Source organism: Pan paniscus, chromosome Y (assembly GCF_029289425.2).
Source record: "Pan paniscus chromosome Y, NHGRI_mPanPan1-v2.0_pri, whole genome shotgun sequence".
Taxonomy (NCBI): domain Eukaryota; kingdom Metazoa; phylum Chordata; class Mammalia; order Primates; family Hominidae; genus Pan; species Pan paniscus.
In genome coordinates, this window is record NC_073273.2 from 37,150,139 (window position 1) to 37,222,227 (window position 72,089).

General features: G+C 38.5%; 1 long non-coding RNA gene across 1 annotated transcript; it reads left to right on the top strand.

The window, feature by feature from the left end:
- Positions 1–5,228: 5,228 nt before the first annotated feature.
- LOC134729849 (uncharacterized) lies at positions 5,229–59,730 on the top strand. Its single transcript, XR_010111352.1, has 3 exons — positions 5,229–20,965; positions 25,199–26,165; positions 54,814–59,730. It is a non-coding gene; the product is annotated as an uncharacterized LOC134729849 (long non-coding RNA).
- Positions 59,731–72,089: the final 12,359 nt, after the last annotated feature.

Sequence of the window (72,089 nt, forward strand, 5' to 3'; positions counted from 1 at the left end):
ACTTCCTCTTTTCCTAATTGAATACCTTTTATTTCCTTCTCCTGCCTAATTGCCCTGGCCAGAACTTCCAACACTCTGTTGAATAGGAGTGGTGAGAGAGGGCATCCCTGTCTTGTGCCAGTTTTCAAAGGGAATGCTTCTAGTTTTTGCCCATTCAGTATGATATTGGCTGTGGGTTTGTCATACATAGCTCTTATTATTTTGAAATACATCCCATCAATACCAAATTTATTGAGAGTTTTTAGCATGAAGCGTTCTTGAATTTTGTCAAAGGCCTTTTCTGCATCTATTGAGATAATCATGTGGTTTTTGTCTTTGATTCTGTTTATATGCTGGATTACATTTATTGATTTGCATATATTCAACCAGCCTTGCATCCCAGAGATGAAGCCCACTTGATCATGGTGGATAAGCTTTTTGATGTGCTGCTGGATTCGGTTTGCCAGTATTTTATTGAGGATTTTTGCATCAATGTTCATCAATGATATTGGTCTAAAATTCTATTTTTTGGTTGTGTCTCTGCCCGGCTTTGGTATCAAGATGATGCTGGCCTCATAAAATGAGTTAGGGAGGATTCCCTCTTTTTCTATTGATTGGAATAGTTTCAGAAGGAATGGTACCAGTTCCTCCCTGTACCTCTGGTAGAATTCGGCTGTGAATCCATCTGGTCCTGGACTCTTTTTGGTTGGTAAGCTATTGATTATTGCCACAATTTCAGATCCTGTTATTGGTCTATTCAGAGATTCAACTTCTTCCTGGTTTAGTCTTGGGAGAGAGCATGTGTCGAGGAATTTATCCATTTCTTCTAGATTTTCTAGTTTATTTGCGTAGAAGTGTTTGTAGTATTCTCTGATGGTAGTTTGTATTTCTGTGGGATCGGTGGTGATATGCACTTTATCATTTTTTATTGCGTCTATTTGATTCTTCTCTCTTTTTTTTCTTTCTTAGTCTTGCTAGCGGTCTATCAATTTTGTTGATCCTTTCAAAAAACCAGCTCCTGGATTCATTATTTTTTTGAAGGGTTTTTTGTGTCTCTATTTCCTTCAGTTCTGCTCTGATTTTAGATATTTCTTGCCTTCTGCTAGCTTTTGAATGTGTTTGCTCTTGCTTTTCTAGTTCTTTTAATTGTGATGTTAGGCTGTCAATTTTGGATCTTTCCTGCGTTCTCTTGTGGGAATTTAGTGCTATAAATTTCCCTCTACACACTGCTTTGAATGCGTCCCAGAGATTCTGGTATGTTGTGTCTTTGTTCTCGTTGGTTTCAAAGAATATCTTTATTTCTGCCTTCATTTCATTATGTACCCAGTAGTCATTCAGGAGCAGGTTGTTTGGTTTCCATGTAGTTGAGCAGTTTTGAGTGAGATTCGTATTCCTGATTTCTAGTTTGATTGCACTGTGGTCTGAGAGATAGTTTGTTATAATTTCTGTTCTTTTACATTTGCTGAGGAGAGCTTTACTTCCAAGTATGTGGTCAATTTTGGAATAGGTGTGGTGTGGTGCTGAAAAAAATATGTATTCTGTTGATTTGGGGTGGAGAGTTCTGTAGATGTCTATTAGGTCTGCTTGGTGCAGAGCTGAGTTCTATTCCTGGGTATTCTTCTTGACTTTCTGTCTCGTTGATCTGTCTAATGTTGACAGTGGGGTGTTAAAGTCTCCCATTACTAATGTGTGGGCATGTAAGTCTCTTTGTAGGTCACTCAGGACTTGCTTTATGAATCTGGGTGCTCCTGTATTTGGTGCATGTATATTTAGGATAGTTATCTCTTCTTGCTGAATTGATCCCTTTACCATTATGTAATGGCCTTCTTTGTCTCTTTTGATCTTTGTTGGTTTAAAGTCTGTTTTATCAGAGACTAGGATTGCAACCCCTGACTTTTTTGTTTTCCATTTGCTTGGTAGATCTTCCTCCATCCCTTTGTTTTGAGCCTATGTGTGTCTCTGCACGTGAGATGGGTTTCCTGAATACAGCACACTGATGGGTTTTGACTCTTTATCCAATTTGCCAGTCTGTGTCTTTTAATTGGAGCATTTAGTCCATTTACATTTAAACTTAATATTGTTATGTGTGAATTTGATCCTGCCATTATGATGTTAGCTGGTTATTTTGCTCATTAGTTGATGCAGTTTCTTCCTAGTCTCGATGGTCCTTACATTTTAGCATGTTTTTGCAGCAGTTGGTACTGGTTTTTCCTTTCCATGTTTAGTGCTTCCTTCAGGAGCTCTTTTAGGGCAGGCCTGGTGGTGACAAAATCTCTCAGCATTTGCTTGTCTGTATAGTATTTTATTTTTCCTTCACTTATGAAGCTTAGTTTGGCTGGATATGAAATACTGGGTTGAAAATTCTTTTATGTAAGAATGTTGAATATTCGCCCCCACTCTCTTCTGGCTTGCAGAGTTTCTGCAGAGAAATCCGCTGTTAGTCTGATGGGCTTCCCTTTGAGGGTAACCCGACGTTTCTCTCTGGCTGCCCTTAACATTTTTTCCTTCATTTCAACTTTGGTGAATCTGACAATTATGTGTCTTGGAGTTGTTCTTCTCGAGGAGTATCTTTGTGGCGTTCTCTGTATTTCCTGAATCTGAATGTTGGCCTGCCTTGCTAGATTGGGGAAATTCTCCTGTATAATATCCTGCGGAGTGTTTTCCAACTTGGTTCCATTCTCCCCATCACTTTCAGGTACACCAATCAGACGTAGATTTGGTCTTTTCACATAGTCCCATATTTCCTGAAGGCTTTGCTCGTTTCTTTTTATTCTTTTTTCTCTAAACTTCCCTTCTCACTTCATTTCATTCATTTCATCTTCCATCGCTGATACCCTTTCTTCCAGTTGATCGCATCGGCTCCTGAGGCTTCTGCATTCTTCATGTAGTTCTCGAGCCTTGGTTTTCAGCTCCATCAGCTCCTTTAAGCACTTCTCTGTATTGGTTATTCTAGTTATACATTCTTCTAAATTTTTTTCAAACTTTTCAACTTCTTTGCCTTTGGTTTGAATGTCCTCCCGTAGCTCAGAGTAATGTGATCATGTGAAGCCTTCTCTCAGCTCCTCAAAGTCATTCTCCAACCTGCTTTGTTCCATTGCTGGTGAGGAACTGCGTTTCTTTAGATGAGGAGAGGTGCTCTGCTTTTTAGAGTTTCTAGTTTTTCTGCTCTTTTTTTTCCCCATCTTTGTGGTTTTATCTACTTTTGGTCTTTGATGATGGTGATGTACAGATGGGTTTTTGGTATGGATGTCCTTTCTGTTTGTTAGTTTTCCTTCTAACAGACATGACCCTCAGCTGCAGGTGTGTTGGAGTACCCGGCCGTGTGAGGTGTCAGTGTGCCCCTGCTGGGGGGTGCCTCCCAGTTAGGCTGCTCGGGGGTCAGTGGTCAGGGACCCACTTGAGGAGGCAGTGTGCCTGTTCTCAGATCTCCAGCTGCATGCTGAGAGGGCCACTGCTCTCTTCAAAGCTGTCAGATGGGGACATTTAAGTCTGCAGACGTTATTGCTTTCTTTTTGTTTGTCCGTGCCCTGCGCCCAGAGGTGGAGCCTACAGAGACAGGCAGGCCTCCTTGAGCTGTGGTGGGCTTCACCCAGTTTGAGCTTCCTGGCTGCTTTGTTTACCTAAGCAAGCCTGGGCAGTGGCAGGCATCCCTCCCCCAGCCTCGCTGCCACCTTGCAGTTTGATCTCAGACTGCTGTGCTAGCAATCAGCCAGACTCCGTGGGCATAGGACCCTCTGAGCCAGGTACGGGATATAATCTCCTGGTGCTCCGTTTTTTAAGCCCGTCGGAAAAGCTCAGTATTCGGGTGGGAGTGACCCGATTTTCCAGGTGCCATCTGTCACCCCTTTCTTTGACTAGGAAAGGGAACTCCCTGACCACTTGCTCTTCTCGAGTGACGCAATGCCTCGCCCTGCTTTGGCTCGTGCACGGTGCACGCACCCACTGACCTGTGCCCACTGTCTGGCACTCCCTAGTGAGATGAACCCGGTACCTCAGATGGAAATGCAGAAATCACTTGTCTTCTGCGTCGCTCACACTGGGAGCTGTAGACCGGAGCTTTTCCTATTCGGCCATCTTGGCTCCTGCCCCTCCCATTTTTATTAATACTTAGGATTTTCTAATTGGAATTTAAAAATTATATTCAGATGTATGTCATTTGTAAAAGGCAAGTTTTAGCAAACGTGTAGAACATTTGAGAATGAATAAAATGCATGTATGTAAATATGCACATATATATGATGTGTGTATATACACAAAATATATAGTGTATATTATAAATTATTATAATACATATATGTATTTTTAAAAACATGTATACATATTATACATGTTATATATAATATACATATTAACATATTTATATATGTGTTGCTCACATATTTTCATGTAAATACATGAATATGTAATGTATATTATGTTTGTTATATACTTATACAACACATGTACATGTGTAATCTATCTGTAATACATATGTATTTATAATAAACATACTATATGTATTATACACGTATATATTTGTGCACTATAAATACATATATTACACTATAAATACATATATAATAAATACATTATGGATACATACAGATAACACACATAATATATACTTTGTGTTATATAAACATATATAATATATGTATATGTGCTACATAACTGTATAATACATGTATGTATTACATAAATATATGATGCAAATTTTATATTACATAAATATACACATATTTATATAAAATGCATATTTTTATATTACATAAATATATACATATTTATATAGAATACATATTTTGCATTACATAAACATACACATGTTTATGTAGAATACATATTCTTATGTCACATAAATACTAATATATATTTATATATTTACACATAAAATAATCACATTTATTCAATTATGTATTTGAGTATATATTATATATTATATTAAAATTTAATGCATAATTTAAATTACATATAATATATGAAATATATAACATCTAATGTAGTATTTAATATATATTTACATATTATATTTATATATTTTCATATTCAAATTTTTATATATAAATTTTAATATTGTATATTATATATACTATACTATATAATACATTATATAATATAGAAACTATAATATATGATACATTAAATATGTATGTAAACTATAATACATAACATATAATTCATTACATATATAAGCTATATATGTTATACATAATAAATTAATATAATATATAATGTTAGGTTTTAATACATTATCTATAATAAACGTGTTTAATGTCAAATGTTTTATATGTTCATATATTATATACATATGTATTACATAAATATATACGATGTATACATATTGTATAATATAATCACGTGTTATACTATTACATACATATGTTTTATAGTATACATATACACACACACACACACACACACACAAACACATGATCTCCCAGATAAATCTGTCAAAAAAAATGGACTTAGCATTTAAAATAAGATAAATGGAATTTAAAATCAATTTTTTCTGAGAGGAAGAGGAATTTTTTTTTTTTTTTTTTTTTTTTGAGATGGAGTTTCACTCTTCTTGCCCAGGCTGGAGTGCAATGGCACAATCTCAGCTCACTGCAACCTCTGCTTCCCCAGTTCAAGCAATTCTTCTGCCTCAGCCTCTCGAGTAGCTGGGATTACAGGCATGCAGCACAATGCCCAGCTAATTTTTTGTATTTTTAGCAGAGACGAGGTTTCTCCTTGTTGGTCAGTCTTGTGTCAAACTCCCCACCTGAAGCGTTCCTCCCACCTTGGCCTGGCAAAGTGCTGGGATTACAGGCATGAGCCACCACTTAAGGCCGGGAGAGGAATATTTTATGCTGATTCATGGAAAACTTTGAGCATAAACTAAAAGTTATGGTCTAGAAGCCCAAATAATTACAAGTAGAAATGAAACATCCATAGTAATACTTAAATACCATTGCATCTATGAATGTAAGTAACTGATGAGCTTAAAAATAACATAAAAAGAGGGTTTTAAAAGTCTATGTAAACACATATGTTCTCATCTAACCAAACTCTAGTTTATAATGCACCTCAGCATATTTACAGTATACATTTCAGATTCAAGAAATCTTACATTACATAATAACAAATTAAAAACTCCATGTATCTGAACTGCACATTAATGTGAAGTCAGCTCAACATTGACACTGTTAACCACTCCCATGCAATAAAAAAATTCTGTTAAAAATTGAGATTTTAAGGGAGCCAATTCTGCCACAGTAGTAGAAAAATAAGTCAGGATTTTTGGTAGAGCTTATTTAGTTTTCAGACCATATTTTAGCTCTTGGTGGCCTGTGTTTGGACTTAGTAACTTTTATGAAATTTATCTTATCCAAGAAATACGCAACCTCTGTGTTAGCAATGAATGTTCCAATTAATTCTTTACAACAGCTAGAGGTTATGCATTTTCCTTTAGTTATTTTATTTTGCTATACTATAAGTTCTTTTTCAAAAAACGTATCAATATTTATTCAGATATCAGGAGAGCCTTTATAATGGTGCAAGTTTCATATAGCCAGTGTTTAAGTCTATCATGGTTCCTTTAACAATGTATGCATTTGACCAAAAATAGAATAAATTCTCAGAGAAGTATGCACTCTCATCCCTAGATAATCTCAGTGCTAGAAAAGGTTTCATCCTTGAAGTCTTTCCTCTTGCCCTCTATGATCTGCGATTTACAACCTCCTGTAAGCTCCCAGACAAAGAGTTTCTCTGTGTAGGACAATGTCTGGCAACTCCTTTACATAACTGTCCACAAAACTGTGTTTGCAGCAAGGTTCTCTCCTTTTACTTCACATCACTACACACTTGCTAAGTCTCAAGCCCTTTTGTTTTCTTTGCTATTGTAAAACTCAACAGTATTGTACTTAAGAATTTTCTCTTAGCATTGCCTTCTCAGATCACGTGCAAGCACGCTTCGATCTTAGACTGGGTTTTGGAACCTAGGGAACTGGCACCTTATGATTTCAGGTATATGAACCCAACATCCCAGTGGCCTTCTGCTCCTTCTGTAGCAAACCTGAGAATCGGGAGTTTTGTGGAGTCCTCAGTGCTTCCTATTGATGACATAGGCAATTCTTCCTCATAGATCCCTGGGACAAAAACAAAACAAAACAATACAAAGCAGACACTAGCTGGACACAACAGAAATAAAAGAGAAGAAAAGGAAAGGAAAGAAAAAAAAAGTCAGTGTTTTAAAATGAGCTAATCAGCTCAAAATTTGTTCAAAATGCTAATATCTGAAGATTACAAATTAATTGATACATCTTTAAAATAAAGATAATTTTCTGATTTGAATATTCTGCTACCCACCCCCTCACTGCCGGAAATGTCAGACCCACTCATCTGACTTGATTTTCCAGAAGTTTAGCAGAATTTGAGGATTTGGGTGGCATCTACAGTGACTGCACATAATTTGCATGTTTGAGCCAGGACGTCAATGAGCAAATGCACATAGGGAGAGTTGAGCATTGGTATGGCCCCAGCAACTCTCTGCATCAGTTGTCTCCTTACCAAGAAGCCAAGCATTTCTTGCTCTAACTTGCAGTTGTGATCTTTGGCCCTGAACTCTGACCTTTGAACCCAAGATGCACTCCTCCCTCATCTGCTAAACTCTGACCTGTGACTCCAGTTTGGTCTTCTTTCTTCTGAACTCTGACCTGTGAACTTCAGATTGGTCTTCCATCTCAGATCCCTACTCTGTAACTCTTACTTGTTACTCTATCCATGATTACCACTCTGTGACCCTTAAATGTGGACTCTGAGGGTAATTTCTGACCTATAAAATCCAGGCTCCATTCTGTGAACTCAGATGGGACACTGCTCCTCGTATTTGATGTGTGAATCACTCCTTAAGCTTGAAATATGCTCCTCAACTTTGACCTGTGATCTCCATCCGTGACCTGTGTCACCAATGCCTGACTTATGACCTGGAACTGTGACCTTTCTCCACAAAGGGGGAGATGGGACTTCAACTCTCAGTTTCTGCCCATGAATTCTCCTTGTGAATCCCAGATGGCATGTTGCTCTCCAGTTCCCTCTCTGTGACTTCCATTTCTGGTCTCTGCCCTGTTAAGACCAGGTCTCACCTCAGCCCTCAGCCCCCTTTATGTGACTTCCAGAAGCCCCATGATCACTGAGTCTGACATTGTGACCTCTTGAAAACTAACATAGTAAATAGAACTTGGTTTTAGCTATGACAGGTAGAGAGCTTACAAGCTGACACTCTGTTTTGTCAGAATAAAAATGCTGAGCAAAGTAAAATCAGCAAGTCTGCTTAGAACCTTCAGAGAACTAATGGCACAGAAAGATGCCATTCAGAAAACTGGAGAGACAGGTGAATACAGAGATGCACAGCCGAGGTCAGCTCACCTGGAGCAGAAGACACATAATCCTTAATTGGTAGGGAAACATGTCCATGGGAAGTTTGCGCAATTACTAGAGGCTGACTGGAATAGCATGAGAGTAAGGAACTTCTGGAGTCAACTCTCTTTAGGGGAGCCGTAACTCTAATGGACCTTACCTCCAGAAACTCCACCAAGTTTTCATTATGAAGATTCCAAACAGATTCCTTGTGGCTCTTCAAGGGGCTGAGAAATGAAAGCACTGTAAAAAATAATCAAGTTACCTCCTGCTTTAGGGAAAATGGCTTTACTCAGCTTTAATCCAACTAGAAGAAAATCATTCTTCACATCTTAGACAACCTTTAATCTTCCTGCCTCACAAAAAAGGAGAATATAAATGCTTATCACTGGAGAAACATTTTTAAAGTTCTCAGCTCAGAACTATAGTCCTCCCCACAAAAAAACAACTGAAATTTAATATTAAGATTATGGATTTCTTTTTTCCTCTACCTTGATCACCACAGTAAAAGGGCTCCACTTTAATAACAGTGAACTTCAGCAGAAAGAGCCCAAATTGCCAAACTCTCTCCAAGAAGAATTATCTAGGAAAGTCAAGACAGTAGCAAGCACAAGAATACCAGAGGAATCTGACACCTTTGACATAGATAGATAGATAGATAGATAGATAGATAGATAGATAGATAATAGACAAATACATAATAAATGATAGGCAGAGGATAGATGATGTGGATAGACAGATATATCTAATAGGTAGATGATAGATAATAGGTAGATAGAAGATAGGTAGATAGATAGATAGATAGATAGATAGATAGATAGATAGATAGATAGACAGATAAGAGAGAAACAGAAATATAGTGACACAGCATCACTACTGGACAGATTTACCTGAATACTCACACTAAAGGACTATTTACTTCAATTCCTATTACCTGATACAACTTATTCAGCTCTCAGAAAAAAATCGTAAAGAGTGCTAAAAGACTAATAATAATAATAATAATAACAACAACACAGGCTGAAGGATAAAACCAGACTCACATATACCACAGAAGAAATTACCAGAGAGGAAATCTAAAATGTTATGGTTACTGTATCAGTGTTTCTAGTGGCAAAATAGGCAACATGCAAGAACAGATGGGTAATGTAAGAGCAGAGATGTAAATCCTTAGAGAATCAAAAGAAAACACTAAGTATCAAGAACATGTAACCAGAATGAAGAATGGCTTTGATGGACTCATTAGGAGACTACATAGTCAATGAACTGGAAGACAACTCAATAGAAACTTCTCAAGTTGAAATACAAAAAAGGAGAAAATCATAAAAATCAAAAATAGGACACAGAACACCCAAGACACAAGGCAAAATCTCAGAAAGTACAGTGAATGCACAATTGTTTTATCAGAAAGAGAAAAGAGAACAGAATCAGTAAAAATTTTTGAAGCAATAATGACTGAGACTGTTTTAAAATTAATGACAGATACCAAACGACAGATACAAGAAGCTCGGAAAATAACAAACAGGATCAAATATCCAAAATGAAGCAAAACAAGCAAATAAACAAAAACTTAGACAAATTATTATCAAAGTGCAAATTGTGCAGACACAGAACGTTAAAATAGGCCAGAGTTCTCTCTCTCTCTCTCTCCTTCTCTCTCTCCCAAATAGGATAAGAAATAAATTGTAGCAGAATTCTCATTAGAAACTATGCAAACAAAAAGAGAGAAAAGTGAAATATTTAAAATATGGAAAGGAAAAAGTTCACACCTACTTAAAATTCTAGATCAAGTTAAATAATCTTTCGTAAGTGAAGCAAAATAAAATATATTTCAGACAGACAAAGCTGAGGAATTTCAATGCCAGTAGACTTGCCCTGCAAGAGATGTTAAAAGAGGCCCTATAGGGAGAAAAATATGGTGCCGAATATATAATGCAGTAGCTGGGATCTCCATCAATAATTGGAGAGTGTTAGAGATGGAATAAAGATAGTTAAAAAATTAAGTCCTAGTCTTCTTTTATAAGCTTTTATTTTAGGTTTAGGGATACATGTGTAGGTTTGCTATATAGGTAAATTTCTGTCACGGGATTTGTTGTATTGATGATTTCATCATCCAGGTACTAAGTCTAGTAACCTATAGTTATTTATTTTGCTCCTCTTCCTCTTCCCACCCTCCAATTTGAAGTAGGCCTCAGGGCCTGTTGTTCTTTTCTTGTGCCCATGTGTTCTCATCATTTAGCTCCTGCTCATAAGTGAGAAAATGTGTTATTTGGTTTTCTTTTCCTGCGTTAGTTTTCTAAGGACAATAACCTCCAGCTTCACCCACATTCCCACAAAAGACATCTCATTGGTTTTTATGACTGCATAGTATTCCATGGTGTAAATATACCACATTTTCTTTATCCAGTCTGTTATTTGTGGGCATTTAGGTTGATTCCATGTCTTTGCTGTTGTCTACAGTGCTTCAGTGAATATTTGTGTGCATATATCTTTATGGTAGAATGATTTATATTCCTCTGGGTATATACCCTGTAATGGGATTGCTAAATGGAATGGTAGTTCTGTTTTTAGCTCTTTGAGGAATCACCATACTGCTTTCCACCGTCATTGAATTAATTTTACTGTTTCACCAACAGTGTATAAATGTTCCTTTGCAACGTGACCAGCATATGTTATTTTTTGACTTTTTAATAATAGCCATTCTGACTGGTGTGAGATAGTATCTCATTGTCGTTTTGTTTTGCATTTTTCTAACGATCAGTGATATTGAGCTTTTTTTCATATGCTTGCCAGCTACATGTATGTCTTCTTTTGAAAAACATGTGTTCATGTCTCTGCCTACTTTTTAATGGGGTTGTTTGTTTTTTCTTGTAAATTTGTCTAAGTTCTTTATAGCTGCAGGATATTAGACCTTTGTCATATGCATATTTTGCAAAAATTTCTTCCCATTCTGTAAGTTGTCTGTTTGCTTTGTTGATAGATTCTTTTGCTGTACAGAAGCTCTTCAGCTTAATTAGATTCCAGTTGTCGACTTTTGTTTTTGTTGAGATGTATTTTGGCATCTTTGTCATAAAATCTTTGCCAATTATTATGTCTAGGATGGTATTGAGTACGTTGTCTTCCAGAGTTTGTATAGTTTTGGGTCTTATGTGTAAGTCTTTAATCCATCTACAGTTGATTTTTGTGTATGGGGTAAGGAATTAGTACAGTTTCAGTCTTCTGCCTATGACTAAACAGATAGAAATTTAAAGTAATCATAATAGCAATTATGAGTATTAAGAGTATTATAAGTATTAAGAGACTATAGCATATATGCAAATAAAAATAAACACATAGCAGTAATTACATAAGTAATGGGAGGGTGGAATTAAGAATACTCTTGAGAAACAGTTCCATTGTCCAGGAAGCAGTATCATAGTATTCAACAGGTGACTTGTATTAGCTAAAAGGATATATTAGTAATGTTCAGGAAAATACCACATTGTTTTAAAGTTTAATATATATGCCAAGAGAAGGGACAAATAAGATTGTTTAAACTGCTCAAAATATCCCACATATCCCAGAAACATATACATCTATGTACATACAAAAAATTAAAATAATTTTAAAAAATACTCAAGCAGAGAAAGCTGAAAATGGGCAAAAAACAAATAAAAAATATATCAAATTGAATGATTACCAACATGTTAAAAATTCATTCAACTATATTACTTTAAACACTTATGTTTATGTACATCAATTAAAAGACTAAGATTATAATGTGATTATAATTTAAAGGAAAATAAAACCCACTATACGTGTCTAAAGAAACTCATTTTGACTTTAAAAACACAGACATGTTAAAATAAAGAGAGGGACAGGTATGCCATCTAAACACTAATGAAAACAAATCTGGAGTACTTAATGATTTCATACAAATCAGACTTCAGAATGAGGAAAGTTATCAAGGATAAACATGCACATACTGTAATGACAAAGGGAACAATTTTCAAAGAAAACATATCAACTCCAAATATGTTTCACCAAAAACAGGAGTATAAAATTGCATGAGGTAAGAACTGATAGAACTAAACGGAGAAACCGACTAATCCACTGTTTTAGTTATAGATTTAAAATCCCCTCTGTCAGTAACTGATAGAGGAAACAGCAAAAAAAAAAAAAAAAAAAAAATCAGAAAAATTGTAGTTGAACTAAACAGCACTATCAATTAACTTGACTTAACTTGAATTTATAGAATGTGTCATCCACAGAACCAAAATATACATTCTTCTCAGGCTCACATAGAATACTCACCAATACAGAAAACATTCTGGGCAATACAACTTAACACATTCACAGAAATAGAAATCATACTAAGAGAGGAGAAAGTAAAAAACTGGTCACACATGCAGTTACGGTAGGTTCTTGGTAAAATTTCTTCAAACAAAGAACAGCCTGAAAATCAAACTGCAGGCCCCAGATAAGAAAGAGCCCATGCCTTGAATAGAAATGTTTACTTTGTGAACCCAGATGAACAAATTCCATTCCTTTTTGGACAAATTTCTCTCTCCTGGGCAGGCCTTAGTATCTTACTTTTCACCTATTTTACATATGCTTACATTTCTGTAACTGGCTGTAGGCTAAGTCTACATTTACATAGGGTGAATCATCACTTCAGTTGCTGATTGTTCCCAGGACAAGATTCTGGGCCAAGCCTTCACCTCTGTCTCCAATTGGTCCTTTACGCTCTCATACCTCTTTCTAAGTGCTGCTTTCTTGAATAGAGTCTGCAGCCCAGTGAGCACATTCCTCCCCTTCCCAGTCCATCAAAACCCCAGACTCAGCTTCATACTTGGCTATCCTCTTTCAGGCCTACTCTCCACTGTGGAGAGCTTTCTTCTTTTGCTTATTAAACTTTCACTCCAGCCTCACCATTTGTGTCCACATGCCTTAATTTTCTTGGCCGTAAGATAAAGAATTTTGGATGATACCTGAAACAATGAGACTACTACACTGTGGCGCATTGGTGAGACTGTAACAAAACAAAATATATTCTCAAACCACAATAGAACTAAACTAGACATCAATAACAAAGGTAGATGGAGATTCCTAAAATATCCGAAAATGAAATAATACTCTCTTGAAAAACACGTGGGCCAAAGAAAAAGTGTAATGAAGAAAATGTTTTAAATATTTGAATTCAATGAAAATAAAAATATAACTTACCGAAACATACAGAGTGCAAATGAAATTTTAAACCAATGAACGCATATATTAGAGAAAAAAATCTAAAATCAATAATCTAAGTTTCTATCTTAGTAAAGTACAGAAAAAGAGATACATTTAAATTCAAAGCAAGTAGGAGAAAAGAAAGAAATCAGAGCAGAGAAAAATAAATTTGAAAACAGCCCACAGAAAAAATCAGCAACCAAAAAAGAAGTAATTTTTAAAAATCAATATAAATAAAAAACTTCTATGTATACTACCCAAGCAAAAAGAGAAAAGGCACACTTTGGTAATATCACAAATGAAAGAGGGTTTATCATGAATGATCCCATGGATATGAAAATGTAACAAAAAATTATAAATAACTTTATGCCCACAAATTTGATAATTTCAATGAATAGAACAAAATTCCTGAAAGACACCACTGTCAGAACTCATACAAAGACAAATAGATAATTTGAATAGGCTTATAGCTATAAAGAAAATGAATTGCTAATTAATGTCTTTTCCAAAAATGTACCAGAGTCACCTAATTTAACTACAGAATTCTACAGAATTTCTAAAGAATAAACATACAGTAGTCTGCTTGGCTGCCATATGAAATACCACAAGATGTGTGGCTTAAATAACATAATTTTATTTTTTCACAATTCTGAACACCAGAAGTCTAAGATTAAGGTGTCTACAGGTTTGGTTTCCTCTGAGAACTCTCTCCATTCTTATAAATGGCTGTCTTCTCCCTGTGTCCTCACATCATCTTTTCTCTATGTGCAAACCACCTGGTGTCTGTTTATTAGGATACCAGTCATGCAGGATAAGGGCCCCATCCTAATGGCCTCTTTTTAACTTATGGCCTCTTTAAGGGCTTTATCTTCAAGTAAGGTCACGTTCTGAGGTACTTTGTGTCAGAACTTTAATGTATGGAAACTGCAGGGTAGCAATCCAGCTCATAAGAAACAATCCCAATTTTCTAAATATTTTCCATGAAATAAGAGTAAAGGGAACCCTTTTTGTCTCCTGCTATGTGGCAAGTATGAGCCTAATACCAAAACCAGATAAAGACATTGCACAAAAGAAAAACTACAGGCCAATGTCTCTCGTAAACATAAATGCAAAAATTCTTAACGTAAGTAATAGAAAATAGAATTCTACATGATAAACAGATAAAGACATTACACAAAAGAAAAACTACAGGCCAATGTCTCTTATAAACATAGATGCAAAAATTATTACCATAAATATTATCAAATAGATTTCTACCATATGTGAAATTATATATACACAATAACAAAGTGAGGTGTATCCTGTCTATGCAAGCCTGGTTCACATTTACAAATCAATTAATGTAAGCAGCAAGCTAAAGAAGAAAAGTCATCAGATTATACAAACTGAGCCAGAAAAAGCATTTGATAAAATTTAACACCAATTCATGGAAAACAAAAACTATGAGCAAGTTAGAAGTAGAGTCCTCAATGCCTTGATTTTATGAAGAATAGCTCCACACATCTTAATGCTAATATCCTGCTTAATCAGGAGAAATTGAATATTTTCTCCCTCAGACCAAGAAAAAGACACAGATGTCTCCTCTCACTATTCATAGTTCAAAGTGTGATGGAGTTTCTAGGTTATGTAACAAGACAAGAAAAGGAAATAAAAATTATGTAGACTAGTAAAGAAGATATAAAATTGTCTTTTTCTTTGTAGATAATATGATCATCTATATGGAAAATCCCAAAGAATTAACAACGACAGCAAAAACTCTTGGAATAACTGATTATAGGAAAATCACAGAATACAAAGTTAATGTGAATAGTCAATTGCTTTTCTATTTACCAGTAAGGAGTAATTGAATTTTTTTAAAAAATTAAAAGGTTAACTAACACCATAAAAAGACAATTGACTATTGCAAATAACCAGAGAAAAATCTACCCTTATATTAGGGCTTTGTGTATAAAAACAAAATGTTATAGACAACCTCAAATCTGTTAGTAGGGAGATGGCTAAACAAGCCATTGTATAGGTATGATCATTTATAAAGAAAGACACACAGAATTATATTACTGATCTCTATGTACTGTGATGCACACCAAACCTATATTATATACTATATAAGTACCATATAATATTATCAACGAAACGTATCCAATTGTCCACATGTTGTCTGTAGGTATTTATACATATGCCAAATGATGATAGCTAGCTCTCTAGAGGCGGCAGGAAAATGAGACATTGACTTTTTTTTATATATATATACAGAGTCTCACTCTGTCACCTGGGTTGGAGTTCCATGGCACAGTCTCAGCTCACTACATCCTCCACATCCAGGGTTCAGCAATTCTCCTGCCTTAGCATCCCAGTTAGCTGGAAATACAGGTGTGTGTCACCACACCCAGCTAATTTTTTTTATTTTTTGTAGAGAAAGGTTTTCACCATTTTGGCCAGATTGGTCTCCAACCCCTAACCTCAGGTGATCTGCCTGTATTGGCCTCCCAAAGGGCTGGGATTACAGGCATCAGCCACCGTGTCTTGCCACTTTCACATGATTTCTATCAGATGCCTAGCATGATCCCCTTCCTTACAGATGGAGCAACTGAAGCTCAGAGAATTACTGTTAACAGTGTTACCATCTACAGAATCAGAATTAAACTTGGTCTGTGAAGTTCAAAAGTTCATTCTCTTGCACAAGAGCCCCACATTTTATATTCATAGAGCAAACAAAATGTATTCCAATGAGACATATTACCTAGAAGTAAAACATGACACTCAGCATCACTGGAATGGATTGTTAGAAGATCCACTTCCAGATTATAGGGTCATTTCTGACCTCAGTAAATAACCCATAATAGCAGTGATTTGTAGGTATTGTTATAAAACCTCCTAATAAAAATTCCTATATAAGTATCCAACTCATTTCAACAAGAATTCATTAGTTTGTTTTACCAATGTAAGCAAGTTGAAAATTAAAGTTTCATAACAAAGTGTTTTGGACATCACAAGTGGTGAGCTTGTGTGAGGAACTGTTGGGTTCTTGGTCTCACCGACTTCAAGAATGAAGCCACAGACCCTCGCGATTGAGTGTTACAGTTCTTAAAGGTGGTATGTCTAGAGTTTGTTCCTTCTGATGTTTGGATGTGTTCGGAGTTTCTTCCTTCTAGTGTGTTCCTGGTCTCGCTTGCTCAGGAATGAAGCTGTAGACCTTCGTGGTGAGTGTTACAGCTCTTAAGGTGGCACATCTGGAGTTGTTCATTCCTCCCGGTGGGTTTGTAGTCTCGCTGGCTTCAGGAGTGAAGCTGCAGACCTTCGCAGTGAGTGCTACAGCTCATAAAGGCGATGTGGACCCAAAGAGTGAGCAGCAGCAGGATTTAATGCAAAAAGCAAAAGAACAAAACTTCCGCAGTGTGGAAGAACCTCTGAGCAGGTTGCCACTGCTGGCTCCCGCAGCCTGATTTTATTCTTATCTGGCCCCACCCACATCCTGCTGATTGGTCCATTTTACAGAGAGCCAATTGGTCTGTTTTACAGAGAGCTGATTGGTCCATTTTGACAGGGTGCTGATTGGTGCCTTTACAATCCCTGAGATAGACACAAAAGTTCTCCACCTCCCCACTAGATTAGCCAGATACAGAGTGTCAATTGGTGTGTTTACAAACCCTTGAGCTAGACACAGAGTGCTGATTGGTGCATTTACAAACCTTAAGCTAGATACAGAGTGCTGATTGGTGCATTCACAAACCCTGAGCTAGCCACAGGGTGCTGATTGGTGTGTTTACAAACCTTGAGTTAGCTACAGAGGGCTGATTGGTGTATTTATAATCCCTTAGCTAGACATAAAGATTCTCCAAGTCCCCACTAGACTCAGGAGCCCAGCTGGCTTCACCCATTGGATCCTGCACCCATCAGCAGATGGAGCTGCCTGCCAGTCCCTCTGCGGTTCCTAGGCACTCCTCAGCCCTTGGGCAGTCTATGCGACCTGTGGCCCTGGAGCAGGGGGAGGGCTCATCAGGGAGGCTAGGGCCATGCAGGAGCCCACGTTGGGGTGGAAGGAGGCTCAGGCATGGGAGGCTGCAGGTCCCAAGCTCTGCCCAGCCGGGAGGCAGCTAAGGCCCCACGAGAAATCGAGCACAGCAGCTGCTGGCCCAGGTGCTAAGCCCCTCACTGCCTGGGGCTTGCGGGTGGGCCTGCCGCTGCCAGGGCAGGGCCAGCAGAGCCCACGCCCATTTTACAGAGACTCCTGATGGCCCGCAAGCGCCATGCGGCAGCCCGGGTTCCCGCCCACGCCTCTCCCTCCACACCTCCCAGCAAGCTGAGGGAGCTGGCTCCCGCCATGGCCAGCCTAGAAAGGGGCTCCCACAGGGCAGCGGCGGGCTGAAGGACTCAAAAGGGCTGAAGGACTCAAGCGCGGCCAAGGAGGCTCGGAGAGCCATCGAGGGCTGCCAGCACACTGTCACCTCTCAAGCTGAGATGAGAGATACAAATTTAGAAATGAGAAAGGAAGACTTCAAAATATACAGACTGGGCTCTAAAAAAATGATGATGAACACGTGTAGCAAGGTGAGAAATAAAATAAAAGCAAAAATCAAGGATGTGCTATTTTTACTATGGATCTTCTTATTTCTGTATCTTCTTATTTTTCAGGATATCCCCCCAGATATGCTGAAAAAGTGAAGATATACAGCCATCCTCAATAGAAGCCAGTCATGATCACATACCTAAGTGGGGTTGAATGCACACAGAAATCTATTAATTTCAGACTTTTCCTCTATTGGGGGGCATTTCTACTAGCTAGGATGCTGCCATAGCACTTGAATTTTAATTTTCAATATCAAACCCAAGATTACTTCACTCCTGCTGGATATTACTTTGTCTATTTAAACAATTTTTTGTCTTTGTTTCCTTTCTTCCTCTCTCCCACCTTCCTTCTTTCCTTTCTTTTTCCCACCCTCCCTTCTTCTTTCCTTCTTCTCGCTCTCCCTTGGTGATGTGAATTTTGTTCTGGCATACATTGAATGACTCGTCTGCCACAAAGTTGAATTCTAATACACAATGGTGTTTGGTTTCGCATAGTGTAATCACAATTTTGTGCATTTTAAAATTACCTTAGACAACACTCAGATTTGCAAGAGCAAAGGAAATCATTAACAAGTGAACTATCAACGATTGCCAAAATTCTTTCCATATTGGCTGCCTATACTTGGGTCCTCTGCAGCCAGAGTTTGCTCTGTTTCCTCTTTTGGAAGCTAGAAAAATTAAAAATCGTTGTTCTATGTTTAAAAACTATAGAAATGCTGTTCTCCAAAGAGAAAAGACTGGAGCAGAACAGGTGTATATTCTGTGAACTTTGTTTTCCAAAAAGTCTTGTTGAGTATTTAAGGTCCAGCTACCTACCAAGAAATATGCCAAGGTCTGCAAAGTGTAGAATGCCAAACAATGGCATGTGTTTCATCAATTCAATCCATGTGTTTCATCAATTCATGCATTTTTTTTCCCTTAAATAATAAGTCAATTTTATCCTTTTGGTTGAACCAGCACAGCTTAGGGGATGACACATGCATACAGTAGACTGTCAGAGTGGTATACTTTGTAAAATAGAAATAAATGAAGATAAAACAGAAAGGAAAAAAAGCAGATGATTTGCTAGGAACTCTGCCTGACCTGTAGTCTCTCAGCACATAACATTGTCTCTGGGAAAGAAAAGTTTATCTTGGGCTGCAAACAGACAATAAATGGTAAGAAGGCTCAAGTTCTGAGACTTGGATAACCACAGTAAGTATCCCTTATGTTAGGGCAGTGCAGAGCTCAGCTTTCTAAGATGGAGATTTCTAACGAAGAGACACATTTCCCTATGTAATGAGAAAGTTGGGCTTAGAGGATTTTTTATTTTGCTTATTCACTGTGTGCATGAAAATTTTTGCTCTCAAGTTTATTTTTGTCAGATATTGACAAAATTCAGACTGCATAAAGTTTAAAAAGGTATCTACAGCAATTTTTTTAAAAGCATGGTTGAAAATCTCTTATCTTCTCCCTACTCCATTTAATTCATCAACCTAGAAGATGTGGTTAAAGCCCTCTTCTTAACAGTTTAGAAGTGTTGTGTTACCATGGACTTTTGTTTGAGTAATGTAAAATAACTCGTGGATAGTCTGACACTTTGCAAGAAAGCATGTAACTCTGTTGTTCAAATATAACACCAGGAGGCCTTGGGATTATCTACCTATCAGTGCTGAGATGGAGAAAGAGTCAAAAGCAACCCTTCTTGCTCCAAGCATGTGCAGGATGTTTTTTGGTTTCAGCATTTTGTTGCATACTGACTATGTCCTTTACCTTCTCTTAAATTATGTATCAATTCATGCTGGTTTATTCACTTCCTGATGTCTATATGAAGAGGCTGTCTGCCAACATCTTTCATCACTCTGCCTGCAACTATGAAAAGTTTAGTTCTAAAAAATGCAAGCTTGCTAAATTGAGTACTAATAGGATTGGTTCAATTATGTTCTATGTCTGTTCCATATTGACATTGTGTGCATCTTTGCCATGCAGGCTTTTTAGGAATTATCGCATCTCTAACTTCCCACGAGTGTTTATGAACATATTTAGATTTAAAGAACTTTATTGCTTTAGACAGAATAAAGCATGGAGTTCTAACAGAAAGATCCATGAATTCCAGAAATATCACTGAAAATTATTGACATTTAAGATTATTTTCTGTTTGTTACTATGGTTCACAATTCAAGAATAACTCTGGCCAGGTGCAGTAGCTCACACCCTGTAATCCCAGCACTTTGGGAGGCTGAGGTAGGCAGATCACTTGAGCTCAAGAGTTCAAGACCAGCCTGGGAAACATGGCAAACTCCCACCATTACAAAAAAATACAAAAATTAGTTGGTCATGGTGGTGTTCACCTATAGTCCCAGTGACTTGGGAGGCTGGGATGGGAGGATCTCTTGAGCCCAGGAGATGCAGGCTTGCAGTGAGCCATGATCATGCCACTGTACTGCAGACTGGGTGAAACAGCAAGATCTTGTCTCAAAAGAAAAAAAAAACTAAAAGAAAAAGAAAAGAAAATAACTCCCATTGCTAAAGACATATATGCTTATCAGGTTAAGATAAAGTGAATTTTGTCCTTCCCAATGACATTTCAGGATATTTGTTCACAGGAAAGAACATGTTGGGAATTGGTACTGGCTAGAAATTTCTGTTGAGTATTTATTACCCCATGGTAATAACGGTAAACCACAGTTTAGAAAGATTTTTTTTTTTTTGACAGCCACAGCATGTTCCGAAGAGATGATTGGAAGATGGAAGTGGAGGGTTAAATAATGAAATGCAGCTAACATTTCGGAAAGTTTCTAAAAGTTGTACAACATGCCCTACAGCTACCCTTTAAATCTCCAAATCAAATGAGGTGAGTTCATGTGAAGTGCATTTTACAGATGAAGACATCAATGGTCATCAGGGTTAAGTGATATTCTAAAGTCACAGATGAAACTTTGGAGCTAAGTAGAGGACACTGCCACATTTAATTAAAAATTATAAATTGCAATGTTTATTCAAAATTAGTTGAAACTTATACACATGAAAAGTCCCAAGAAACTCTGGTCCAATTACAATTATTTTTTGTAATAGAAGATCTGGAGAGGCCTCAGAGAAGGACCCATCTTCATCTTGCCCTCAGAAAATGCATTTAACATAGTAGACAGGGAGGAGAATCAAGTTAGAATGAAGAAAGTTGTGGAGGGTTCTCCCAGAACCATCCTGGGTTTCTTGAGTGTACCACTTGGAAAACCAGTGAGAAATTATCATGTAGTTGTAACTTCAGGCTTAATGTTTCTTCTTTTTTAACTCGATGTGGAGGTAAAAGAACATAAGCTATGTGTATATGACTGTAATAAGAAAAGTACAACAAACCAGGAGCTTGAAACAACAGAAATAAATTTTCTCCCAGTCCTGAAGACCAGAAGTCTGAGATCAAGGTGACTCAGAGACATCCATTCTCTGAAGACACTAGGGAAATATCCTTCACCCCTCTCCCTGCTCCTAGTAGCTCCAGGAGTCCCTGAGCTTGTGGACACATCACTCCATTCTCTGTCTCCATCTCACATGGCCTTCTCGTCTGTGTGTGTCTCCTCTGCTGTCTCTTATAAGGACATCAGTCACTGGAGTTAGGGTCTACATTAATTCAGGATAATCTTATTGCAAGATTATTTATATAATTATATCTGCAAACACCCTTATTCTAAATCAAATTTTATTTACAGGTTGCCAGTGTTAGGACACAGGCATACTTTTTGGGAGCTAGCATTCAGTCTGCTGCAATGCACAGCAGAATGCAGAATGATAAATGAATAGCTGTGTACTCATGACTAACTTAAGGCCTAGACTGTCACTTGCCTCTGAGGTCTTTTATATCCAAACTCAGATCTCACATATAAAAGCTAAGATCCTGTGTCCAGCATCTGTCCAGAACCCACCTTGTTAGGTCTTTGAATGATACCACTGGGCATCATGAGTTGTGAATAAGTCCATTGAAATTCCATTATTTTCAGGATTTCCCCTTGTATTAGTCTATTCTCTTGCTGCTATAAGGACATACTAGGTAATTTTTAAAGAAAAAGAGGTGGCTGGGTGTGGTGGCTCACACCTGTAATTCCAGGACTTTGGGAGGTTGAGGCGGGTGGATCATGAGGTCAGGAGATCGAGACCATCCTGGCTAACATGATGAAACCCCATCTCTACCAAAAATACAACAAATTAGCTGGGCGCAGTGGTAGGCACCTGTAGTCCTGGCTACTTGGGAGGCTGAGGCAGGAGAATGGTGTGAACCAGGGAGGTGGAGCTTTCAGTGAGCCGAGATCACACAACTGCCCTCCAGCCTGGGTGACAGAGCTAGACTCTGTCTCAAAAAACAAAAAAATAAATATAAGTTTAATGGACTCACAGTTTCACATGGCTAGGGACACCTTACAATCATGGCAGGAGGCAAAGAAGGACCAAAGGCACGTTTTACATGGCGGCAGGCAAGAGAGAAAGAGAGCCAAAAGAAAGGGGAACCCCTTATCAAACCATCAGATATTTTGTGACTTATTCACTACCACAAGAATGGGAAATCTCCCCCATGATTCAGTTATATACTGAATTCAGTTATATACATATTCAGTTATATACCTACAACAGGTAGGGATTATGGCAGCTACAATTCAAAATGAGTTTTGGCTGGGGACATAGTCAAATCATATCCCCCATTCATTTTGAAACACAATGTTTCACATCTCAATGTATTCTCCCACAAGAACAAAGTATGAAAAAGGGACATTTGCTTTAAAAAAATGGAGCGGCAAGGTTGTGGTTTTGGGGAAGTTACAGTTTTGCAAGGAAGCTGCAAGACAGTAAGACTTTTGCAGTAAATTTTACGAAAACGTGAATGTGTCAGTTCAGGTAAACCAGCAAGGGCAATGGGAGATAGAAAAGAAGACATAGGAATTGGCTATGTGATCATGGAGCTGATGAGGCATTCCTGAAATCTATAAGGCAAGAAACACTAGCTGGAATTCTCAGAAGTGAGTGGAAGCTCCTGTCCATGAGCAGAATCTTCTCCAGCCAGGGAAGCTGCACCTCTATTCTTAATGCCTTTTGCCTAACAGAGTCAGACCCACCAAGATTACATAGAATAATCTCCATTACTTTACATCAACAAACAAGGGGCTTCATCACATCTAGCAAATGACCTCATGTCAACCTCTAAATTTATATTTAATTATAAAGCTAGACCCAGTAGCCTAGCCTCATGGGCACATAAAGCTGACCATCACAGTGATGATGAGGAAGATATCTATTCTTTAACTGAAAATCCTATTTGAGTGAAATAGGAGTCAATATCACCAGCACCTCTAGGAAATACAAAGAAGTTAATGTTTGGAGGAAGTTTGAAGTCAAACAGAGGAACAGGAGACAGATTATTTGCACCTATGACAGGGTTATCGTTAGCAAATTCCTCTGGAGCATATATGGAAATGCCCAACACATACCCTTCTCTTATGACTTGCAGGAGGCAATGGAATAGGTTCAGTTTAGCAGGAAAGGGTGTCTGCCTCATTTATGTCTCAGAGTGCTGAGGGTGCTTGAACAAAATGCCATAGACTGGGCTTCTTCCAAAAGAGGTTTAGCTGGGCATAGTGGCTTACGCTTATAAATCGCAGCACTTTGGGAGGCTAAGGCAGGATTGCTTAAGGCTAGGCATACAGGACAAGCCTGGGTAACATAGAAAGACCCCATTTCTATAAATTTTTTAAAAATTAGCAGGGTATAGTCACACATACCTGTAGTTCTAGCTACTTGGGAGGCTAAAGTGAGAGGATGGCTTGGGCCCAGAGTTGGAGTTTGCAGTGAGCCAAGGTCATGCATGCCACTGCACTCTAGCCTGGGCAGCAGAGCAAGACCTTATCTCTAAAAAGAAAGGGGTGGGGGAGAGAGAGAGAGTTATTTTTGTTAGTTTTGGTGGATACTATCAAGTCAAAGATCAAGGTTCTGATAGATTTCGTCCCTGGTAGGGGCTGTCTTCCCAGGTTTCAGATAGTCATCTTCTTGTTTTGTCATCACATAGTGGAGAGGGAAAGGGAGAGAAAGCTCTGGTCTCTTCTGCTGTTTATAAGGACACTTGTCCCATCATGGGAACTCTATCTTTATAGTCTCATCTAAATTTAATCACTGACCAAAAGCCCCATCTGTAAATACCATCACCTTGGCAGTTAGCTCTTCACCATGAATTTTTAGGAGACACTAACATTCAGTCAATAGCATTCTGCAATTTTGCATTTCCTTCTTCTCTGAGAAACACAGCCCTGTTTTCAAGTGCAGTTCTTAAGTCTCCATGACTGACGTCTGACCCTCTCCTCTAGCCTTACCCAGCTGACTAAGAGTGGAACAACTTGGGTGCATCAAATGACTTTTTCCAGTGGTGAAGGGAGGCAGAACTCATTGCTCCAGGAGCTGTGGAGGTGCACATTCTGTCACATTTTCTAGAAAAAGGATGAAAAATAGTAAAGAATCAGGAAATCATAGGCATGAGGCTGAGAATCATTATTTAATCTCCTGCCATGTCTTGATTCTAGCACTTTCTGAAATCCAGCGGTTATCTAGATTTTACTTGTTTGTTTATTTTTGAGATGGAGTTTCACTCTTGTTGCCCAGACTGCAGTGCAATGGCACAATCTCGACTCACCACAACCTTCTCCTCCTGGGTTCAAGTGCTTATCCTGCCTCAGCCTTCTGAGTAGCTGGGATTACAGGCATGCACCACCTCACTCAGCTAATTTTGTTGTTGTTGTTGTATTTTTAGTAGAGACGGGTTTTCTCCATGATGGTTAGGCTGGTCTCAAACTCCCGACCTCAGGTGATCTGCCCACCTGGGCCTCCTGAAGTGCTGGGATTACAGGCATAATCCTGAGCCACCACATCTGGCCTATCTATACGTTTAAACCAATATCTATGTTTGTTTTGATGAGTTTAAAATACTTGTCTGCTTATGACCAATTATAGGCAGAATTCTTGTTCCTTAGCCAAATTCATATGTGGAAATCTAACTCCAAATATGTCCTCTGAAATGTATATGTTGAAATACTAAACCTCAATGCAATTGTAGTTCCAGGTGGAGCCTCTGGGAGGTGATGAGGTCATGAGAGTGGAGCCTCATGAATGGGATGAGCACTCCTACAAAAAGGATTCCAGAGAGCTCCCTTGCTCCTTCCACAGTGTGAGGACACAGCGGGAAGGCTCTGTCTATGAATGAAGAAGGGGGTCCCCACCAGACATTGAATCTGCCGCATCTTGATATTGGACTTCCAGTCTCCAGAACTGTGGGCAATAAATGTCTGTTGTTTATTACCTGTTCAGTATCTTTGGTATTTTGCTATAGCAACCCAAATGGACTAAGAAAACACCAGAGGCCATACCTAATAAAAATATTGACATCACAATTTGTTGTATCAGGTGACTGTTTTTCCACTAAAATAGTTACTTTAATTCACGAATAGGTAAGTCAGGTAAATGAATTTTACTGCGCAGTATACTTTTCTTATTACTCTATGTATGTATTTATGTAACTATGGGTCTATCTCTCTATTTATCCTTTATCTATCTACCATACATTCAGATATATATCTAAGGATCTATCCATTCCTCATTTATTCATTATTTGTCTATCTATCTATCTTCTCTTCATCCATCCACCCATATAGCTATCCATCTGTCTAATCTATTATCTATCTATCTATCTATCTATCTATCTATCTATCTATCTATCTACCATCTGTCATCTATCTGTCAATCAATGAAACAATCACCTATCCATTATATCTATCTATCCATCAGTCTATATGTTCATGTAGTTATTAATCTATCTAATCTGTCTTTCTTTCTTTCTTTCTTTCTTTCTTTCTTTCTTTCTTTCTTTCTTTCTCTTTTTCAGACAGAATCTCCCTCTGTCACCCAGGCTAGTGTTCAGTGGCACAATCTCAACTCACCACAGCCTCTGCCTCCTAGGTTCAAGCAATTCTCCTGCCTCAGCCTCCCAAGCAACTGGGACTACAGGCATGTGGCACCACACTCAGGTAATTCTTTTGATTTTTACTAAAGACGGGTTTCACCATGTTATTCAGGCTTGTCTCGAACTCCTGACCTCAAATGATTCACCCACCTTGAGCTCCCAAAGTGCTGGAGTTACAGGCATAAGCCACTGTACCCAGCCCCTATCTGTCTGCTTTCTATCTATCCATCCATCTACCTGCCCATCTCTCTTATCCATCCATCCATCTACCTGTTGATCTAATTTATCTTCTATCTATCTATCTATCTATCTATCTATCTATCTATCTATCTACCTACCTACCTACCTACCTATGTATCTGTCTGCCTATCTTTCACTGCTGACCTAAGTGTCATCCATGATAAGTAAAATGATTCTGCTTTACCCCCATTAAAAAAAACTCAGGTTTGCAGCCAAGAACTGGGGCAATGTTGTCTCCGACTTCTATTTAACTTCCTTCTCCCCTACTAAAGGAGACTCAGTCACCTCTTTGGTATGTCCGATTCATTTTGTAAGTGTTTACTACAACCTGTCTTCACATGATACACTTCAAGTAAAAATTGATTCTCCTCAGGACCCGGAAAGTTGGATTATTCACAAGGAACAGTTTTCCATGCAGGGCATATCTTTTCCATCTCACATCTCTCCCTGTTTGACCACGTATGAGCCTTGTAACTAAGCTCTACAATGTATGTCTATCAAATTTAGCTTACTTCTATTTTGCATATGTGAACTAAGATTCAAGCAGATTAAGGAACATATTTAAATAATGAGTGAAAGTCAGATTCAACTGAATTGAAACACTGGGCCTTGCCCAACACAGTAAACTAAGAAGAACATCATGTCTTACATAGCTCATGGCTGTAGTAAAATGCATTGTGTCCATTTTAATACCCATTTCTGGATATTGCCAGCAAACATTTTTTTGTGTGAAAGCCTATCATTTATATTTCCTTATAGCATCTTCTCTTTAAAAAGCATAATATTTTCACTTAAAATATGAAAAACTGCTATTAGGAATTGATGTTATTACAGAGTAAAATTTTATTTTATCTTCAAGCTCTATCAGCTTTACCGTAACTATCTAGGTGCTTTTGTTACATAATGCATAGCGTTTTCCTGTTAAAATTTGAAGCTTTTGGGTTGGAAACCTCATTTCAATAAGAAACCAGGGGTAGTAATCCCATTTTATAAATTTTCACCACAACCCATATTCTGTTCAGGTAATTTGAATGAAATTATATAGATATGACATAAATCTTACATACTAATACATATATATGTTTTAAAAGTTTAATTTTTAATTTTTTAATTTTTTCTTAACTTCCCTGCTTTTGGGACTTGGACTGAGACACTACTGGCTTCCTTGCTCCTTAACTTGCAGAAGGCCTATATGAGACTTCACCTTGTGATCATTTGAGTCGATACTCCCTAATAAACTCCCTTTAATATATGCATCTATCCTATTAGTTCTGTCCCTCTACAGAACCCTGACTAATACAAGGTGCTATTACAAAATATCATAAACTGCGTAATTCATGAACAATAGACATTTATTTCTGACAGTTCTGTTGCCTGAGAAGTTTAAGACCAGGGTGTCAGCATGGTCAGTTTCTGATAAGTGTCACCTTCTGGGTTGCAGACTGCTGAACTCTCTCTGAATCCTCAAATGGTAGAAGGGGCAGGGAAGCTTTCTGGGGTAACTTTTAGAAGGTCTCCAATCGCTCATGACTTCTTCACCTCCAAAAGGCCCCACCTCATAAACCAATCACATAGATTATTAGGTTTTCAACATATGAATTTTGAGGGAACAGAAACATTTATACCATAGTAAGAGATTATGTCATGTTAATAAATTCCTGAATAACCAAAAAAGTCTTGAATGAATAGTCCCTTGTATTAATATTATTGATACTTTAGAGTGAATTACTTAAACACTGTATTCAACTTGCAGATTTTCAAACAGTGATGTTGGGCAGAGTGTAAAAGCAGTGAGTTCTGAGACTTTGAGAGTACCCAAAAGAAGAAGATGCAAATTTAAAAGAGAAGACACAGTAATACATGTTATGAATAGTCACAGAGTTTGAGGGATTTCTTAGATGAGTTGTGTATTAGACTGTTCTTATGTTGCTAATAGAGACATGCTGAAGACTGGGTAATTTATAAAGGATAGAGGTTTAATGAACTCACAGTTCCACATGGCTAGGAAGTCCTCACAATTATGGTGGAAGGCAGATGAGGAACAAAATAGTCACATCTTATATGGCAGCAGGTAAGAGAGTGTGTACAGCGAAACTCTGCTTTATAAAAGCATCAGCTCTCCTAAGACTTATTAACTATCATAAGAGCAGCACAGGAAAGACTAGCCCTCCTGATTCAATTACCTCCCATTTTGTCCCTCCCGTGACACATGGGGATTATGGTAGTTGCAATTCAAGATGAAGTTTTCATGGGGACATGGTCAAACTATATCAAGTTCCAAGGTGCCATTGTACAACTTCAGAACAGTGATATATCTATCAGATACACAAGGTGATGCTCCAGTAACAAGCAATCCTCCATCTCTAAAATGTAACTCAACCAATGTTTGTCTCTTACTCACTTTTTCTTCGTAGCAGTTGCTAGGTGACAAAGAAACAATGTCACGCAGGGAATTCAAGGATACAGTCACATGGCTGTGAATTCTCATAAAAAGGTACTGCAAAAGTTTTAAGCTACTTAGCAACAAACATTAAAAGTACTTTCAGTAGTTGTGCTGATAGAAGGCAGGAGAGGAAATGCTATTTAAGAAAATGAACAACGAATAATGACACGTCTTTAGAGAACTGTAGAAGAGAAGAGGGATTCATTAAGCACTATGATGGGTGTGTGGGATTGAGGTTTGGGAGAACTGAAGAAAGTTGAACATATTGAGAGTCCAATTTACCATTGTAATAGAAATTGCAGTCCTTGTAACTGTATTGCATAATAATATTTTCCTTACTCCTTTTGCTTTGTCACTATTTTGCTGACTTAAAATACAATATTATTGGCTGGGCACAGTGGCTCATGCCTGTAATCATAACACTTTGGGAGGCCACGGTGGGTGGATTGCCTGAGCTCACAAGTTCAAGACTAGCCTGGGCAGCATGGTGAAACCCCGTTGCTACTAAAATATAAAAAATCAGCCAGGTATGGTGGTGGGTCCCTGTATTCCTAGCTACTCTGGAGACTGAGGCAGGAGAATCACTTGAACCCGGGTTGCAGTGAGCCGAGATTGTGTCACTGCACTCCAGCCTGGGTGACAGAGCTAGATGCCATCTTAAAAAAAAAAAAAATACAGTAGTGTTGAGGATATTTGCACAGAGAAACCCTCTTTTTAAAAACATTAATTATCTGTTCTTAAATATGTTTGGTGTATAATCGTAAGGGAAGATTTTTGGGAAAATAGCATCAGCTTCACTAATTTTTGTACTTTATTCATTTCTCTGTTGATTGAGTCAGAATCATCAATTTTGTTAGAACTGAGTCAATGAGAAAGGACTGAAATTTTGTTTCTTACATTAAAATTTTCATTCATCAGCTAGAGGAAGCAAAGCAGGTAGGTACCTACTTGCCTACTTGTTCATTATATTGCACTAATACATTGGCTGTCTTTCTGGAGACAGAGACGTGGGATGAGTAGGATCATGATTGTGTGTGTGTGCGTGTGTGTGTGTGTCCACCCAAAAATAGTGGAGCCACAGTTAACACTTGGGAACTGCTCCTCCTGAATTTACAAGACTATAATGCACAACAGATTGGTCAACCTTTTATTCTCAGTATTTCTTAAAGGTCCATTTTTGTTTTCATTCCTAAGAAGTAACTGTCCAAATAGAATTGATTTCTAAGTGTGATTAGAGATAAAAATATTCAAATGCACAGAACAAATTTTCAAATATAAGGAAAAGAACACACTTATTTAATTAAGATCATATAGAATACATTAGGTTGATGCAAAAGTAATTGTGGTTTTTCCATGAAGAGTAATGGTAAAAGTAGTAAATGTCTATACATCTATAATTATGACTACATCTATATCTATAATTACATTTATAACTGTAACTATGTCTATATCTATAACTGCATCTATATCTATATTACATCTATATCTATTACCATATCTATAACTACACCTATAACTACATCTACTTCTAAAACTATGACTACATCTATATCTATACATCTATAACTGCAAGCATATCTATACTATACTTTATAAGTACATCTGTAACTATATCCATAACTATGAATATATCTATAACTACATCTATATCAATATATCTATAACTACATCTATATAACTGCATCTATAACTATAAATATATCTATAACTACATCTATATCTATAACTAAATATAAACTCTAACTATGTAACTACATCAGTATCTATATCTGTAACTACATCTATATCTATTACTACATCTATAAATATTAATATATCTATAACTACATCTATAAGTATAAATCTATCTAAACTACATCTATATAACTACATCTATAACTATAAATCTATCTATAACTACATCTATATCTATAACTACATATAAACTATAACTATATCACTACATCTGTATCTATTTCTATAATACATCTATATTTATTACTACAAATATAAATATATCTAATCTATAACCGCATCTATATCTATAAACATATCTCTAATTACAGCTATATCTATGACTACATCTCTATCTATAAATATAGCTATATTTTAATTATATCTATGTCTATATATCTACATATCTATGCTGATACCTATATGTATATATCTATATATCTACATCTATATTACCATATCTACCCAAATACCTATGTATCTATACATCTGTATCTCTATCTCCACATATATATCTGTCTATGATGACATCTGTATCTATAAACATATCCATATCTATAGTCATAAACATACCCATACATATATCTATATATGTATTCATTTATTTATATATTTGTAACAGTATCTATATCTAATCTCTATTATCTATGTCTATACCTTTATCTGTGTAGTTATATTTATATCTATCTATATCTAAATAACTACAGTCATCTATCACTTAACAATAGGAATATGTTCTGAAAAATGAGTTGTTAGGCTGACTCTGTCATCACGGGAATATCCTAGTATGCACTTACACAAACCAAGATGGGACAGCCTACTACATACCTAGGCTGTATGGTATAGCTTATTGCTCCTAGGTTACAAGACTGTACAGCATGTTCTTATACTAAATACTATAGGCAGTTGTAACACTATGGTAATTATTTCTGTGCTGAAACATATTGCAAGGTGGTTGTAGAGAAAAGTATCGTAAAACAGAGAAAAGGTATTGTAAAAATATGGTCTCATAATCTTATAGAACCACTCTCATATCTATGCTTCTCTGTTGACATAAATGTCATTATGCACCCCATGAGTCTAAATCTATTTATAAGAATATATCTAAGTCTATATAACCACATGATATAGATTAGATATGTGTCCCTGCCAAATCTCATGTTGAATTTTAAACCTCAGTGTTGGAGGTGGGGCCTGGTAGGAGGTCTTCAGGTCATGAAGACAGATTTCTCATGGCTTGGTGCTGTCCTTAAAATAGTGTGTGAGTTCTTATGAGATCTGCTTGTTTAAGTCTGTGACACTTCCTCCCTACCCCACTCTCTATTTCTTTCTGCTGCTTTTGCCATGAGACATGCCAGCTCCTGCTTTGCCTTCTGCCATGAGTAAAAGTTCTCTGAGGCCACCCAGAAGTTGAGCACGTGCCAGTACCACACTTCCTGTACAGCCTGCAGAGCCATAAGAAAATTTAGCTTCTTTTCTTATAAATCACCTTTCCACAGGAATTTCTTTATACCAATGCAAGAATGGACTAATGCATATATCTATTTATAACTATCTTTATTTCTATATCCATCATCTATGCCTTTGCCATAACCATCTATGAATGAACAGTGGGCATGCTACGTTGTCTGATAAAGCTTTATACTGCAATGCTATTTGGAGCTCCCTAGTGCAGGATTCCTTTGAAATGAGTCTTTCTATGCTCTGCCTTATTCAGTTTCTTTCTTATTCATTAATGCATACCAGAAAGACTGGCTCCTTACTTCACTGAGTCACTGAGATTCCCTAGAATACTCTGGGGCCCCATTCCATCCACTGGAATACTTTTAGGGCTTTTCTGGTTGGCTACTGCCAACATCTGTTTGAAACTGTACCCATTTTCCTCCAGATAAAAAAACTGTAGGGACATAGCAGAAGCAAATAACACCAGTTGTGATATTTGCCTGTATCGATGAAGACAGCAGATGGATGGAACTTCTGAAAGCCAGACCCTATCTTGAGGTCAAATTTTATTGAAAATACATTGAAGAAAACAAGGAGATTCTTCCACTTCAAATATTTTCAGTAGTTTTTCCTTGTAGAGTTGATATTATTTTTTCTTTGTCTATTTTGAGATTTTATAACAATAATTAACATGGTGTCAGCAATGAAGTCATTTCCTATGTTAAGAAATTAACTACTACCTTTGTGTTAGACCAGTACATTTCCTTTTTCCTTTTTTCTTATTTATTTATTTATCTATTTATTTATTGAGACTCTGGCTGGAGTGCAGTGGCAGTGACCTTGGCTCACTATAACCTCCACCTCCCTGGTCCAAGCAGTTCTCCTGCATCAGCCTCCTGAGTAGCTGGGATTACAGACGCCCACCACCACACCTGGGCAATTTTTTTGTACTTTCAGTAGAGACAAGGTTTCACCATATTGGCCAGGCTGATCTCGAATTCCTGACATCAAGTGATCCTCCCACCTTGCTCTTCCAAAGTGCTGGGATTACAGGACTGAGCCACTGCACCCAACCACAGCAATACTTTTCAAACATTACTGAGTGTGTGCATATGCATGTGAATGAATGTGTGTATGTTTCTGTGTGTGCATGTCTATTCACTCATGCAGGAAAAATTAGGGCTACGGTGAATAATCCACCTTACTTTCCTTGAATTATACAGGGCAATATTGCATAACAGAATGGATAGCAATGCATTTTAATAGGTTAGACTTAAGTGTCTTCACCACAGTTCCTATTACTATAGCTCTTGGTGGGGTTAAGCTTTTAATTATCTCCCAAGTGACCCTGATGTTGAAGAAAAGAAAGTCAAAAACAGGGGCCAGGAAGTGGTTTTTTGTTTTGTTTTGTTTTGTTTTGTTTTTTTGTTTTTTTTTTTTGAGATGGAGTCTCGCTCTGTTGCTCAGGCTGGAGTGCAGTTGCGCAATCTCGGCTCACTGCAGAATCTGCCTCCACGGTTCAAGAGATTCTCCCACCTCTGCCTCCCATGTAGCTGGGATTACAGGCTCCCACCACCGCCCCACACTAAAACTTTTCATATTTTTAGTGGAAATGGGGTTTCACCATGTTTCCCAGGCTGGTTTCAGAATCTTGACCTCAAGTGATCCACCTACCTTGGCCTCCCAAAGTGTTGGAATTACAGGCATGGGACACCATGCCCAGGTGATTTTTGCTTTATTTTCAATGGCAAAAACTGCAATTAGATTGGCACAAATCTAATATATCTTATGGACCAAACCTGGCCCACCTGATGCTTTTGTAAATAAAGTTTTATTGGCATACATCCATGTGAATTCATTTGCATATTACTTATGGCTGCTTCGATACTACAGTGGCAGAGTTCTGCATTTGAAACAATGTTGCACTGTCCTGGAAAGTCAGATTATTTTCTATGTATAGTAATAGATAATATTGTGGTATAGTAATAGTATACACATCTATTTACTATCTGTCATAAATTGCTATAGTTACAAGCTATAACAATATTTGGATCTTTACCAAAAAATATTTGCTGACCCCTGGTTTATAGGATTCATTTTGTTGAAAGCAGGGAATATGTCCTTCACTAAGTTTCCTTAAATTGCTTTATGATGCTTTTTTTTTTTTTTTTTGTGAGACAGAGTCTCGCTCTGTCGCCCAGTACTGAAGTGCAGTGGCGCAATCTCGACTCACTGCAAGCTCTGCCTCCTGGGTTCACACAATTCTCCTGCCTCAGCCTCCCGAGTACCTGGGACTACAGGTGCCCACCACCATGCCTGGCTAATTTTTTTTCATTTTTAGTAGAGACGAGTTTCACCGTGTTAACCAGGATGGCCTCAGTCTCCTGACCTCATGATCTGTTTGCCTCAGCCTTCCAAAGTGCTGGGATTACAGGCAAGAGCTACCACGCCCGGCCTTATAATGCATCTTCTATGTCCTTTACATTCTGTCTCATTTTGTAGGTTCACAACTGCAGGATTACAGAAGCTGTTTTAAGTCAAAAGATTAGCCTGCAGTCCCAGCTACCTGTGAGGCTGAAATGGGTCAATTACTTGGGGCAAGGAGTTTGAGTCCAGGCTGGGTAACATAGTGAGACAGTGTCTCTAAAAAATGATAGCAATAATAAAAAGAACAAAGATTGATATATATACACATACAAGCACACACACATGTACATCTCCCATACCCATTACTGGAGAAGAATTCTATCTCTAATTTCAACTGCAATGCAGTTGAGTATTTATAATATTTAACTGTACTAACAAGAGCAATTTTGTGATTACATATATTACATCTATATATTGCATCCATAGATAATTGATATTCTGTATTTGATAACTCCTGTATCTGTAGTGTGACTTTAATTAGTATTTTATGACTTACACATTTCAGCTTGTTTCTCGGTGTGTTTTGGTTAGCTTTGGTTGAGAAATCTATTAGGTCGGTTTTAATTTGGAAATATTTAGAGACCTCCAAATTCCTACAGAAAATATGTGTTTGTCTGAAATAAAGAATGCTTCATACCTACTTATTTTTTCTTCTACTCTCCTCATCAAATTTATATTTCACCTGGCAGTTCTTGGGTCATTTTTTCTATCTTGACATTGGTCCACAGCACAGTATAAGCATTTGACCTCTAAACAATTTTGCACTCCATGTTTATTAAGCCTCACTGTCCCTGTATACTGGTTCCCCCAACACACACCTTTATAGCGATATTTGTCATGCCACAATATCTAATCTGTAATTTATTTATTTTTTGGAGATGAGGTCTTACTCTGTCACCCAGGTGGGAGGGCAGTGGCATGAACTCTACTCACTGCAACACTTGCCTCCTGGGTTCAAGCTATCCTTCCACCTCAGCCCCCTGAGTAGCTGGGACCACAGGCACACACTATCATACCTGGCTAATTTTTCATATTTTTGTTAGGTACAGGGTTTTGCTATGTTATACATGCTGGACTCAAACTCCTTAGCTCAAGCAATCTTTCTACCTCTGCCTCCTAAACTGCTGGGATTACAGGTGTGACTCTCCTTACCTGGCTCAATCTGTTATTTTTTACAGCTGTCTCTTCTCTTTCTATGATCATCGACTGTTGTTATAAAGACCCAGTACTCTTATTTATATATTTGAATATGTTAAATATACTTAATTAAATATCTTTTTCTGTTTCCTTGATCACCTCTTCACTTAGATGGAGTCTTTGGATTACCAAATGTATAATTTATATAATAAAGTAGGCATTATTTTCAAATGTTCATTGATTTTGAAGACACATGCATCCATTTGATTTATGGCTCTTGAATTCATCAGTAATGCTTAGTTGTTGATGTTATGTATGTGTTCATCACTTAGTTGAGATTCTCTTATCTGTGTGATAGAATTCTTATTTAGACTTTCTGGTGTGGTATTGCATTTAGCTGTTGGAAGATTTTATACTATTTTCCATTTTATACTATTTTCCATCTACTGGGTATAGATGTTAGCCTTCAGACTCTTCATTTTTTTTAAACCCTTTAGTTAGGTTTGTTACAAAGGTAAATTGCATGTCATGGGGTTTGGTGTATGAGTTATTTCACCACCTAAATAAGCACAACCCAATAAGCTTTTTGTTCCTCATTCTCCTCCCTCTACCCTAAACTGATCCCAGTGCTTGTTTGTTCTCTTCTTTGGGTCCACAGGTGTCCAGTTTTGAGGAAAAATTTGCATATTCTCTGTTCTCACCTGTAGTCAACAAAACCCAACATTGTTAATCTAATTCACTCATAGAAGTGAATGAGTTTGCTCCAGGATCCATAAGTCCAGATTCTTTTCTTGTAATAGCCCAGGCCTTCATACCTACTAATCTGCCCTCTCTTTTTTTCCCTTTTGCTGTTTGCAGTGCCTTGCTTCTTCACACTTAACAGAACTTCCTATAGTGCCCTGCATTCTGGTGACTCCTCCAAGGTCTGGGTTCTTTCTACCTGTTTCCTATTTCCTATATGTGTGGTCTTCCTGAGAAATCCTCATACTAAATACAGTCATTGTTATACCTGTAAGTAGGTGTACATTTTATATCAGTCATTGCTATACACATAAGTATATATAAGTATGTGGACATTTATATATTAGAGTACGCATAAGCATATATACATTATATTGAAAGTAATGGCAAAAACCGCAATGACTTTTGTGACATCAACAAAATAACTTAAATAAATCTTTCAACTCATGGGAATTAAGCTGTCACCCTGGAACAGGAATTAAAAGAAATTTAAAACTGTGTAAGCAAAAACTCAGTTGTATGTAAGAAAAACCAATTCCCCCTGAGGAAGAGGAAGAGCTGAAGTCCTTTAAAAATTAACTGCCTATTTTTCTGTGGCTAGTGAGCCTTATCTGTCCCTTTCCCAGGCATTGTGAAGACTCTGTTTCTCTAGCTGTGCAGCTGCAAGGTTACTAAACAGATAATCTCAAGTCATAAAACATGCTATTCCTTGAAAAGTAAGAAATAATGTAATAAATGTCTTAACTGAATAACTGCCTTTGTTTCTCACTTCTGTAATACGCTTCTCCCTGCACAGCTCTCCCCCTGCCCCAAGAGATGCTTAAAAGGTATCTTGACTCTTTGTTTGGGGCTCAGTCCTTTGAATGTGAATCTGACTGGGTCAGTGCACCTAAATAATTAAATAATTCCTCCTTGACCCCTCAGTCTCTCTGATTCCTTAATTTTCCTGCTGCAACCTAATTTGCTATTTCTTGTGTTTCCTGAAATCTCTGGGTGCCCTCAAGAAGATTACATCTTTTGAGCATTATGTGCTTCTTGGAGCATCTAAATTCATGAGGCATGGTGAGGATTTTTTTTCCTAATGCATTTATTAGACAATGACTGCCACAGTTGAATTGGTGTGAAGGAATAGGTCTTTACCCAAACAGAATGGCAGATCATACACATAAACACACACCCTGTCAGGTTTTATGACAGGGAAAACAACCCATGACAGGAAGATACTATCATGGGTTTACATCAAGTGTTACTGCCTAGGAAGACTGTAATGCAATATCCTCTCCCACATATTTCTAACAGAACACACTGCCAGATCGACCCAACTGTCTGTGGCTGTATCATCCCACACATTCATTTTTCATAATGCTTTGATGCCATATAGATTATTTCTATGACTTTCCTCATTCATGTTTCTTTGCCTCCTTAATAGAATTTTAGATAAAGATAGTTTATTTCACCAATATCAATGTTGTTTAACATGTTAGACTTGGTTTTCTGGTACATTTTGTCATCTGTCAAAAAGCCATAGCACTGAGTTGTGCTGTTCATCTCTATTCAGTTAACAAAGTATCTCTTTTCCATGGAGGACCCTGATATTGATGACACTTTTCAATATATGCAGAACTGTATAATCATCTTTTTTGAAACAAAACCATTTTGGGAAACTCTGTGCATGCTTTTTGGGCAGACACCTCAGATGTGGTACAAAATAGCATAGACAGCCTTAGATATATGTGGCATCAGACTTTTCTGAGCTTCAGATCTAATAGAGCATATTCCTTTTATGGCTACTTATCAGGGCTGTAGTAAGGGAATCTGAGAGGATTTGTCCCACAATTCTGGGTAAATCAGAAACAATCTCAAAGACTTCTGTGTAAAAACTACTCTGTAACTGAATGAAAATGAATAATTCAGGTCAGTGCTGACAGCTTCTTGACAGATGGTAAAATTTTTCAGGAAATCAAGTTTATCCAAGCTGTGTCCAAAGTAGTTCATAGATTTCATTTTTTATGACTGAAGGACCACTTTAAATCCAAATCATATTTGCTGAAAATATTAATGTTAAACAACATTTCTGTTAAACAACTAAACAGAAAGCAGAAAACTTGGTCCCAGAAATCTCTTGGCATAGATCCTTTTTTTTTTTGTCTTCCCTGAGTAAATTCTGATTCCTATTCATAGAGCTGAGTCTCTCAAATTTGTGCGATGAATTTATTCTCCAAATGAAAATAACTCACTAATTTATTTTAGAGGGGCTTGGAGGAATAGGTGAAAATAAAACCCACAGGCATATAATGCACACACTGCTAATCATATATAAATAGAGAAAAACTAGGTATCAAGAATGGGTTAAGGAAGATGAAAGGCAGAAGAAACCATGGCTAGTCTTTTATTTTCAAAATGATTTCCAAGGTGGACAATGGGTTCAAAATCTTGTCCTCAGCCTCCTAAAGTCCTGGGATTACAGGAATGAGCCACTGTGAGCTGGAAACCATTATCCTAAGCAGCAAATTAAGACAGAAAACCAATTATAACATGTTCTCACTTATAAGTGGCAGCTAAACATTGTATACTCTTGGACATAAAGATGGGAAAAGTAGACACTGGGGCTACTAGAGGCTACTAACTGTTGGGTACTATGCTCAGTACCTGTGTCATGGGATCAACTGTATGCCAAACCTCAGCATTACGTGATATACCTAGGTTACAAAATTACACATATGCTCTCTGAATCTAACATAAAAGTACAAAATAAAAAAAATGAAGAAAATGAAATCCATTCTCTCTATTTTCTGGAAATTGAATTCTGCTGGACCAGGGACAACGGAGCTTTACTGAATAAGAAGCCCTCATGACACAAGTCTTTTGAAACTTTTTCCCACCATGTTGATTTCCTCCTAGGCACCTATTTTCCTTGATAGGACCAATGCATTCTCTCTTCAGGACATATTGAGGCATGGGCTTGCAATGGCAGCCTGCATTTTCAAACTCAAATCAAGGTGACAGCAGAACCACTGCAGATAATGACTGTTCATTTGAGAGGGTCAACAGTTTCATTCTGAAAGACATGGAAGCCTAAGACCCAGAAATATTAGTTAATGTTCAGAAGTACTTGTGCTGGAAGAGTGTCCAGTAAATCCTTGCTCTGTCTCCAATACATTTTCAAGATTATTTCTTGGTACCTAATCAAGTCTTACTGTTGTATCTGGCAACATTGATCTGCAACAATTTAAGTCTCCTTAATAATTTAAAGCAAAAATGCCACAAAGGAGGCACTACAGTACCTGCTTTCACCATAAATCCAATAGAGTTCTGTTAAATATGTATTGTTAATTCTACAAACACCTTCAAAAATTGTTATTGTCTACATCAGCAAATGAACTGGGTACATATTAACAAATGTAGTTTGTCCTGGGTACATTTTAAATAATTTCATTCCAGGATAATTGGTTGTAATATGTTTCAAATTACAGTCTTTAAGAAAGGCAGATCAATTTCAATTTAAATAAACATTAAGAGTTGCAGGCTGTGCCAAGAATTGATGTTCATGTTGTAAATCAAACCTCATTTTCTGCTTAGAATTACTAATTGATTTTCTTCCTATCCAAAGTCCTATTCAATCACAAATAGAAATAGGTATATGATAAGATGTGCCTGTAGATATTTAATGTGCAATTCAGACATTTAACATTTTTTAAATGTTACATTGCCAATCTCCCTTTCTTGCTATTGTCCACACAATTTTGATATGTAGCTGATTTAAGAGGCATGAGGAAATTTACATTAATAGTCTATGTTTTAAGGCGGCAGAGAGAGAGAAAGACAGACAGTGAGTGTGTGTGTGCGCATGTGTGTTTTTGTGTGTGTGCGGAGGTGGGGTTCTCCCTCTGTTGACCAGGCTGATCTTCAACTCCTGGGTTCAAATGATCCTTCCAGTCGGTCTCCCAAAGTGTTGGGATTACAGATGTTAACTAGGCCCTTGAGGTTCTTAATATTGATTATTTTGACAATTTTAAAACAGGCAGCATCTGTACCCTTCTATCTTCTGAACATGTTCAAAATTCTACCACTTCAAGGGAGTTTTCTATAAATTATCAATGAAAATTGTTCATATATGAAAAAAGTAGTGCCTAGCATTTGTAATTCTGTATATTCCAGAGACTCTTGTTTGATAGGGTTTACATTATTTTAACCTAAGCATTTGTTAAGTTGTGAAAACCGAGAAGCCCACTGCTAAGATTGAGAATTAATTGAGACATGAATGGTGCTTTTAATTTGCCTAATTGGGTCAAAATTTTGCCTTAAGAGTGGAAGCATCATTTTCTCCTATAGCAAATTTTATTTTCATAATTCTACCCCTTAATACATTATCACTGCATCAGAGTAAACTGCTACATTTTTTATTTGGTGTTTGACACAAAAAGTATTCTTGGGCAGATATCTCCATTGTTAGATGATTCTGAAGGGGGTGATGCTGTTTTCTAGCTTAAGAAAAAAAACAAAATGAAGATGAAGAGCACAGTTTGGGGAGCTTTTGATATGCAGCTGGGAGACTTCTGCAGATAGAATATAAGACAAATATAATTTGTGTTTGGAAGCAGTATGAATTCAACTGAAAAATAAATCCCCATAAACAAAAGTGCTGTAAAGTCCTTAAGAGTATAATCACACTGTAATTACATGGCCCTACAAATATGACACTGCAATGGTGGATCCATATCACTATACATTGGTCCAAACCCACATTTTGCACAACACCAAGGATGAACCCTCAAGTAAACTATGGACATTGAGTGAAAATGATGTGTCAACATAGTTTCATCAACTGCACCAAATGTGCCACTCTGGTGGGGGATGTTGATAATGGGAGAGGCAGTGCATGTGTGAAGGAAGGAATATGGGATCTCTCTGGACCATCCATTCAATTATGCTCTGAACCTAATGGATATCTAAGAAAATAAATTCCATATAAATTATATATAAGATACTATGCTCTCATTTTAAAAAGACAGTAAGAACTTAGTAACAACTTAAAATAAGCTAATTCATTCATCAAGTAATTTCAATGATATTATATTTGTTGCTTAAGAATCAAAGACAAAACACCAAGTTGTGTAGGGGATGGGAGTGTTTATGTGATATTATATTTATTGAGTCCATTACATTACTTTCCCTTATGACTGGCAATGGAGGATCAGTTGCTATCTTTATATTTTCTAGAGATATCTCAGAATCTCACATTTTTTTCAGATGAATGCTTACATTGTTTCTTAATTTCTATTTTTGTCTGTCAAAGAGAGTGTGTGTGTGGGTGTGTGTGTTTCCTGGGAGTTACACCGTAAAAGGCATAGCTGTCATTCATTTTTATACAAAAGTGGAACTTAGAAACAATAAAACCTGGCAGCTCCAAACCAAGAGAATTCTGTACTAGCTAATTATTGCCTATGCAAATGATCACATGCAGATCGGACCATAAACAGCATTTAAAAATCTCTTCTCTCTCAGTGTCTGCCAAAGAGAATGGCATACACCACAAAGTAAAAATTAAAATGCTTGCATAGGCATTAATAGGCATTAGTTAATTGCAAAATAATGACCTCAGACCTTATGAAATGTCACTTCATAGAAAAGAAATGCACAATCCCTGATGATAACTCTGTTCAAAACCTTAGATCACATATATGCATCAGTTTGAATGGTGTTGACCTAAATTAGGTCACCTAATTTAGGCATACTTTAGCCTAATAAGGCATGCCAAAACTTGCATCCCTAAGGAACCTCCCCTGAGGGGGAAGTGTGCTCATGAGAGAAGACTTTCTAATTACTGGAAAATTTATCTCTGTCTTGGATAATGCACAGGTTTTTACAGATCACTGAGTACTAGTTGCATACCATGCACTTTCCAATATTAGTCCTAATCATAGGGGAAAATAAGGTAAGACTTTTCTTGGATCAAGAACCACCCAACCTGTGCATCCATTTACATTACCCCTTTATTTTATTAGTTGTCCCCATCAATCTCGACATTTCCATTCTTCCTACCTACTCTGGAAGGTTGATTGCTGTAGTTTGGATGTTTATCTTCCCAAACCTCACGTTGAAATTGGATCCCCAGTGTTGGAGGTGGAGCCTAACTGGAGGTGTTTGGATCCTGGGAGTGAATTCCTCTTGAACGTCTTCATGCCATCCTTGCAGTAATGGGTGAGTTCTATTAGTCCCTGCAAGAGCTGGTTCTTTAGAAGAGCTGGGCAGCTCACTTGCTGTCTCTCTTGCTTACTTTCTCACCATGTGATTTCTGCACAAACCATCTCCCATTCTGCTATGAACAGAAGAAGTCTTAGGCCATTACAAGGTGCCCAATCTTCCAGCAACTAGTATCATGAGCTAAATAAATTTTTTTATCATCAATTACCCAGACTGAGATATCATTTTATAGCAATGCAAAACTCTCTAAGACATTAGTCAAGGTCAATGGATAATGAGATACACTTGTTGAAATCACTTGTTGTATAAGCATTTGAAAGCTCTGAAGCCTCTGTTGTGAGCATGGGGTGTCTCATGTATTTTATCTGAATGAGGTTCACCTGGAGTGCTTTTAAGTACTAGATTGTTTTAGGAGCATTTCTCACCCACCATCAAAGAATTAATTCTCTTGTTGTAGTATGCAAAGATCTTTATTTTAGCAAACTCCCCAAATGGTGTAGTGAACACTACATTGGGAAAAACTTTTCCAGAAGGCAAATGATAAATTTTCTACCTTCAGCCAGATGACATGTGTGCTTGGGTCTGCTGGGTAGGAATTAGAGAAGGAGGAGAAGGCATGGCCTTGGTCTTCTGTATTAGGAGTCAACAATAGCCTCTTCAATATTCAGTGTCCTAATCTGAATTTTCTATTTAAAATGATTTTTTTATCTCTTGAAGCCAATGTATTTGAGAGTGCGCAGATTAACTAACTCTCAGTTCAAGCTGAGGCATGAAGAAAAAGTGTGTTCCTTGAGGTAAGATTTGGTACAAAGACACTTACGTAGATTATTAAAAAAACAAAAACAAACTATGTATGACCAGCTTTGATTGACCATATATGTGATTCATATTTTCATTCATCTCAAACTGCCACATATTAAGATATCCATGTTAAATACTCAATATATGAGTTGTTTGGAAATAGCACTAGTTCTTTTCATTAGAAAAATAGGGAGAAGAGCTCCGACCTGAGAAGCTCTTGGCCTCTTGTGCACACAAACTCACACACAAACACACAAACATGCCATAATCCCAATAACTTTCAGTGACCTATATTGACTAAAGGGATTTCTAATTTCTTCATATACTTTAACTTAAATTAAATCATCTCAGCATTTGGGATTAACTTAATTTATACAAAAATAAACATGTGGAAACACAGAATTCACATTGTTGTTGCTTAGTTGGTAAGCCTAAGGCAACTGTTATTTTAAGCCAAGAACAGAAAAACAAATGGCATATGGTCTTATTCATAGGTAAACTCTAAAAATGTTTATTTCATGGAAATAGAGAGTAGAATGGTGGTTAATGAGGGCAGTGGGTGTTGGAGAGATGTTGGCCAAAGGATACAAAATTTCAGTTAAACAGGAGGAATGAGTTCAAGAGATCCATTGCACCATGTGGTGGCTACATGTAATAGTATGTTGTATTCTTGAAAAATGCTAAAAGGGTGTATGTGAAATTTTCTCCACAAAAATCATAACTATGTGAAGTAGTACATTTGTTAATGAGCTAAATTCAGTTATTCCACATTGTATATCTACTTCAAACCATCATGCTGTCCATTGTAAATACATGAAATTTTCTTTGTCTATGTAAAAAAGAAACACGTAGAAATACATATCTTCCAGAAAATATTCACCAATCCTCAAGTTATAATGTTAGCCAAATGTGGTTTCAGATGAACTGGAAAAGGATTTAGAAAAAAAAAGTCTATATATTTTTTATTTGGGGGAAGACTAATATAGACATGCAAATATATACATAATTGAGTAGACTTTACCTAATTTTGTGAAAACAGCTTTCTCATGAATGTGCATAGAAGTAAAAACAAGAGACTTATTATTCAGACCAAATGAATTGTATTTATCTTCTATGTGCTGCTGTATGTGTGTTAGAGAGCTAAAAGGGAAGAGCCCCTTACAAAACCCTCAGATCTCATGAAAGCTCACTCACTATCAGGAAAACAGCATGGGGAAAACCAGCCTTATGATCCAATCACCTCCCACCAGATCCCTCCCTTGATATGTAGGGATTACAATTCAAGATAAGATTTGGGTGGGACAGAGAGCCAAACAATATCAGCACCCAAGTCCACAATATTTTATTATAGCAACTCAAATGAATTAAGACAATTATGATGATTAACTTAGAATGAAAATATGGGTTAGTTGAGGAAATCATTGAATAAAGTAATGTATTGTCATGATACTGACTTTTGTCTGTGTGGTGGTTTGCAGATGCTTACTCCATTGTATGCAATACCAAATTAAGTAACTAAACAAAACTCAACTAAATGCACCATCAAAAGGCCAGTAATGAGTGTGCATGACTCAGATATTATGATGCATCAAATTCTGTTCATCCATGTGACAACATAAACCAGACATAGCAGGTTGCTAGGAAAGCTTTGTGAAGAAGTTTATTCTGGGAGAATGAACAATGGAGACAATGTGGATAGGTACCAAAAGCATTGGCACCCTATACAGGGTTTGAGAAGCATTATGTGTGTTAGAACTAAGAATTGAAAATTCTCCTTTATGTTTCTTTAGTTGACAAAAAGCATTAGTCTTTCCCCAAAAAACATTTCCTTATTCCTGAAATACAAACATATGTCATTGCTGTTTGCAGCATATAAATGAATTGCTACATTAACAATTTTTTTACATGGGTCAGGTGTGGTAGCTCATGCCTATAATCCTAGCACTTTGAGAGGCTGAGGTGGAAGAATCACTTGAGCCCAGGAGTTCAAGACCAGCCTGGACAACAAAGCAAGACATCATTTCTACAGAAATAAATAAATAAATAAGTTAATAAGCAAGCCAGGTGTGGTAGTCACTTGAGCCAAGGAGTTGGAGACTACAGTGAGCTGTGATTGTGCCACTGCACTCCAACGTGGATGACAGAGTGAGGGCTTGTCTCAAGAAGTTAAAAAAAAAAAAAAAAGATAAAAAGGTATTTGTGATATAGTTCCCAGAAAATAGTTTTTAGGAAAGTAATACCCTATTCTCTATTTCTGCCTTTAATTTCCCTTCCCTTTGTTTATTCTAAGGATTCAGAGTACACTATTAAGACCCTGCTGTCTGGCCAGAGAAGTTTTTGACCTCTTGTGCACACACACACACACACACACACACTTTCTAATATAGATGCTCCATGAATAACAGTGAGGTTACATCCAAATAAACCCATCATAAGTTGAAAATATTATAAATAAAAAGTGCAATTATAGGTTTCTAAGAACTTGCTTTATGAATCTGGGTGCTACTGTATTGGGTGAATATATATTTAGTATAGTTAGCTTTTCTTGTTGCCTTGATCTCTTTACCATTATGTAATGCCCTTCTTTGTCTCTTTTGACCTTTTTGGTTTAAAGTCTGTTTTATTAGAGACTAGGATTGCAACCTTTGCTTTTCTTTCCTTTCCATTTGCTTGATAAGTCTTCCTCCATCCCTTTATTTTGAGCCTATGTGTGTCTTTGCACATGAGATGGGTCTCCTGAATACAGAACACTGATAGGTCTTGACTCTATCCAATTTGCCAGTCTGTGCCTTTGAATTGGGGCATTTAGCCTGTTTAAATTTAAGGCTAATATTGTTATGTGTGAATTTGATCCTGTCATTATGATGCAAGCTGGTTATTTTGCCCATAGTTGATGCAGTTCCTTCATAGTGTTGATGGTCTTTGCATTTTGGTTTGTTTTTGCAGTTTGTGGTACCAGTTTTTCCTTTCCGTATTTAGTGCTGCTTTCAGGAGCTCTTGAAAGGCACATCTGGTGGTGACCTCCTGACCTCAAGTGATCCACCCATCTCAGCCTCCCAAAGTGCTTGATTACAGGTGTGAGCCACTACTCCTGGCCATGTTTCACTTTCACATAATCATAAGTCAAATCATCCTAAATTCCAATTATCTGTACCATCACCTTGGGGATTAGGACTTCAACATATGGGTTTTGGGAGTGACACAAATTTTCAGTCCATAACTAACATGGATCTTATGTTTGGGATATTCTTACTTCCTTTATGTTGTTTAAAATGAGACCTTGTTTCACTGGCCTGTATTTTTAAACATGCATATGTTTATTTTTATTGGCTTTAATTTTCAACAGAAAAAAAGGGTAAGTGTCAGTTTGGCATCTTGTTGACCTCATGATTTTCGCTGAGTAAAACCACTGCTGTTTCCCACAGTGCTGTGCTGTGTGATAATGAGTGGCACATGAAAATTTGTTATGTGAGGACACATGTGCTATTATCAGAGGTGACCTGCATGGTCTCTAGAGTTTGTATTGAAAGCCATGCTGCTATGTACATTATTCCACATTTTTTTCCATTGTCTACTGTATATGTTTCAGTTTCTATTTGGTATACACCTAAGAGTGTTGTGGTTAGCCACAGGCTCTGGGGATGTTCAGCCTTACAGATCATATTAAACTGTTTTCCAAAGTGTTTGCACTGATTCACTCTTCTCACTCAGAATTCATCAGGGATACTATGGATTCATATTAGAACATATGCTTGACTGTTATCTGATTTGTTTCTATTTGCCAAACTTGCAAAATATCATCATATGAATAAAATATCATCTGGCATGTGTGTATCCTCATCTCATTTTTAAAGATAATGTAGCTAGGTGTGATGAGGCTCATACCTCTAATCTCAGCACTTTGGGAAGCCAAGTTGGGAGGATTGCTTGAGCCCAGGAGTTAAAGACCAGCCATAGTGAGACTCCCTCTCGATAAAAAAATTAGGCAGGTGTGGTGGTGCATTCCTATAGTCCCAGCTACCGGGGAAGCTGAAGTGGAAGGATTGCTTGAGACCACAGGTTGGAGGCTGTGGTGGTGAGCTAAGTTCTTGCCACTGCCCTCTAGCCTGGGCAGCAAAGTAAGACACTGTCTCTGAAAATAAATGTAAAAAATAATAATAATAATGTGCTTCCTTTTAAGGCAATGTTTGCTCTTTCTTTCTTATGTTCTTTTACTCCATTAAGTAAGTTCCATTTGATTTCCAATTTACAGTGTATTTTGAGATATAACAATTAAATATTATCAATGACTTTTCTTTTTCCAATTAGAGGATCGTATTTTCTCTCCTAATCCAAAACTGAGATAAATTTCATTTCTAGACTTTTTAATAAGCAATCTCTGCTGCACAGTGACAAACCCAAATGGGTCATGGTATATTATTATTTTTATATACCATTACATAAAACTTGTTAAAAATGTCTTTAGATATTTGAAAGTAAATTTATTTTTTATTTTTATTTTTTTTCTTCCCAGGTTCTTTTTTTAATTCTTATTTCATTTTATTATTATTATACTTTAAGTTTTAGGGTACATGTGCACAACGTGCAGGTTTGTTACATATGTATACATGTGCCATGTTGTTGTGCTGCACCCATTAACTTGTCATTTAGCATTAGGTATATCTCCTAATGCTATCCCTCCCCCCTCCTGCCACCCCACAACAGTCCCCAGAGTGTGATGTTCCACTTCCTGTTTCCATGTGTTCTCATTGTTCAACTCCCGTCTATGAGTGAGAACATGTGGTGTACATTTATAAGTGAAATGGATTCATTTTTTATTTTCTTTTTCTTTTTCAAAATCTTGGTCAAGTTTCAGTGTTCAGGATGACATGACAGCCTTAAAATATGAGTTGATACTCTTCCATTTCCTTTTTTTGTGTGTGGTTGCATAAACCTAGGATGATCTGTTTCTTGAAGACCTGTAAAAGTTATCTGGGCTTGATGCTGTAAACCGTTGAAAGACTTCTAGCCATTCCTTTTTTACTTCTTAGTAAGCCAGCCTTAACAAAATTCTTAAACCTTCCCTTAACATTTGCCCCTATGTCAAAGTGTTTTCTTAGTTGTTTTTCAAAGAACAACTGTTGGTTATGTTAAGTTTCTCAATTGTACTATTAGAAACTTTCATAATTTATATGTTTTATTTCTTCTCTTATTTATCCCTTTCCTTTCATATTCTTGTAATGTATGCTATTGTTCTTTTTCCTGTGTGTTTGTGTGTGTGTGTGTGTGTGTGTGTGGTTGTTGTCATTGTTTGTTTCTTGATACAGAGTGTAGTTCTGTCACCCAGCCTGGAGTGCAGAGGTGTGACCAGGGCTTACTGCAACCTCTGACTCCCAGGTTCAAGCAATCCTCTCACCTCAACTTCCTGAGTAGCTGGGAATACAGGTGGATGCCAGAATGACAAAATAAAAAAAGAAAAAAAAGGAAAAAGAAAAGTATGTTTTATGGAGATCGAGTTTCACCAGGTTGTCTAGTCTGGTCGCCAACTCCTGAACTCTGGTGATCCACTGGTTTCAATCTCCGAAAGGGTGAGGATTACAGGTGTGAGCCACCAAACCCGGCCCCTTTTATTGTTTTTATGTGAGCACTTGGATGATCACTTTTGAATTGCTTTGTTTTTTGCTTAAAATTTCTAAGGATATAATCCCTCCAGTGAACCAATTTTACTTAACATAGCATTTCTCTATGTAGTATATCCATTATTATTTAGTTCTATTAATACTTTCAAATTCTACATGATTTCATCTGCAATCCATGAGTTGTTTACCTAAGCAGATTCATATTTTTATTTAGTATGTGGGAATTCATTTCCTACTTTCTTTTTATTATTTATAAATTACAGTAAACTAATGTCAAAATAGTATGAATTAAAAGTTAGACAGAAAATATGATCTCCATGATACTTTTTCTTTGATATTTGTGGAGGGTTTTTTTATGGCCTAATACAGGATCAATTATTGTAATACTCTAAATGCTTAAGAAATAAAATGTCAATTAACATGGTCCATCTGACACCCACACACTTTATTATTGGATACTTTTTTGTGCATTACTTCAGACTAATTTAGTTCTACCTCCAATGCATACTACTTTGGTGCTCAGTTCCATGCAGGTCTTATTTAGTTCAGGCAAATGCACTAGCATCTTTCTGAAGTTGTAGAATTCTGCAACTTCTCAGGGACAAACAAAAAATATTGATGGAGTTTATACATTTAAGGGGACAGGTTTAGCAAATGAATGATATGGTTGCTTAAAATCAATGCTTCCACATTTTACCTTTTCATCCCCAAATGTGCACTTGTGAGAAACAATTTGTAAACGTCCAAGTCTCAATGGGATGAAGAATCAATCACCAAACTTGCTAAAGATTATTTTCATTAGCTGTTCTGCCTTTCCTGTCCTGTTACAGATGGTTAGAGAGGCATGAGCAGAGCAGGAGAGGGTGCTTCCACCACCACCAGGAATGTCAGGTGAGAATAGGATTATGGTTTGAAAATTATCACATTGCCACTCTAAAAGGGATAAATTGGCAGCTGGCACTAGGGGGAGGCCATTTCCTAATTGTCCACATATCTTGCACTAAAATGTTAATTGAATACAAACACCAAGCAGAAGCAACTTCCCAGCCATGTGCAATAAGAGACAGAATGGCAGTGTACGACCTTCCAGGGGCGCTCCACCAGAAAAGAGAAGAAAGCTTCAGACTGGCATGCATACAACTTACTGAACACACTGCATGTGCTCATTTGCCAAGACTAATGAGGGCACTGTGCATATAGGCAGCCCACCCTAAGGGAAGAATTATGGGAAAGGGGTGCACACGGAAGAGGGCAGCCTATAAAGTCCTATATTCAAGGTCAAATGTCACACTTGTCCTTCAAGTTGCCCGCTTGGGTCTCTTCCAAGTGCACTTTCCTTTCTTCCCTGTTTTAAAGTCTTTTTAAATAAACTTCCACTCCTGCTCTGAAACTTGCTTCAGTCTCCTTTTCTCCTTATGGCCCTCAGTTGAATTCTATCATCTGAGGAGGCAAGAATTGAGATGGCTACACATGCCGCTGGTTACTCAGATACCTTCGGGCAGTAACAATCCCACTCTAGCTCTTCACTTGTTTGCTCATATTTTCAATTAACTACTTGGGTGCAGGCCTTTCCACAAGTTACACTGTAGGAGAATCCCAGAAGAAGAGAGAGAGAGGGAGAATGAATTTTCAGATGTGCATCAATTCATGTCAATTTTTCCCAGCTTCTCTCAAGTTCCAAACTTCTATCCTACCTGGATTTTGCTAAGAAGATTTTGCATCTCCCAATATGAGTCAAGACAGGTAAGGAGGAGTCACTGTGTCATACCACAGCCATGATGTGAGAGAAATAAAACCAACTGTTATCTTGCCCTCTCTTAACCTCTAGAGCCATTCGAGACTGCCCCAGTCTGAAGGCATCCTCAACTACTTCAACCCATGCACACCCATTCATTGCCCTGCACCACTCTATTTGCTCTATTTGACTTTACGTTTTGTTCTCTCCACTGTCGAAGAATTGATCTTTGGAGAGATGGCCAGTAGCTTAAGCAGTCCAAGACCTCATTCAGAACACCTATGTTTGATGGATGATTGTGCTCGGTGCCTTTCCACATCACTTAAGTGATTCATCTCCCTGGAGTGCTCACAGGCTAAAGTTTCCCTAGCAGGTTAAACAGAAAGCCCTTTTCACCACGTCATTAATCAGTCCCTTGTCCTTGCACTATCTGGGTCCATTCTGTTGCTATAGGCATTGAATATTGTATCTTTTTATATATAACCTTTTCTTCTGGAATAAGAGGTTGGCCAGGAGTGATAGCTTATATTTGTAATTCAGACACTTTAGGAGGCTGAAGTGGGAGGATGGCTTGAAGCCAGGAGTTGAAGACCAGCCTGAGCAATACAGACAGACCTTATCAGTACAAAACAAAACAAAACAAACAAGAAATAGCCAGGAATAACAGCATGCACCTGTAGTTCAAACTGCTTAGGAGGCCAAGGCAGGAGGATCTCTTGAGCCCAGGAGGTCCAGGCTACATTGACTTATGATCACATCACAGCACTCCAGCCTGGGCAACAGAGTGAGACTCTGTATCTAAAAAAACACATGATCAAAAAACAGAATGAAAGGCACATTAAAGACCACCATCAGAAAATATATTCAAGGGATTTAGGATCTATATTGAAATGACAATGTGAGGAGCCCCAGAAAGATGAAACAAAACAAAACAAGGCAAAAGAAACAAAAGATATGCCTAAGTGCTCCAAATTGCTCAACCTGATCAGTGATTTTGCGGAAAAAATGCATACACTGCAAGCATTTTAGTTCATTTGTTATGGATAGATACAGCCGGGAAACCCTGAAAATTAAAGTGATCATTTTACAGACTTGCGCAGGAGAACGAACGTTCTCTGGCTGACTTCTTTTTTCATTTTCCAGGGACTGCATGTATAATTGGGAGCCTTTAAAAAAGCTTATATTATTTTAGCCTTTTATTTTATGTTATTTTACTCATTCTCTGACTTCTTAATCTAAAGCCAGAAAAATGAAGTTCTTCAGAGAAAAAGAGACCATCTGAACAACGTTAAAACAAGTAATGTGAAAGAAATTGATTACAATGGAAGAAAAAAAGAGTAAATTTACTTTTAATATTTTTATGATTAAATAGAAGGCAAATATTAGTGACCATTAGATCAATTCCAAATAATTATTTGCTAGTGTATAATATGAACCTGTATGTGAATTATAATAATATTTTCCAACCTATACTGGATCATTATTATTTGACCAATTACAAAAACATATAAGGTGTGGAAGTGGCTCAGACACAAGATTTTGTACCGGGAGCAGTTTCTCTTAAATTCCAGTTGAATTTTGGTCCTTGCTAGTCCCAGCATGCAGTATGTACCTCTGAGCTTGACTTGTGATTTTACAGTCGAAAATCTCCAGATATAAGGTCTCTGCTTAAAATACTGGGTGGTGAGGCAGGAAGAAGATGACTTGAACCCAGGAATTTGAGGTCACAATGAGATATGATTGTATCACGGCACTCCAGCTTGGATGACAGAGCAAGATCCTGACGCTAAAAGAACAATAAAAATAAAAATAAATAACAGAGGATTGCTTGAGCCTAAGAGCTCAAGACCAGCCCAGACAACATAGGGAAACCACGTGTCAACACACACAAAAAATTAAAAACAAATAGAGAAATACTTGGTGGCCTCAGTGAAATGATTTCTTTCGCTGGATAAATCATTCATTGTATTTTATTTTTATAGTACTTAAAATATTGCTTAAAAAATACAAAAAATTAGCCTGGTGTTGTGGCGGGCGCCTGTAGTCCCGGCTACTCAGGAGGCTAAGGTGGGAGAATGGCGTGAATCCAGGAGGCGGAGGTTGCAGTGAGCAGAGAGAGTGCCACTGCAGTCTGGCCTGGGCGGAAGAGCAAGACTCCATCTAAAAAAAAAAAAAAAAAGAAAAAAAGAAAAAACAAACAAAACAATACAAAAAAACCATAAATATGTTGGATTGGATTTTTAAAAGTAGTTTTAGCTAAATCTACTCTTGCAAATGAATGTTCTCCACCAAATCAGTTCCTTATGGAATTTGAAATCCACTTACATTGATCTTGCCAAATTTCAAGGAGCTATGAAAGCCTCCTCTAGATACTATGATGTGTTTGTTCACATGTGCTCTATCCACAGTCCTAGTACATCATCTCAATTTGGAAACACAGTCACATTACAGAAGGAAAAAGATCCATCTTCAATTTTCTCCATCAGCCTCATGCAAACTCTCTCTTGAGCCCAACCCAATGTTTTCCCACTGGAAAATTTCAGAACAAAGATAAGATTCTCATAGGTCTAATCGATGATTTTCCCCAATATGATGCCCAACGTGACTGTGAAACTTTGGAGATGGAATCTAGAAGGAGGTACCACCAACGCAAGCTAAAGGGAAGCTTAGTTTTGTTGCTGTTTTGGTTAAATTTGACGTTACTCACCCTCCCACCACCTTTCTGAGGTAGACATACATTATTCATCATTTTCATGTGCAAGACCCTCTCAATCCTAATTCTGCTCTCTGCCTACTTGTTTTGCCTCCACACATGTGCACCTGCTTTTCCAAAACCGATTTCTCTAAAACATATGGATTAAGCATTTATTGTGATTGTATCAAGTGACAAAGAGGATTCAACAAAGAGTAAGACTGGGTTTTTCTCCTAGGGCTGCTCATAGTAATTGAGGCATAGGGTCATGCTTCAGGGTATTGCAGTAGAGGCAGTAGACCAGTCATGCACAGAAAATATTCAGGCACGGTGACCGTGACGATGGATGGACCACAGGGCAGGTCTCCCTGAGGTTCATAATTCAGATGGAATCCTAGATGAGTGCAAGTTTGCTCTTAGATAGGAGCTCTTTTTGATCCTCTAGAAAGCAGCAAGCCTGGCTTATTCCTCTTTCCTCCCTTACTCTGCTGATACATTTCTGCAGTGACCAGGCTGTCTAAATGGGTCTTTGATGTTCAGTGGGTCCCTGATTCTGGCTGCTTTATTCTACCGCCCACTCAGGATAGCCTGTCCCTATGCAGTCTAGCAGAGCTAAGACCCCTGGGCAAAGCCTGCCCCATCACAGCAGAAAAGTCCTTCTCTGACCCTGCTGTCATTTATGAGTCATGAACACAAAACATGGTGGCCTTTGTCCACAGACTATAAATGTAAATGTTCCACTCAGCCAATAGCCAAAAGTGTCACATTTTCTACATCATAACCCTGCTTATTTATTAAAACAAAACACAACATTTTATGTGGTTGTTCATGGAGGCATGCAATCCATCACATAAAAGAAAAACAGAATTACACACTATTGATGGGTTCCATTTTATTAACAGGTAAAGACATATTATCAATTTTATGATTGAGAACACTATGAAGGAAGAGAAATTGAGAACTATATAATTAGCAAAAGACAATCTGCTTAATAACACATATTCTTGATTATTGGAGGAAGTAAGTCTCAAAAAAGGGGCCATTCTGGCCATAGAATTTGAATATAACAAGAATGATGTGATATCTGGAGACATTTAAGACTACTTACATATAGAAGGACAAATAGAAAGTACAATTCCACTAATTAGTCATTCAGGACATGTTTATGGGTAACTAATTTACATTTCATTGACTTTATAAATATATCCCCTGCAACTAAATTTAAAGGCAAAAAACATTTCTTACTATTCTGCCCTCAAACTCTCCATTTTCTGGGTCCTTGGTCTTTGCTTTCCTGACCATCATTAAATACAGAAGCACTAAATACAGAAACACCAAATACAAATATCAAACACGCATGTGCTAAATGATCAGATAAAGTAGCCTAACTATGTAGCTGGACATTTCCTAAAATATTTTATGGATATGACATTTTTCAAGATGGCTTAATGCTGCAGATTTGATTTCAGTGATTTAAGCATTATCATTAATGGCAGGAATTTTGCTTTCTCTCTGCAGTGTGTCCTTTAAGAAAGTACCAGGTTTAAACCCTGGAGAAAGACATCCAAAAATCGGACAAGATTGGAGAAACCATGGAAGCCCTTTTATAATGTGCTGTGGATGGGGAAACTTGCAGTCTTCAGAAATGATCTTATAGGAGAAGGTTATTGCTGTGTGACTGTCTTATTTATCTCTTATCACATGAGGTTTAGTAGCCAAGGCAACATCCACGTTTTGAGCTTTGCCAAGATCAAGCTCAAAATGAAAAAGCTGAAGACGATAGTAGGAATTAATTGTGTGAGATACTGGATAGTAGAGGAAAATAGACATGATTCATCTTAACTGCTAGTTTCTGGGTTAAAGATGCAAACAAATTTGAACTCAGAAGACGTGGTTTTTAAAAAACTCTCAATATGAAACAATAATATTAACTAGATTACTCCCATTTTATGCCACATGGGAAAGCTACAATTTTTCTACCTCAGACCAACCTAACATTTTCTCTAAAATATAATCATACACTTTTTTTTCCCACCTGGTCCAACTGTTAGTGCCTCGTTAATATAGACATTAGGAAACAAATGAGCATTCTGTTTACATGCATATACTTACTGCTGCTCTATATAGGGTTTTATAGACAACTCCAGATTTGGGGGGGGGGTAGGGAGAGAGAGAGAGAGAGAGAAAGAGAGAGAGAGAGAGAGAGAGAGAGAGAAGATATGTAAATTTAAAATAGAGATAATATTATAATATATTTTGCTTTCTCTCTGTAGTGCCTCCTTTAAGATGGTACCAGGTTTAAACCCTGGAGAAAGACATCCAAAAAACAGATAAGATTAGGGAAAACAAGGAATGGTTAGGGAAAACAAGGAATGATTAGGGAAAACAAGCCATGCTACAACTCTTGGCTTCAAGCCAAATCAAATGACCTCTAGTTGCTCCTTGGTCACAGAACAGGTAATGACCCAGAAGGTCAAGGTGTTGTCCAATTGCTTCATGGCACTTGGACAGACTCCCTGTACATAGAAAGGTACCCAGTCCCATCTACTTCTGGCAACTGGTGTCTATGAGCACACTCTCAAAAATGTTCTGACCCACCCTTCAGGGTCATTCTGCTTTTCCATAAATTCTGGATAACTTTTAAGAAGAACAATGGAATTTAAGAGTTTGTAAAACCTATCTTCAATTCAGCTTATTTACTTACTCTAAGAGAGCTTCCTAAAATGATTTTTCTTGATTGTGCAATTTCTAATGTAAAAGAAAAATCAATAAACCCATAGGCATTTGGTCTTCATATGAGAACTCATATATGTTTGTAGCATTTTAAATGCAAAGTCAGGTTTTAATTTCACCCTCAAGGAAAATTACAAGGGAAACCATGGACTCTCCATAAAAGATGTTAGCTTACTTTGCTTTTAAAAGGAAATATAGTTCTTTCTATTTTGGGTTCATTCCTATTTTCATCTTCCCTTTGGGAAAAGAGAAGGCAGGAAGAAAATTTTGAGGTGTGTAACCATCAAATTATGACTCAATACTAAAACATCCAGATAGAAATTACTCAATTGTTTTAAACTTGAGGGAAAATATGTGACATACTTATTTAATATAGGATATTTTCTGAGGAATCAATAGATAAATTACAGCTTCTAAGACATGCTTCAATTAATTGACTTTTTAGTATAAATGTTTTCAGCATTATGATTAATTGCCTGACTTCTGTAAATTGTCTGGCCACATCATTTATATCAGTTGCAACAAACTGCAAATAACCTGACAGGCAAAGTTATTGCAGTTATGGCAAAGCTTAACAGAAACTGTCAACTTGAAATTTAATAAAAAATGAAATTGCTTAGCTACTCATCTAAGGGCGAAATACTCTTTAATTGCTTCTTTGTTCATTTTGACACATATAGTCTTAAAGTTGAGGTATTTTTATCAACCTATACAACGAAAACCTAAAGGATATTGGAAGAAAAAATATATACATAAATATGTGTATATATACACAAATATTTATATTTTAATATTTAAATATATAAGTATATATAAACTATAAAAATATATAATATACAAATATAAAAAATTCTATACCTTATTATTTCAGCCATAAATTCTAGTGTTCTTTGCTTCTTTGTATAAATACACATTTCCATAACCACACCTGGTATCATTTTTCTTTTTCTGAAGGATGTCCTTACCACTTCTTGCAGTGTGGTCTGTGCTAATCAATTATTTCTGTTTTTCTATTTTTGAACATGTCTACTTCTTCTCTGATTTTAATAATATTTTTGGTAGTTATTCAATTCTAGATTACATTTCCCCCTTAGTTCTTTAGAGACATCATTCCACTGTCTTCTGGTGGGCATTATTTTTCACATGAAATTTGCTGGAATCATTGCTTTGACATATGAAATGTAACCTGTGTTTTCTCTCTGGGTGCTTGTAAGGTTTTCTTGAGTTACCACTTTTCAGCCCTCAGATTATGGAGTACTATGCATTTCTCCAAAATACAGCTTTAGCATCATCTACAAATTTTATAAGTTGGGATTTTACTTGTTGTTTTGGTGCATGTTGGCTGAGGTTCTTGAATCTATAGGATTATAGTTTACATCAAATACAAAAATATATTGTCATTATATCTTCAAATATGGTTTCTGTGATTTATCTTTTTCTGGGATTCCAATTACATTTATATTAATGTACTTAAAATATTCTTAAAGCTCGTAGATCTATTCATTTTTTAAAATCTCTCTTCTCTACTTTTTGTTTGTTTGGTAGGGTTTTTATTGTTATGTCTATAAATACACAAGTCATCTTTTCCTGCAAACTCTACTCTCCTGTTAACTTGGTTCAATGTTATTTTGATTTACACATTGTAGATTTTATATCCAGATGTTTTATTTGAGCATTTTATGTATCTTTGATGTTTTTATCTAACTTTATGAACACATGAAATACCGTTATAATAGCTGCTTAATGTCATTGCATAATCTAACATCTGTGTCATTTCTGGGGCTATTTTGATTGATTTTTCTTCATCTTATTAATTACATTTTTGTACTGTTTCTCATTACTGGAGGCTTTTCTTTGGATGCCATATCGTGTAAAATTTAACCTTTTGAAGTTGAATATTTTTGTGTCCTGTAAGTATGCTGAAGTTAACTTCTAAGATGCATATATGATCAAATAGACAGAGGCATGTTTACCAGGATAGACTAAATTTAGACCTGAAATACATTTTATTAGTCATTTTTTGTACTGCTATAAAGAATACTTGAGACAGTGAAATTGATAAAGTAAAGAGGCTCAATCAACTAACAGTTCCACATGACTGGGGAGGCCTCAGGAAACTTACAATCATGGCAGAAAGTAAATGGGACGCAGGTACCTTCTTCACAAGGGAGCAGAAGAGAGAGAATCTGTGCAGGGGAAACTGCCACTTTTAAACCATCAGATCTTGTGAGAGCTCTCTCACAATCATGAGAAGAGCTTGTGGGAAACTAACCCCATGATTTAGTCACCTTCCACCAGGTAACTCCCTTCACATGTGGGGATTACAATTCCAGATGATGTTTGGGTAAGGACAGACAGCTAAACCACATCACCCACTTCAAAAAATTAGAAGAAAATCCAAATGACACAATGTATGTTCTCTGACCACAGTAGCATTAAATTACAATCAATAATTAAAACATGTCTAGAAAATGCCCAAATATTAGAAACTGCATAAGACAATCATAAATTATAAATGGAAGAATCAAACAAAAAAATCAGAAATGATAAAATAATTGAACAAAATGCAAATAAAAGCACAATGTATCATATTTACAGGATAACACTGAACTTGTACTAAGAAATTTATGTCTCTGGATAACTATATTAAAAAAGAATGAAGATTTTAAATTAAGGAGCCATAGCTTTCACTTTAAGAACCCAGAAGAGAAAGAACAACATAAACCCAAAATAATCAGGAAAAAGAAAATAATATAAGAGAATACAAATAAAATAAGGCAACCAAAGGAATACTAGAAATCTTGGAGTAAAAAATATACCAAAAGGATGTTTACAATCAGTATTAATTAAAGAAATGATAGTTCAAGAGAAAATAACATAAGAACTGTTAATATCACTCAATTGTCAAAAGTATAAATTTGCAAAACTCAATCCTTTTTGCCTCTTTTTTTCCCCCAACAATGACTTTGTAGAATAGAATGTTTGTCTACTGCCTCCATGTAAGGCTGCTCTCTTGTGTTCTTTCCGACCCATCATTTCTTCGTTGCTGGATCTTTCATCTTCCCTTCATGCTATTGTTCCTCCAGCTACATCCCTCATTTTCCCCCACTTTCTCTCCACACTGTCTCCCAGTGCACCTTACCTAAAACAACCAGCTTAATTATTAGTGGGGAGACCAACGATCACCTGGCAGTAATCAAGCAAACCATTCAGCGGCCAGACTCTAATGCAAGTAAGAGGTGAAGCCAGCTAGTCTTCTGGGTCAAGTGGGGACTTAGAGAACTTTTCTGTCTAGCTAAAGGATTGTAAATGCACCAATGAGCACACTGTGTGTAGCTAAAGGTTTGTAAACACACCAATCAGTGCTCTGTGTCTAGCTAATTGGGTAGGGCACTTGGAGAACCTTTCAGTCTAGCTAAAAGATTGTAAGTGCACCAATCGGCACTCTGTGTCTAGCTAAAGGTTTGTAAATGCACCAATCAGCACTCTGTAAAAATGGAAAAATGAGCACTCTGTGAAATGGACCAATGAGCAGTCTGTAAAATGGACCAATCAATTCTCTGTAAAATGGACAAATCAGCAGGATATGAGTGGGGCAAAATAAGGGAATAAAAGCAGGACACCTGAGCCAGCAGTGGCAACCTGCTCGGGTCCCCTTCCATGCTGTGGAAGATTTGTTTTTTCACTCTTCACAATAAATCTTGCTGCTCCTCACTCTTTGGGTCCGCACTACCTTTATGAGCTGTAACACTCACTGTGAAGGTCTGCAGCTTCACTCCTGAAGTCAGCAAGACCACAAACTCAATGGGAGGAACAAACAACTTGGGATGTGCCACCTTTAAGAGCTGTAACACTCACTGCAAAGGTCTGCACCTTCATTCCTGAAGTCAAATGAGACCATGAACTCACCAGAAAGAAGAAACTCTGGACACATCTGAACATCTGCAGGAATAAACTCTGGACACCCATTTTTAAGAACTGTAATGCTCACCGTGAGGGCCCACGGCTTCATTCTTGAAGCCAGCAAGACCAAGAACCCACCAGAAGGAAGCAATTCTGGACACATTTTGGCAAACACAAAGGGACAATCAACTATCACCAAATGGTGAACACCATTAGAACCCTTTTGCTTGCTATTCTGTCCTATTTTTCCTTAGAATTCAGGGTCTAAATACTGGGCACCTGTCAGCCAGTTAAAAGAGAATAGTGCAGCCACTGGACTGAAGACACTGGTGTCAGGCTTTCTGGGAAAGGGCTCTCTAACAACCCTCTACTCTTTGGAGTTGGGAGCGTTGGTTTGCTGGAACCAGCTTCCTGCTTTTCCTGTACTTCTGGGCTGAGGTGAGGGTCAACAGAGAGGAAAGCCATTCAGCTCCAGGGTCCCAAGAACAAATTGGTTGAACCTGCGGTCATAAGCTGAACTCTCAAAGTCATGTTGCCCAAGCGAGACTTGCCCATCTATCCTATCTATCCTGACCCTTGCCTCCTAGGTCCTAATGCCTGTCAGACAAACTTCCTCTCAGCTCTTTTCTCCAAGGCTAGTCCTCCTTCTAAAAACAACTCCCTGTCTCTGGTGCTTTTCTAGTTTCTCTTGTAAGAATGATTTCTAGTATAAACTTCAGGACTCTGTTACCTTCTTTAGGCAACTGGGCTCACTAATCAGAAAGACATAATTTTTGCCCAAAGCTCCATTGTAGGGAGTACTAGATAGAATTTTAGGATCCCTTCTCAGACAAGTATGCCTAACAAAAGCTATTCCTGAAGCTAGGATATGAGGAGCCTCAGAAATTGTATCCTTCCTATTCATATAAATGAGGGAAAAAGGCATCACTCTTCCAACTCTGGAGATTCCTTCCATCCCTCAGGGTATGGCCCTCCACTTCATTTTTGGGGCATAACATCTTTATAGGGCAGGGGTAACATCCCAATACTAACAGGAGAATGCTTAACAGGTTTTTGAGAACGTTCAGTAAGGGTCACAAAATCCGATATTTCTTGGTCCTCTTTGTGGTCTAGCAGGACAGGCAAGGGTGCAGGTTTTTGAGAATGCATTGTTAAGGACCACTAAATCTGACCTTCCTTGTGGTCTAAGAGGAAAACTAGTGTTTCTGCTGCTGCATCAGTGAGCGCAACTTTTCTGATCAGCAGGGTCCAGGGACCATTGTGGGTTCTTGGGCAGGGGGAGAAACAAACAAACCAAAACCATGGGTGGTTTTGTCTTTGAGATAGGAAACACTCAGGCACCAACAGTCTCACCCTTGAAATGCATCCTAAGCCATTGGGATGAATTTGACCCACCAACACTGCTAAAGAGGCCCCTCATTTTTTTCTACACTATGGCTTGGCCCAGTATTCTCTCTTTGATGGGGAAAAATGGCCACCTGAGGGAAGTGTAAACTACAATACTGTCCTACAGATTGAGCTTTTCTGTAAGAGGGAAGGCAAATGGAGTGAAATACCTTATGTCCAAGTTTTCTTTTCATTGAAGAAGGATCCACAACTATGCAAAGCTTGCAATTTACATCCCATGGGAGGAACTCTCAGCTTACCCCCATATCCTAGCCTCCCTATAGCTCCCCTTGCTATTAATGATACGCCTCCTCCAATCTTCCCCATCCAGAAGGAAATAAGCAAAGAAATCTCCAAGGGACCACAAAATCTCCCAGGCTATTTGTTATGTCCCCTTCAAGCTGTAGGGCGAGGGGAATTTGGCCGAACCCTGGTACATGTCCCCTTATCTCTCTCTGATTTAAATCTGATCAAGACAGGCCTGGGGAAGTTTTCAGATGATCCTGATAGGTACATGGATGTCCTACAGTGTCTAGGGAAAATCTTCCATCTCACTTGGAGAGATGTCATGCTATTGTTAGATCAAACCCTGGCCTTTAAAAAAAGAATGCAGCTTTAGCTGCAGCCTGAGAGTTTGGAGGTACCTGGTATCTTAATGAAGTAAATGATAGAATGACAACTGAAGAAAGGGACAAATTCTCTACCAGTCAGCAAGCCATCCCCAGTATGCATCCCTACTGAGACTTTGACTCAGATCATGGAGACTGGAGTCATAAACATCTGTTGACCTATGTTCTAGCAGGACTAAGGAGAATTAGGAAAAGCCCATGAATTATTCAATGATGTCCACCATAACTCAGGGAAATGAAGAAAGTCCTTCCGCCTTCCTCAGGTGGCTACAAGAGGCATTAAGAAAATATAATCCCCTGTCACCTGACTCACTACAGTGTCAATTGATTCTAAAAGATAAGTTTATTACTAAATCAGCCACAGGTATCAGGAGAAAGTTCCAAAAGAAAGCCCTGGGCCCTGAACAAAATCTGGAGGCATTATTAAACCCGGCAGCTTCGGTTTTCTATAACAGGGACCAAGAGGAACAGGCCCAAAAGGAAAAGTGAGATTAGAGAAAGGCCGCAGCCTTAGTCACGTCCCTCAGACTAACAAACTTTGGTGGTTCCGAAATGACAGAAAATGGAGAAGGCCAATCACCTAGTAAGGCTTCCTATCAGTGTGGTTTACAAGCACACTTTAAAAAAGATTGTTCAGTGAGAAACAAGCCCCCCCTCCATGCATGTCCACTATGCTGAGACAATCACTGGAAGGTGCACTGCCCCCAGAATGCAATGGTTCTCTGGGCCAGAAGCCCTCAACCAGATGATCCAACAACAGTAATGAGGGTGCCCAGCACAAGCACCAGCTCATGTCATCACCCTCACTGAGTCCTGGGTATGTTTAACCATTGAGGGCCAAAAAATTGACTTCCTGCTGGACACTGGTGCCACCTTCTCAGTGCTAATCTGCTGTCCTGGACAACTGTCTTTAAGGTCTGTTACCATCCAAGGAATCCTGGAACAGCCTGTAACCAGGTATTTCTCCCACCTCTGCAGTTGTAATTGGGAGACTTTACTCTTTTCACATGCCTTTCTTGTTATGCTTGAAAGTCCCACACCCTTATTAGGGAGGGATATATTGGCAAAAGCTGGAGCTATTATCTACATAAATATAGGGAACAAGTTACCCATTGGTTGTCCCCTTTTGAGGAGGGAAACAATCCTGAAGTCTGGGCATTGGAAGGACGATTTGGAAGGGCAAAAAATGCCCACCCAGTCCAAATCAGGCTAAAAGACCCCACCAGTTTTCCTTATTGAAGGCAATATCCCTTAAGGCCTGAAGCTCATAAAGAATTACAGGATATTGTTAAACATTTAAAAGCTCAAGATTTAGTAAGGAAATGCAGCTGTCCATGCAACACCTGAGTTCTAGGAGTATAAAAGCGGAACAGTCAGTGCAGACCATTGCAAGATCTTAGACTTATCAATGAGGCAGTAATTCCTCTATGTCCAGTTGTACCAAACCCCTATACTCTGCTCTCTCAAACACCAGAGGAAGCAGAATGGTTTGTTGTTCTGGACCTAAAGGATGCGTTCTTCTGTATTCCCCTGCACTTTGACTCCCAGTTTCTCTTTGCCTTTGAGGATCCCACAAACCACACATCCCAACTTACATGGAAGATCTTGCCCCAAGTGTTTAGGGATAGGCCTTGCTTGCTTGGTCAGGCACTGGCCCAAGATCTAGGCCACTTCTCAAGTCCAGGCACTCTGGTCCTTCAGTATGTGGATGATTCACTTTTGACTACCAGTTCCTAAGCCTCATGCTAGCAGGCTACTCTAGATCTCTTGAACTTTCCAGCTGATCAAGGGTACAAAGTGTCTACGTGGAAGGCCAGATTTGCCTACAGCAGTTCAAATATCTAGGCCTAATCTTGACCAGAGGGACCAGAGCCCTCAGTAAGGAATGAATAAAGCCTATACTGGCTTATCCTCACTCTAAGACATTAAAACCGTTGTGGCAGTTCCTTAGAATCACCAGCTTTGGCTAACTATGGATCCCCAGATACAGCAAGATAGCCCAGCCCCTATATACTCTAACCAAGGAGATTCAGAGAGCAAATACTCATCTAGTAGAATGGGAAACATACCCTGAGGAACCTGTGGGTCTATCAGCTCATGAGTCCCCAGATTAGCCAGGGCAGCCTTGATAAACCTTTGGAGGACTTGCTAACCATTGGAGGACTTGCATCTCCTATTTCAGAAGGAAATATCCCAGACTAAAAAGGCTTCTACCACTGATCCCGAAGAAAAACCCTTCCTCCTTAAAAAAGATAAATGAAAACCTACATATGCATTATCTTTAACACCTCTCCTTGCCCCTTTAATGGAATCCTTTTACTATTACATCATATTATTGAACAGCATACTAACCATAATTTTTGTCATAGGACTACATACGGTAGCTCCTGCCAGGATAAAAATAAAATAGAGCACAGGGAGCCACTCAGTTTGCTCCCAACACCCTTTTGTAGCCACTCAGTAGAGCTACCTTGGCAAGTACTCTAGGAGTATGGGAAAATGAAAACAACAAACTCACACACCTTTTTAACACACACAACCAGTTGTGTCTACCCAGCCAAGGTATATTCTTACATGGAATATATCTGTTTCCCCACTATATCTGTTGACCTATATCTGTCTCCCCACTAACTGGACCGGCATCTGCACTTTAGTCTTTCTAAGTCCCAACATTAACATTGCCCCAGGACATCAGACCTTATCAGTACCCCTCAAAGCTCAAGTCCATCAGCACAGAGTCATACAACTAATACTCCTACTTACAGGGTTAAGAATGGCTACTGCTACAGGAACTGGAATAGCCAGTTTATCTACTTCATTATCCACTATCACACACTCTCAAAGGATTTCTTAGATAGTTGTAAGAAATAACAAAATCTATCCCTACTCTACAATCCCAAATAGACTCTTTGGCAGCAGTGACTCTCCAAAGCCACTGATGCCTAGACCTCCTCACTGCTGAGAAAGGAGGACTCTCACCTTCTTTGGGGAAGATTGCTGTTTCTACATTAACCAGTCAGGGATAGTACAAGATGCTGCCCCATGTTTACAGGAAAAGGCCTCTGAAGTCAGACGCCTTTCCAACTCTTATATCAACATCTGGAGTTGGGCAACATGGATTCTCCCTTTTCTAGGTCCTGTGGCAGCCATCTTGCTATTACTCACCTTTGGGCCCTGTATTTTTAACCTCCTTGTCAAATTTGTTTCCTCTAGAATCAAGGCCATCAAGCTACAGATGGTCTTGCAAATGGAATCCTAAATGAGCTCAACTAACAACTGCTACCGAGGACCCCTGGACTGACCCACTGGCCCTTTCACTGGCCTAAAGAGTTCCCCTGTGGAGGACTCTACAACTTCAGGGCCCCTTCTTTGCCCCTGTCCAGCAGGAATTAGCTAGAGCAGTCATCAGCCTAATTCCCAACATCAGTTGGAGTGTCCTATTTAGAGGGGGTATTGAGAGGTGAAGCCGGCTGGGCTTCTGGGTTTGGTGGGGACTTGGAGAACTTTTCTGTCTAGCTAAAGGATTTTAAATGCACCAATCAGCACTCTGTGTGTAGCTAAATGTTTTTAAATGCACCAATAAGTGCTCTGTGTCTAGCTAATCAGGTAAGGTATTGGAGAACTTTTCTGTCTAACTAAAGGATTGTAAATGCACCAATCAGTGATCTGTGTCTAGTTAAAAGTTTATAAGCACACTAATCAGCACTCCATAAGAATGGACCAATCAGCCCTCTGTAAAGCAGACCAATCAGCACTCTGTAAAACAGACCAATCAACTCTCTATAAAATGGACCAATCAGCAGGATGTGTGTGGAGCCACTTGAGCTAGCAGCAGGAACCCACTCGTGTCCCCTTCCAAGTTGCGGAAGCTTTGTTCTTTCGCTCTTCACAATAAATCTTGTTGCTGCTCACTCTTTGGGTCTGCACTATCTTTATGAGCTGTAACACTCACTGTGAAGGTCTGTGGCTTCACTCCTGAAGTCAGTGAGACCATGAACCCAACAAGAGGAACAAACAACTCTGGATGTGCCACCTTTAAGAGTTGTAACACTCAGTGTGAAAGTCTGTGGCTTCACTCCTGAAGTCGAGTGAGACCACAAACCCACTGGAAGGAAGAAACTCTGGACACATCTGAACATCTGAAGGAAAAAACTCCGTGCACACCATCTTTAAGAACTGTAACACTCACTGTGAGGGTCTGTGGCTTCATTCTTGAAGTCAGCAAGACCAAGAACCCAACAGAAGGAACAAATTCCAGACACATTAGGAATAGCCCAAGGAGGCCTCTCCCATCCCAGAGGCTTCCAGGGCCATCCCAGGTAGCCTGTAAAGCCCCAGGCTTTGGAGCAGGGTGCCTGTGTCTGTCATCAAGGGCCAAAACAAGCAAAAAGTGGTCTTAACTGGTATAGGGTACCAAGCTTCTTTTACCCAACTCTAAGTAACTAGAATTTCTAGTTACTCCAGAACACATGCATGTCAAGATTCATTGTGCAAGCCTTGATAATATTAAGGCACCAAAATGAAAGGAGGTGTCATCTGCACTTCCTGGGTCAAGTAGGGGCTCAGAAAGCTGTGAAACTCGCTTATTTCCTGCAACAGGACTTACTTTGGTAAAATGTCTCAAGTTCTTCTCCTCTGATCCCGATACTTACATCAAATAATTTAAATATCTCACCCAATCTTATGAACTTACTTGGCATGATCTCTATATTATTCTGTCTTCTACCCTCCTCCTGGAAGAGAAGAAAAAGTTTGGCTTGCAGCTCAGGCACATGCCAGTTGCCTTCAATGGCAGGATCCTACTACAAACGTAGGAGGCGCTGCAGTTCCCCAGGAAGAGTCTTCCCGGGAGTACCAACCCACAGACCCCAGGCTAGCATTCCATAATCATATAGGGTTACTCGCCTCATTGCAGGTCTTAACAAAGCTGTTCATAAAGCTGTAAACTTTGAAAAACTCAAAGAAATCTCCCAGAAAGCAGATAAAAACCCTGCCCAATTTCTTCCCCGCCTTACAGAGGCTTTCTAAAAATATACTCATGGCCACCTTGCCTCCTGAGAAGGAACCACTATTTTAAACCTTCAGTTTAACTCCCAAACCACCCCCCAAAATTGGCGCAAGCTTCAGAAGCTTGACGATGGCCCTCAAACACCACAATGAGACCTTCTTAATTTAGCCTTCAAAGTCTTTAAGAATCATCATGAGGAAAGTAAAAGGCAAAAACAGGCAGTTTCAAGTCCTCTATCAGAGGCCCTGCAGGACCATGGGGCTTCAGCTCCACATGAAAACCTCCTGGTAATTCACCTCTACCTAGTGCCTGCTTCAAGTGTGTCAGTGAAGGCCACTAATCTAGACAATGCCCAAACCCAGGTGAGCTCACCAAGCCATGCCTCACTCTGTGGAAGACCCCACTGGAAGTCAGACGGTGAATGAACCCTGAAAGGACTGCTCCATCCCTTCCTAAGCCAGCCAAAACCTCCTATTCAGATCTTATTGGCCTTGTCACTGAGGACTGATGGTGCCCTGGAATTGATGCCCTGGCAACTACCTTCTCTTTGTCTGAGCTGAGGGTAACTCTGATGGTGGCAGGTAGGCCAGTATGTTTTTTAAAAAAGTATTACTGGGACAACCTACTTTGCTTTACCTAATTTTCCAGGACACACTAAGTCCTCCCAGGTCTCTGTTGTAGGAATTGATGGACAAGTCTCCAAACCCTGAGCCACCCCTCCACTCTTCTGCTCCCTGCACATGTTTTCCTTTACTCACTTTTCTTAGTCCTGCTCTCATGTCCAACTCCGCTCCTAGCAGAGACATCCTTTCAAAACTCCACACTACTCTCCACCTCCCTGCTGACCTATTTAGGAATTCAACTTTCCCCTGGGACCTGGGCTATGATCCAGACCAAGCAACACTGATATTCTAGCCCCACCTTCCTCCAAAAGCAAAATCCTTCCCTTCCTAGGGCTATCAGCCTTTTTTAGAATATGGATTCCCAACTTTGCTCTCATAGCTCACCCACTCTATGAAGTGGTCAAAGGCCCTCTCAATGAACCCCTAAACCCCTCACATAACATACTCCACAGCTTCCACAAACTCCAAACTGCTCTTCTCTTTGTGCCAGCTCTGTATTTACTGATATCTCCCAGCCTTTCACTCTCTATACTGCTGAAAGCTGAAGAATAGCCCTCAGTGTCTTACAAAAACAGAAAGAAAATCCTCTTTCTTTCTCCCCTGTAGCTTATCTCTTTAAACAACTAGATAACACAGTCAAAGAGTGGCCAACCTACCTTAATGCACTAACTGCAGCAGCTGTTTTAGCTCTAGAAAGCAGGAAACTAAACTTCAGCCAGAATACTGCTGCCCAAAGTTCTCATAATCTACAAGACCTCTTCTCTTCCTGAGCATTAAGCTCCCTTCCACCTTCCCAAATTACTCCATGCCCTCTTTATCAAAAATCCCGAATTTAGTCTTGGGAAAAGTGCTCCCTTCAACCCAGCATCTTACTCCCTGTATTCTCTTCTTCTCCTTACTCTTGAACTGACATCCTGGACCACCTAGACACAAATTTTCCAAACATTTCCTTGGAGCCTCTCACCAAATCTGATGATCAACTATTCATAGATGGCTCCACTTCTGGGCCCACCAGCTCCCCTAGAATTGCTGGATATGTAGTTCTTTCCCTTGACTGAGTAAACTGAAGCCAAGCCTCTACTGCCGGGAACCTCCTCTCAAAGAGCAGAACTCATAGCTCCCACCTGGGTTCTACCACTTTCCAAAGGCAAATAAGTCAACATTTATACAGACTTTAAATATGCCTATCACATTCTTCATTCCCATGCTGCCAACCGGCAAGAGAGAGAATTCCTTACTGCCAAAGGAACCCCCATCACTAATGGCCCTTTTATTTACAAACTCCTTCAGGCTGCACACCTCCCAGCTAAAGCAGGAGTTATGCACTGTTGAGGACATCAAACAGGATCAGAGGAAATCTGAAGAGGGAAGAGACCGGCTGATGAGGAAACAAAAGAAGCCTCCCTTTCTTCTGTCCCTGCCCCTCTCCTCCTCATTACCCCAGCAATCCAATCCAAGTACTCTCCTACCGAGGAAGCTTCACTACTACAGAAAGGAGCCTCCTTTCAAGGGGACTAGATAGTGAAAAATCAAAAGCTCATCCTCCCCCAAGAGCAAACTAAAGAAATTCTGACATCTCTTCACCAATCCTTCCATATCAGTGTGTGCCCCCTGTACCTACTCCTTCACCCTTATTTTTCCTCCACACATCTATTCATCTCACTAAGATCTATAACCTCAAACTGTTGTCTATGCTCTGTTATTTTCTCCTAAGGGGCCCTCCACTCTTCCCCTATCCCTGCACATCACCTCAGGGGAACTCTCCCAGGGAAGGAGTGGGATGTAGACTTCACCTACATGCCTTCCATCAAGAGGACAACATTTCTTCTTACTCTTATAGACACCTTCTCTAGGTGGGTAGAATCATTTCCTACCTCTTCAGAAAAGGCTGCAGAAGTCTCCCAAATTGTTATGATGGAAATCATCCCTAGATTTGACCTTCCTAGCTCCACACAATCAGACAATGGCCCTAGCTTCATCTCCCAAATCACCCAACAGTTTTCTTAGTCCCTCAGCATCCAGTGGTGCCTCCATATCCCATATCGACCCCAGTCACTCAGAAAAGTCAAAAGGGCAAATGGGATTCTTAAGGCTTAGTTAACCAAACCCCCTCTTGAGGTCCAAAAAGCATAGACCTGCCTTTTGCCCATAGCACTGGTTCACATCAGAGCCAGTCCAAAACACCCTCCTTCCTCAGTCCATATGAGATAATGTATGGACACCCTTTCCTCTTACAAAACAGGCACTCTTCTAACTCTCAGCTAGGAGAACTCCTCTCAACACTCTCCTTCATCTGTCATATCCTCCACGAACAAGATGACCAGGCCATCCCAAAACCTGATGAAGGCCCCACCAACCAAACTCTCCTTCCAGAAGAGCATGTCTTCCTAAAAGCTCTTAAACCAACAAGCCTTGAACCAAAGTGGGAAGGCCCTTTTCAAGTTCTTCTAACTACCCCCACCGCAGCTAAACTTTCAGGTCATATTGCTTGGTACCATCTTTCCAGATTAAAAAGAGCCCCCAAAGCACCCACCGACCCACTCATTGCCATCCTTCATCCATTCTTCAGTACTCTCCTTAGCCCATCCAAACTCCGTCCCACGTCCATCCTGAAGAAGACCTCTGAACAATACCCAGACTCTTCCTTCCCTTCCTGACAATCACAAGTACTTTCCCAATTTCTCTCAAATGCCCTGTTCCTGCCTACCTTGCCACTTCACCCTCTTCCTCACCTCTGTTTGCCAAGACATCTCCTGGTTTCATCCCCAAACTCCCATTCTCAACTCTTTTAGAGTGGATAGATGACCATATCTTCCAAGGCCCCCTATGCAACTTTTCCCCAGATGAAATGCACTTATTTACTTTTCCACTCACTCTGTCTATCTACCTCTCCTACTCCTTGAGCTGCCCCACATAGCCACACCTACCCTTCCAATAGTACACAACTACCTCTGTAAGACCCTTAACTCACTCCCTACTAAACCAGTCCAACCCCATCCTACAAAAAGACTGCTAGCTCTACATTTCCCTATCAACTACCACCTATGTTGCCAATCCCGTTCCCTCAAAAAACTGGGTTTTTACTAAATTAACTTATCATCCCCGTTATGAAGGAAAAACCCATTCCAAATTTTAGACATGCAGTCACTAGCCAAATTTTCTGTCATAGACATGACAAAAAAACACTCTGACAGGGCACGAAGTACAGCTTTTATACTCCTATATCTCCAATCTTATCTAATATACAAGTAATAACAGCCCATTCATGGCCCTATGTCCACCAACACCGGTCTAACTTTTCAAGACCCGTGTGTATTCAACACAACCTGTCCTCAGGTCTGCCTTTAGGTCATCTAGTGTCCCATCAATGTAACTATACCTTAGAGCTTCAGGCCTCAAAGTACCACCAAAATTTTAAGGTCACCCAAACAGCCAAATTTTAATGGCTTGTCCATTTTTGAGGACCCCCAAATGTCATCACCAGCTCTTTAGTAACCATTCAGGATTTTGTAATGGCAGACATATGAGCTGTATGACCATTCACCCATAGACCCCTTGTAGCCTGTCTCTTCTCCTTGCCAAATGCCTAAGTATACTCTCTTGCAATTACTCCTCTGAATGACTCCTAGTAGACACAAAATGATTATTTCTCCAATGGGAGAATAAAACACAAGGAGCCACTCAAATGACCCCTAAAACTCCTTTTCAGCCACTTACTGGAGCCGCCTTAGCCAGCATTCTATGTGTGTGGGAAAATAAAAACAATAAACTCACACACCTTTTCAATATACATAACCAGTTCTCTCTGCCCAGCCAGGGTGTATTTTTCTTGTGTGGAACTTCAACCTATGTCTGCCTCCCAAATGGACTGGCACCTCCACCCTGGTCTTCTTAAGCCCCAAAATTGACATTGTCCCAGGAAACCAGGGTTTACCAGTCCCTATTAAAGCTCAAGACCATAAATGCAGAGCCATACAGCTAATACCCCTGCTTGTAGTACTAGGAATTACCACTGCAACAAGAACAGGGATAGCAGCCTTGTCCACCTCCTTGTACTACTATCAGGCTCTCTCAAAAGATCTCTCAGACAGCCTGTAAGACATAGCTAAATCAATCCTTACTCTCCAATCCCAAATAGACTCTTTAGCAGCAGCGACACTTCAAAACCATCAAGGTTTAGATCTCCTCACTGCTGAAAAAGGCGGACTGTGCATCTCTTTAGAAGATTGCTGTTTCTATACTAACAAGTCAGGACTAGTATGAGATGCGGCCCAATGGTTAAATGAAAAGGCTACTGAAATCATGCAGCACCTTTCGGACTCCTGACTCCAGTGGTTCCTTAACTCCTGGGCTGGCAGTCCCTACCACCCAGCCTCTCCCAACAACTGTCACCCCTATCCAGAAAGAAGCAGCCAGATGACAATGGCACCCCATTGAATGGTCATAAGACTCATATGTCTCCCATTACAAAATCCTGAATGTTTGGTTACTAAAGAGCTGGTGATGACCTTT